This window comes from Medicago sativa, chromosome 5, assembly GCF_051527215.1.
Source record: "Medicago sativa cultivar Bolivia chromosome 5, Bolivia_mono, whole genome shotgun sequence".
NCBI classification, from domain to species: domain Eukaryota; kingdom Viridiplantae; phylum Streptophyta; class Magnoliopsida; order Fabales; family Fabaceae; genus Medicago; species Medicago sativa.
The window spans coordinates 71,233,370-71,293,089 of NC_140753.1; the positions used below are offsets into that span (position 1 = coordinate 71,233,370).

Here is a 59,720-nt window from a genome sequence, read left to right on the forward strand (position 1 = left end):
CATGAAGTCTTTTATTTTTTTGTTTCTATCAGATTTGTTCTTTTACTTTGCACTTGAAATTTTTAACAATTACTACTCATCTTATCTATAATTTTTTTATAACTCTTCATAGAACCATTATTTATGTAACAAAGTTTTGTTTAAATTTAAAGATAACAAGAAACAAACATTGTTTTAAAAAAAAAAACCAATCAAACTTTGATTAAAAAAACTTTAGTTTTCAAAATATATAACAATAATTAGTTTTATTGAAAAAGATATGAGTAATTGACAAATCGTACCCTTAAAATACCAAAATGACAGTTAAATAGAACGCTAAATCCGCAGTTAAACGACGCTTAAAATAGAACTAAAGGAGTAACAAACTAAACTTATCATTTCAATAATACAACAATATAACAAACATAATATCTTTAAAAAATATAATATAAATTCTTATCTTTTGGAATGACACTAACACAATAGCATTTGAGAAGTGCTAGCAACACTGTCTTTTGTGCACTCTTTCTAGTACTCACTCTTTTATTGGGTGAAATCAATGTATGTCCTACCACTTTATGTGGGTTCCATTTCCCAAGTGTAGATCTTACATTCATTTCATCCAATAAAAGAGTTAGTGCTAGAGAGAGTGCTCAAAAGAGAGTGTTGCTAGCATTTCTCATAGCATTTTTATGGTCAAATTTGATTAAAGGTATAATTGAAAAGATAAAAAGTCAGTCCAAAACTGTCTATTTTTTATATATAGCATATATATCATTTTTTTCGTTTCATAGGGAATCAAGTTAAGAGGCCTCTTAATTTCTCATTATTCTTCTTTAAGATTACTTCGTCCCTCCTTTCAACTCCTCTATGTTTTATTTTCTCCTTCTTGTTTCCCTATACCCTTCAACTCCCCATATACACTACACCCCTCTTTACTTCAATGAATTGCAATGATCAAAAGAAGAAGTTCAACAAAGGGTTACATAAGGTGTGTGTGTGTGTCTATATATATATATATATATATATATATATATATATATATATATATTGGTAATACTCCTTTATATTATTATTTTATTTACTTCTAACTCAACTTTTTAATTATTCCTCTTTACCTTTTTTTTTTCTTTCAATAGGATAGTAGGGCAAATTCCATGAAATCCATAGAGAAGAAGAAAAATTTAAGTTTAGCATCAACTTCTATGTCTTGTAAAGTTTATGATAAACCAAATGGTCATCATCATGTTGAAGGATCAACAAGTTCAAAAATTCACAAGTGTGAATTTTGTAACAAATTTTTTAGGCGTGGAAAAGCATTAGATGGTCACAAATGATCCCATCTTCAAGCTATAAGGAAAGAGGGTGAGTTGAAAACAAAGGCTGATTGCAATTCTTCTAATGATAGTGGAAAATTAAGTTGTGATGTCTGCAAAAAGAATTTCCCATCCAATAAGGCGTTATATGGTCACATGAGATCTCACCCTGAAAGGGAATGGAGGGGTATGTATCCTAATAAGGATAAAACTATTGGTTATTATGATTATGATTAAGATCAATATGTTCTTACTGCAATCAATTCAAAAGATTTGGTTATTGACGACGATTCAAAATTTTGGCCACCAATATGGTTTTAAACCGGCAAAAGAGGCCGTTCTAGCAGTGAAGTTGTTAATGCTGCTCAAATACTCGTGTATATGTCTGCAGATAAACATTTACATGACAACTTCAATGAAGATTCGGATGACGAGGATAAGAAGGAGACTATTTTACCTGGTACCAAGTGGTCTTGTTGGTGACATTGATGAAACAAAATTGAAGAATGAAAATAACAAAAGAAGGAAGAAGCTGGTGAAATTGATGAATCCATGTTCAATATCTAAAAACAACATCTTGTTGGAAAAAGATTGCTACCAAAGTGAAACTTATGATGGCAAAGAGATGAATTGTAATAGGCATATTTTGAGATTGGGGAATCAAGTCAATCAAAATCAAGAATTATTCGAGATTTTGATTTGAACGAGTGATCAAATGATGGAGGTGATGAATCAAACTAGTCTTTCTTATTATATGCGTATTTTCTTATGTTTAAAGTAGGGCTTTTTCCACTTGCTTTATTCTATTTCATTATTATGAGTTTGTGTTGTGTGTGTTTGACATGAAATATCATTGGTAATTATGTCTCTACTACTGTTTTTGTTATATGTGAGAGAATTATTCGATTAGAGGATGTTTGAGAGACATAAATTAGTAAGTTAAGAATGCTAAGTAACTACTTTTACCGTTCCTTTTTAAGTGTCTTTTTAGAGAACTAACACCAAATTAGCAAGGTATATTTTTATTTTCTTTCTATTATCCCTCGTGTTAATCTACCAATAAATTCCAATTTTTTTTTTGTACACACTTTATCTTTCTAATAAATTTAATAAGTTATCTTTTTCTCGTAATAAACAATTGTCAGTTATTATTTTTCTCTCCAACAAATCCCTATTTTTTTGCGCTCTCTCTCATAACAAACAATTGTCAATTCACCTATTATCATGCAGTTCCAACGAGTCTTCCCCTTTTTCTTCCTTTTGAGCATTCATGGAGTGTTTTATTTTTCTTCTCTCAAATATGTACTTCTACTTTGCAGTTGAAATTTTTAACAATTGCTACTCATCTTACTTATAAAATTAATTTAACTCTTCTTGGAACCATTGTTTGTAACAAAATTTTATTTAAATTTGAAGATAACAAGAAACAAACTTTGTTTAAAAAAAACAAACAAACTTTGTTTAAAAAATACAAACTTTAGTTTTCCAAATAGATAACATTAATTAGTTTTATTGAAAAAAATAAGAGTAATTGACAAAAGATATAATTGATAAATCGTACCCTTAAAATACAAAAAGACAGTTAAATAGAAACGAAAAAATTCACCTTAAAAGGACACTTAAAAAGGAACGGAGGGAAAGTGGATTTTATAAAAAAAAATAAAATTATAAAGTGCACTTTATCCATTTGACTTAAATTCTGATCAAACATGGTTTAATTTTAGGGGGCTTCTATGGTGAAGTTACTTTTGTGACTTTTTTGGAAAAGTCGCTTATGTGGCTTGATGGGAGAGTGCCGCGTGGATGTCTTTTTAAATCGGTTATTTGGAAAAACGATTTTAAAAAGCTTTTGTTTTAAGAAAAAAGATATTTTTAATTTCTTTTTTATTTTTGTTTTCATTTTTTATCCCTTAGGATTGTGTTCCTGGCTCTGATACCAGATTTGGAGTGGGGTTTTTTGCAGATTTTTCTCGAGCTTCTTTTAGAAGTTTCTCGATGTTATCTAAACCTTGAAAAGGTTGTAGAAGTATTTTCAGATTTGGAGTGGGGTTTTTTGCAGATTTTTCTCGAGCTTCTTTAAGAAGTTTCTCGATGTTATCTAAACCTTGAAAAGGTTGTAGAAGTATTTTTGCTCTTTTTCTTTGAATTTCTATCTTTTGGATAGAGTTGTTAACGGAATTTTCTTCAATTTCAATTTCTAGATCTTCAATTAGATCTATATGTGTTTTCATTAAAGATTGAGCTTTATATATTATTTGTTTGAATGTTATTAGATCATAATACCATTCTATATCACTTACTAGATGTTGCAACCTAGTTTTAAATAACCTTAATTCTTCTTTTAATGTTAAACCAGACATATTTATTGGTGGATTCTCCAGCGGAGATTTTCTTGTTCTAACATTTGTTCGGTTTTTATTTGTTTTAACATTTTCTCGATTTTTGTTAAACCTTGAAAAGCTTCTAAAAGCATTTTTGCTTTTTCTTGCTGAATACTTGTAAGAGTATTCAAATCTTCTATTTCTTCTAATAACTTAGAAATAGAATCTATATGGTAGAGTATTAAATCTTGTGCAGCAAAAAGAATTTGTTTTAACATAATTCTTGTATTTTGATAATTTATTTCAGAAATTATTTCTTCTAGTTTTTGCTTATAGAGTTGTAACTCTGTTTTTAGATTTAATCCAGGCATTTTGACTTTTTATAGTCTTTGATTAATCTTATTAACCTGTATCGATAAAATCTTTATAGAATCATTCAGATCCTTAAGCTCTTTTTCTCTGTTTATTTCGAAATCCTTCCTAGGAGGTTCGAATGAAGTGTTATTTAAGGATGAGGCATCATCTTCAAATATATTTTGAGAACTTAATGATTTATTAAAATCTATCATTCGAAGGCTTTGGCTTTTAAGCAATGGTTTTTCTGTTTCTTCAAACAGATTCTTTTCTGCTTTTATTAAGGAAAGGCTATTTCTTGCGAAATTTTTATAGATTGGTGATTCCAGAGAAACTAATGGTTTAAACAACTCATCAATATGAATTGTATCTTTTCCTAGGAATTCTATGCTATGATGTGAATTACTCAGAGCATAATTAATTCTATAATAAATTGTAAAAGGATGATTACCTTCTTTCATAAATTTTGGATTTTCCATTTTATAATGAAAAACTATGGATCTATCTAGATCTATATCTTTTAAGGATAATCCTATTTGTAAATTTATATCAAATTTTATTTTTCCATCTTTAAGATTACATTTTCCTTTTGCAATCATTGCATGGTTCTTGTCTAGAATCCTAGAGTCTTCTAGAGCTATTTCTAAAGGTGAATTAATATGTTTCATGAAGGTACTTTTGCTTAAGAATTGAATGGTTGATATATGAATATAACCAATTTTTCTTCTTTCGTTTTTGGAAAACGTTTCAAGTCTCTTTATGATTTGTTCTTTGTTTATAGTGGATATAGCTATTTTCCCATTAGTAGTTTCAATAGGAATTGCTTCTTCTCCTGTTACTATTCCAAATTTCAGAATATTTTTTCTTGAAAGAAATTCTCTCAATTTACTAAATTTTCTTTTAAAATTTTCTTCAGCAGTTAAAGATAAATCTGCTTCTTCTATTTTATTATCTATTATGCTATCAGCATAATAACTAGATGTTCCTTCAAAATATGAAATTTCAGTCATGTTTAATATGCAATAAAGTCATACCTGATTATTTCTTCAGAAATATGGTTGATTTTTGCTTCAGCAATTTGATTTCTTCAGCAGTTTTTTCTGCTTGTGTTTGAGTTTTTCCCAACTCAGGGCGAATTCCTCCAGAGTATTACCTCAAAAATTCTCAACTATAGTGTTTTACCACTATAGGACCACTAGTTCTTAAAACTAAGAGGCAAGCTCATATCAAACTGATATAACTTATATTGCTTCAATTCATGGTCCTTACAAATGAGCTTCGAGGCTCTTATTTATAGGATGAGAGACTCACAAGTTGGCCTTCATAATTGGTACAACGTCCCTTTCCTTTACAGCACACGAAAAAGAAATGACAAGACAAAAAGAAAAAGAAAACGTAGAAAAATATGTTACATAATTGCCTTAGAGATAAGGCTTATCTCTAAATGGGTCCCATGCCCACTAACTTTCTACATTTTCTTCGTTGTTTGGTGATATGTCACTGTCATACAACGATTCTTTGTCGGCCACGTTTTTCATGTCCTTTGCGCACCACTTGCATTGGTGTCCTTTGTATTTTTGAAAGTGTCGGCAACACTCTTGTTGGATTGGGTCGGGTAAACGACCCAAGTCTGCTTCAAGCCCACTAAAGTTTTCTTCAAACTTTAGGATTTGCTGAAGATGTTCTTCTCTTGCTTGTTTTCTTGAATCACTATAGACTAGAAAACTTTCTTTTGCAGTAATTACCCTGAAGTTTGGTAATTTTACTCCAAATCTGATGAGAGTATCATAGAATTTTTCCATTTGATGCAGAAAACATTCTGGTCTTGGATCTACATCTCTTCCATCATTTGTTGGATATGAATGATTTGAAATACCAATCTTGATTAAGTGTCTGGCTTTAATAACTTCATCGTCTTCAAACCATGGATAAGTTGAAGTAAAAGATAAAAAGAACTCTTTACCTTTTGCAAAGTTATTGTTGAATTTATAAGCGATATCGCCTATATCTTTTGGAAGAAGTTCTAATTCTTGGATCTTCTTTCCTGTGTTTTCTTGAAGATACATTGTTTTAATCATTCCACAATCATAGAATGATCTTACCAATTCCTTGCCTATGCCTGGAACTATTACAGCTTTGACTTCTATCCCATTGTTGCTAGGATAAAAACATTCTGCTTTTAATTCTTCTGAATAGTTGGTTAGCCATCTCCAGTTTTTGTAGTAGTCTCCAATGGTGACTTCTTTGACGAACTGTCTTTCTCCATAGATAATTCTATCTACAGATATCTTCTTTTTAGTCTCCATTTTTGATGGTTGGACTATGTTATTGGCTGTTGCAACTTCTTTGTAAACAGCGTTGTAGGCTGCTTTTGCTTTCTCAAGAGTTTCATAACCCTTGTATCTGACATTTTTGCCTTGGGCATGAAGTTTTGTGGTTTCCCAGTTATGGTAGATACCTTTCATGGGTCCATCAAAAACTACATAAGCCATTTTCTTGCCTCCAAGTTGACTATCAATTTTTTGGCTTATTTGCTGATCAATGGATTCTTCTTCTTTTCCATTTTTTCTTTCATCTTCTTCGACTTCGTCAGCCCAAGATGTTTTAGGTAATTCTGCAAGGACAGTTGTTGGGTTTGTTGAAGATTCTTTTGTTGGATTCCATCCATTTGGTTCTATTGACTCAATTGGGATTTTTGACTCTTTTGGAGCTGAGTATTTTACATAGTAGTTGAATTTTCCAGAATCTTGACCTAACAGATCCCAGTTTTCACTATTTTTAGATTCTGAAACTGTTGATGTTTCTTTTTTGCAAAGTTTTTCAAGGTTTTGAATTGTTAATATCATATCCCCCTCTTCAGAAAGAAGAGTTTCCAGACGATTTTTTGCAGAGGCAATTTGCTCCTGTTTTTGCCTGAGAGAATTCTGTAATGTCTTTATAGCTGCTTCCATTCTCTTGTTAATGCATCTGCAAAGCAATTCTTTTCAGATTTTATATATTCAATATATGGGTGGAATGGCTGGAGTTTCATCTGCCATCTTACAAGTCTTCCATATTTATAATTGACACGAAGGTCATATTTCCAAAATCCGGTTACGTATTTGGAATCTGTTCTTAATAAAAATCTGGTTGGAATTAGTTCCATTTGCCATTTTGTTAAAACTTTAACACAACTTAATGTTTCTAATTCATGAATTGGATACCTTGTTTCGGTATCTGTAAATGATCCTGAAACATATTTACAAAGTAAAAGATCTTCATCTTTTATCTTATTTTTAATATTTTCATAAGAATAATCAATCTTAGTATCTTTTGATACTAATTTTTCTGATGAATCAGAAAGTTTGTCCAATTTCTCTTTCGAGCTACTAGACTTAGCGTACTGGGTTTCTCCAGTATCTTTCATTCCTTGTTGATGGGTCACATCATCAACATAGTTTCCTGAATCATCAAGATTCAGTATCGCTTTACCATTAGGTAGAGCTCTCATACAACCTGCCCAGGTTGTTTTATCAGCATCAATCTCAACAATTAAAAAATCATTTTCTGTTGGATTGTATAAGCTGGGTAAAACTTTAATTTTTCTTTTAATAGTTTTTACAGTTAGAGTATCTTGTTCAGTCCATGACCATGGAACCTTTTCAGATATCTTTTTCTGTAAAATCTTTCTTTCAGTTGCCAAATTTTTAAAAAATCCTTCATTGGCAATATAATTCAAACATCCTAAAAATCTTTGAATTTGTTTTCGATCTTTCAATTCATCAGGGAAAGCTTGAATCTTTTCCTGAACATGTGGAGATAAATCGAGAGTGCCATTTTCTTTAAAAATAAGGCCTAAATACTCGATTTCTTTTTTGGCTAATTGTGATTTCTTTTTTGAAATAACAATTCCTTTTTCTGAAATTCTGTTTAAAACAATTTCTACATCTTTAAGATGTTGTTCTTTAGTTCCTTTTGTAAAAACTAAAATGTCATCAATATATGCCAAACATATATGTTCTAATCCTCTAAGAGCATTATCCATAAATCTTTGGTATATAGATGGTGCTTGTTTTAGTCCAAATGGAAGGACATTCCATTGGTAATGACCCTGTGGACATGAAAAAGCTGTTAAAGGCTTAGTTCCTTCTGAAAGTCTAATTTGATAGTATCCTGATTTTGCATCAAAGGATGAAAACCAATCACATCCTTTTATTTTCTGCAAAATATAATCCTTTCGTGGTAATTTATAAGAATCCCCGATTGTAGCATCATTGAGTTTCTTATAATTTATCACCATTCTAGCTTTTCCTCTTTTTATTTCATTGTGATTTGTCACATAAAACGCGGGTGCCGAATGTGGACTTGCAGATGGAGTAATTAACTTCTTTTCTTGAAGTTCTTTTATATCCTTTTGAAATTCTGATTTATCTTGTACTGAATAAGACATTTTATATTTTACATTAATCTCCTTATTAGGATCTCGTAATTTAATGGTAACAAGTTCATGATTTGTATTTTTCAGATTATCCAAAGGATCTTCTGAACATACAGTATCAAGTTTTTGTTCTAATTCTTCAAGATTTAAAAAGAATTTTCCTTCTTCCCAAATACTCTTTAGGTTTATAAGATTTTCAGAAATTAATTGAATAATCTCATTTCTAGTTATAATCTTTGTTGTTATCACTTTTGTCTTTTCTTTGGGGTTTGCTAAATTTTTCCAAAGTAAAGAAATAGTTTTGATATTTTGCACAAACGGTGCATATAACTTTAAAAAGTTATTTCCAATGATTAAATCTAATCCTGAATCATGGAGATAAATTGTTGGTATGAAGAATTCATGACCTTCTATGGTAATTGAAATGTCTCTTAAAACAAACCATATTTGATGTTTTGACCTATCTGCAACAATTATTTCTTTGGGTTTTTCTAGCTCTTCCCAATTTCTTGATATGTTTCGTTTTCCAAAACATAATGTTGCGCCTGTATCTAAATAGGCTAAAATTTCCTTCTTGCGAAGTTTTACTTTGATAAAGGTGGCACTAGGGTTTCCTTTACTCAAAATCTTGGTTTTGCTCATCTTCAGAATCTGTACAAAGTTCATAGAAACTTTGTTGCTCCCAATCAGAATCTGAATCTGATTCTACTGGTTCATAACCTATTCTATAGAGCATGTTTAGAACTTGTTTCTTTTCTTTAGAAACTTTCTTTGGACATTCATTAGCATAATGTCCTGTTTCATGGCATAGCCAACATGTACATGATTTTTTACCTTTAGGACAGGTTTTATTTTTTCTAGGGTATTCTCTTTTTCTTCTATAGAATCTTTTCTTCCTATGTTTCTTTTTATCATAGGAAAATCTTTTAAATTTCTTTCTTCTAGGATATTTTCTTTTTCTCCTAGTTTTTTCACAACCATATGCTCCAATTTTTCCTTGGATTCTATCGCAGCACATTCCTATTTGTGCATCTCGTTTTGATTGTTTCTTTAGGCACTGTTCTTGCATCCAATTTCTAAGAATAGAAATTCTAGCTCCTAAAGTATCTTTAACCTTTCCTGAGGATACTGCATTATTAAATTCGGTTTGAATTATTTGGGACATTGCCATAGGTAATTTTTGGTAGAATAGTTCGACAACCTTCTGGTTTTCTCTGGTATCCTTATTTAAATCATAATATAATTGTGAAAACTCACAAATATAATTTTCTATGTAACAAGGATTACATATGGATAAATTCATTATTCTCCATAATTTTTCAGTGTCAAAGGCGATATTTGAATCTACCGTATCTTGCCATCCTTTGAACTCATTTAAAAGCCATTCAAAGATTTTATTGATCATTCCCATACTGTTTTCTGCAGTTTGTTCTTCTTCAGGTTTTTCAGCCAAAAATTTATATGCATTACCTTCTGTTCTACACAAAAGATAATTAAAAATCTGTTTTGGGCTTAGACCTTTTAAATCACTATCTAACTGTATTTGGATAGTATTTTTATTATACCAGCTTCTTATGGCTTGAACAAGATTGTCAACACAATCAATATTTAGAATTCCACTTCCATCATTTACACTATGTTTAGGAATATAATTCATAGGAATTCTTTGGTATTTAGCTTGAGAAAATTCTCTATGGAATTCTGTATTCCAATTATAAGAGGGTCCTATCTTTTTGTTCCTGAGCTTTCGCCCATTTCTAATTGTTCTATTTTAACGAAATTTCCATCGTCTTTTGATTCATCATCAGAACTAAAGTCGTAGACAAATTCTTCTAGATCTTTAGGTTCAGGTTCTTCCTTAATGGAATCTTTTTCACTTATGTCTAAAGTAGTCATAAGTTGGTCTAATTTTTCGAGTTGATACTCTATGTTTTCTTCTATACTCATTTTTTATAGTTAGAAAATAAGGTTTTTTCTTCGATTTTTTCCTTATTCTTCCCCCCTTCTTGAAGAGAAAGATGTTGTTTACAACAATTTTTTATCAGATAATTAATCATGTCAGTGATATTGTTTAACTGAGGATTAAAAGAATGATATATATGAGGATATTTATGGTTCTCATTTTTATTGTAACACGGAAAATCTTTTTCCATATTTACCCAAGTTTCATGGGGTCTTTCTAATCCTTGCTCATAATCCTTTGTAAACAAACTATTTTGTTTATAGATTTGAGGTAAGGTTTCAAGAAAAGAAATTTGTCTTTCAAATCTCTCATTTAATTTCTTGGTTTCGTCAAGCAAAACCTTGACTCTGGTTGTGAGTGTATTGTTTTCTTCACTCATCTAGCTAATTCTTTAAGTTTATCCCTTAAATCTTGAGCTAATCCTTTATATTCATTATATAAAAAAATGATCTTCATTTTCATGGCTCTCATATAAATATTTATCTAAAAATATTCAGCCGTTTTATCGCACCATCTAATTTGTGCTTTAACTAGTGTAATATCTTGATAATTTGGACATAAAATAAAGGGTTGTAGGATAAGCTTTCCTGTTGGCCCTTTAATAAATTCCATTATTTTATTTTTAGACTTTTTAAGTCGGTTTTTGAATAAACTGATTTAAAAGATTTGACTTTATTGGAAAAGTCATTTGCGTGACTGCACCGTAGAATTTCCTTTAATTTTAATCTAAGTTTTATTTTGTTTGTATTGTATAAAAAAGCTTTATCTTAACCTCTTTACACGGGTTCTTTTAATCTTTATTCAGTATTATATTGAACTAAAACTCTCACCTCCTTAATTATAAATCTATTTCTAAGCTTTTATCTTAACTCTCACAATAATTTTTATTATATTTTTATTAAAATTATAGGTAAATATATTTTACACTTTTATATGGTAACAAACTATACTTATCTTTTGTAACAAAAAAAAAATACTTATCTTTTTAAATAACATCAATTATATAACAAATATAATAGAAATTCTTATCCTTTTCTCGAAAATATTCTTATCTTTTTAAATAACAGCCATACTAATATAGATATAGATTATATTGAACTAAAACTCTGACCTCCTTACTTGTCGTATTTAGGCAATTCAGTTATATACCATTCATATAAATTTGAAGCACCGCATAGTAAAAAAAATACTTGTTTCATATCTTTCTACTTTAACACTATTCTAAGTAGAAGCGCGTATTAATTAGTTATTAGTATGTCTTTGTCTTCGGAGCAAGAAAAAGCCGGTGGTGATATGAATGATGAGTTGAAAAAAGGAACATGGTCAAAAGATGAGGATGAAATATTAGAAGCATATGTGACAAAATATTGAGTTGGAAATTGGAATGCAATATCAAAAAATGCAGGGCTTAAACGTTGTGGAAAAAGTTGTCGTTTTAGATGGTATAATCACCTACAACCAGATTTAAAAAAGGGACCATTTAGCGAAGAAGAAGAAAAAAAAGTTATTCGATTATACGATAAGTTTGGAGGACCCAAATTGTCTAAAATGACTCCCCAGGTTTTTCTATTCATATGCTTCACATTTTCTTTTAGGGTTAATTGTTCAAATTTATCATGTAATATATACTATATTTGAAAAATTACTGTAAATTAAAGACATATATTATAGTCTTGTAATTTGATATTTTTCTTATTTTTAATCCCTATAATATATGTAACACCCAATTTGCAATTGTCTAGAATAATCAAAAGAGTGTTATATAATGATACTGAATACATTAATTATACAATACGGTTTCGCTTCCAAGGCGAACATCAAGATACAACGCTACCAAGTCATATGTTACATTATTACACACCAAGGATTTTTCCTTCATAAGTCTAATTACAACGTTTAGCAACATTCTTAAATAATATAACATATGCATCTATAGATCAACTTCATGATGATTTCTTGCGAACTCGGTCAATCCAAAGCTTTTTCCTTACCTTTTCCACGAGTAACCTGAGAACCTGAACAATTAAGGAGTTGGGTGAGACATAATGCCTCAGTGAGTTCTATCTATCCCTAAGGCTAGTGATAACCTTGGGGGAAAAACTTATGGTTATCACGTGCCTAAAATACAACCTGTTGGTTGATTATACGTGTGTGGTTTTCTTAACTAGACGGTGGTTCATGCTAGAGCCGTCATAGTTCTTCTCAACTTGTTATAGGTTTAACTCCCTATATGTGTCATGGCGGTTAAAGGGTAACTAAACCGCTGTGCCAAGATTCGCTCTATGCGTCAAGGCCTAACTAATCATGATCACTATAAAATTCTAAGTCGAACGATTAGGGAAACCTACGTTCGTTGACGACAAAGTTTCTTGATCTTGCTTCTAAACTTGTATATATAATAAACATTGCTTTACGTACATAATCATATACACTTATACACAAACTTAAGTTAGAGGTTAGTGTTGAACAAACAATAACATCTGAATTCATTTTATGGATTAGTCCTGAGTGGAGTAACCCCGGAAGTTCATCCTTACTACCGGTAAAATTGCCTTGCAAGGGCGTACCGGACTCCCTTAGTGAACGTGCGGGTCCCTTACGGCTTATCCCATTCCCCTTGGAGAACCTTTTGTACCCAACCTTGGAAGGTATACAAAAGACACGACACCTTACTTCTTAATAATCTTATTCGTATGTTTCTCGTCTTATCTTACTCGTGAATAGATTCCTATTCGTTATTCTTCTTGTTAATAGATCACAAAACTTAACTATCTAATTCTCGATATATAGATCGAGGCTCTAAATTTTCTCCCTTTATCATAGTGTATAGCTTGCTACCCCTTCAGGACTTAGTTTTCTCTCATGTCATGCTTTGCAGTCACCAACGAATACTTGCTTCACTCTTTTATTCTCAAGAAAACATTTGAAAGCCTATGCCTTAGGACATTGTTATGAGGGGTTCACGTATAAAAAGACTGTCCAAAGAAAGCAGCTCGAAGAACGACCAAAGACCAGAGGCGAGCAAACAGTGCAGTGCTGCACTGACTTACTCGCCTAGGCGAGTACAAGAGCTCGCGAGGCGAGCTGCCTTACTCGCAGCTGCGAGTAGAAGGCGAGCAACACCCCCCTGCGGCCTTCGAGCTTCGCTGTGGCGAGCAACTTACTCGCGAGGCGAGCTCTATCAGTCCAGAATCACCCAAAATGGTGTTTTTGATCAAAAGACCTCATATACAAGTATCCCAAAGCATAATATGACCCTTAGGAACATTTAAACCTGTAAAAACAGCCTCAGAGCAAGTATCCTTAAGCAAAACAAGCATCACATGAAAAGGGCAAATAATTATATGTATAAACCCTAACAAAACAACTACTCTCTCTCAAGCAACACACAACCCATGGAAGAGATCTATCTAAGAACTCACCTCAAATAAGTTGGAAACAAGCTCAAGTTCTTGAAGACAAAGTCCTTTGAGCAAAACCCTAAATGATAGAGAAGTGTGTTGGAGAAGTTGCTCCCAAATTCTTGCTAACACCCTTAACAAATCCTTGTTTAGCTCTAACTTATGGAAGATTTAGAGAAGATTGGATGATTTGGTGTGAAGATTTCATGTAGAGAAGAGTAGAGGAAAGAAAACTCTTAGAGAGAAGGGAGAGCAAAGTTACAAACCCTAGAGAGAGAAAAGAAGAAGGTTATGAAGATTTTGTGGTTCTAACCCACATAAAAATAACTCCTCCACGTGAAAAGTCCAAAATACCCCTTGCCACACTCGTACGCATTTAATCGTTCCAATTAATACTTCAGTCTCTAAAAAGCGGGATGTTACATCCTACCCCCCTTAAAAAATTTCGTCCTCGAAATTTAGAGTATACCTGAAAACAAAGACGGATATTGACCCAACATCTCTGATTCAAGCTCCCAAGTAGCTTCCCCATCTGGTGAACCTCTCCAAACTACTTTCACTATAGGAATCTCTTTGTTCCTGAGGGTTTTGACATCACGATCTACTATCTTTTCTGGTTCCGGCTGGAACGTCAAATCCGATCTCAAATCTATGGAATCTAACTCAACAGGTTGGAAAGGATCCGGAATGAACTTCTTCAATTGTGATACATGGAATACATCATGTAATCCCGACATAGCTGGAGGCAAAGCCAATTGGTAAGCTACGGGTCCGATGCGCTTGAGTATCATAAACGGTCCCATGTACCTTGGACTCAACTTCTTAGTTTTGAAAATACCCCTTAAACCTAACTTAGGGGTAACCTTTAGGAATACATGATCACCCTCGCTAAATTCCAACGGTCTTCGTCTATTGTTCGCATAACTCTTTTGGCGACTCTGAGCTGTTCTGATCTTTTCCTGAATTGACTTAATTTTCAGCGTCGTTTCTTGAATGATTTCTGGTCCAATAATGCTCTTGTCTCCCACTTCGGCCCAACACAAAGGAGTTCTACACTTCCTTCCATACAGAGCTTCATATGGTGCCATGCCGATACTCGAATGATAGCTATTGTTGTAGGAAAATTCTATTAGAGGTAAGTGATGATTCCAACTTCCACCGTCTTCTAAAATGCAAGCACGTAACATGTCTTCAAGGGTCTGAATGGTTCTCTCCGACTGACCATCTGTCTGCGGATGGTGAGACGTGCTTAATCTCAATTTAGTTCCCAAAGCTCTATGAAAAGCTTTCCAAAAATGTGATGTGAAAATTGGATCCCTATCTGATACGATGCTCACAGGAACTCCATGTAACTTGACAATCTCTGAAATGAACAAATCCGCATATTGCGATGTCTTGTAGGTAGATTTAACCGGTAAGAAATGAGCCGACTTGGTTAACCTGTCTACAATTACCCAAATTGAATCATGTCCTCTTTGAGTACGGGGTAAACCTCCTGCAAAGTCCATGGTGATGTGCTCCCATTTCCATTGAGGAATCTCTAACTGTTGTAACATACCAGCCGGTCTTTGATGTTCTATCTTGACTTGTTGGCATACTATGCACCTTGCTACAAACTCAGCAATATCAGTCTTCATACCAGGCCACCAGTATTCCTTCTTTAAATCCTGGTACATCTTGGTGGAACCGGGGTGAATTGAGAAACTACTCTTGTGAGCCTCCTCCAAGATCAGTCTTCGAAGTTCTTGGTCATTTGGAACACATATTCTTCCTTCAAACAAGATTGCCCCATCCGAAGCTAAAGAAAAGTCCGGGTGAACACTTCTTTTCTGAAGTTCCAAATCAACACTTTGAGCTTGTACAATCCTTGAACGCAAATCACATGAGACTTCCAAATTATACAAAAAAATACCTTCACCAACTTCTGTGACTCCAAGGTTAAGGTCACGAACTTTTTCATACATCTTACAAGCGTGCATCATCACTTCAGCTTGAACTAAGACTTTGCGACTCAAGGCATCCGCCACGACATTGGCCTTTCCCGGATGATACTTCAAATCAAAGTCAAAGTCTTTAAGATATTCCATCCAACGCCTCTGCCTCATATTCAAATCCCGCTGATCAAATAAATATTTTAGACTCTTGTGGTCACTGAACAACTCAAAATGCGCTCCATACAGGTGATGCCTCCATATCTTCAAAACGAAAACTATAGCCGCCAACTCTAAGTCATGAGCAGGGTAATTTTCTTCATGCGTCTTGAGTTGTCTAGATGCGTATGCCACCACATTATTTTCTTGCATAAGCACTCCCCCAAGTCCTTTAGACGATGCGTCACAAAATACAACATACTTCTTTTCTGGGTCTGGTATTGTCAAAACAGGAGCTTGAGTTAACTTCCTCTTCAAAGTCTTAAAACTCTTTTCACATTCTTCATCCCACACAAAAGGCACTTCTTTCCTTGTGAGTCGAGTTAGAGGCAAAGCAATTTGGGAAAACTTCCTGATAAATCGTCGATAATAACCCGCTAATCCCAAAAAGCTTCGAACTTCAGACACATTTTTCGGCCTAGTCCAATTCTGAACGGCCTCCACTTTTGACTGATCAACTGCGACACCTCCCTGAGAGATTACATGGCCCAAAAACTTGACCTCCGACAACCAAAACTCACACTTGCTAAACTTTGCGTAAAGTTGTTTCTCTCGGAGAACATCCAACACTATCCTCAGATGTTGAGCATGCTCCTGCGGACTCTTAGAATAAATCAATATGTCATCAATGAAAATAATGACAAATTGATCCAAATACGGTTGAAAGATCCTGTTCATATAGTCCATAAATACTGTTGGGGCATTGGATACACCAAAAGGCATAACTAAGAATTCATAGTGCCCGTAACGCGTTCTGAAAGCCGTCTTAGACACATCCGAAGACTTAATACGTATTTGATGATATCCCGATCTAAGGTCAATTTTCGAAAACACGGACGCTCCCTTAAGTTGATCAAGTAGATCATCAATTCTTGGCAGAGGATACTTGTTCTTGATGGTCACCTTATTCAACTGACGATAATCAATACACAACCTCATGCTACCATCCTTCTTCTTGACTAACAACACCGGTGCACCCCAAGGAGACACACTAGGTCTTATGAAATGTTTTTGAATGAGCTCTTCAAGTTGGGATTTCAACTCCTTGAGTTCCAGAGGAGACATTCTATAAGGCGCTACTGACACTGGTTCCGCTCCCGGAATTAGATCAATTGAAAACTCAACTTCCCTTTCTGGTGGTAAACTTGTAATATCGGCCGGAAAAACATCTGGATATTCGCTGACAATAGGAATATCGCTTGGACTCAAATCTAATTCTGAAGTTACGGTGAGCATAACATAAAAACCCTTATCTTGAGCACAAATGAAATGAGCCATCTGGTACGTGTGCTTAAGCAGTTCTGATAAGGCTACTCCTTCTACCGCATCACTAGTTGGTATATAAATAGTCTTCTCTGCACATCTGATATACACACGATTGGCTGACAACCAGTCCATACCCAATATAACATCAAGTTGCTTCATCGGAAGACATACTAAATCTATATAGTACGTCTTACTAGATACAGTGATGGGACAATTTTCACAAATATAGTTCGCTACAATACTTCCGTCCGTGGCCGTGGTTACTTTCATAGGGGGATTTAATAATGAAACAGACAACTGAAGAGCTTCTACACATTGAGATGAAATGAAAGAACATGATGCACCACAATCAAATAAAACATTAACAGGGTTCTGGCCAAGGAAACACGTACCACCAATCAAATCTTCATTAGCTTGTGCCTTCCTGCCATCCAATGAGTAAACCCTTCCTTTGCTCATCGTAGAACTTACACCCTTACCCTTGTTCACTCTAGTTGGACAATCTGCCATAAAGTGTCCTCTCTGGCCACAAGCATAACATGAATCATCACCCATTTTGCATGGTCCAGCATGAGTCCTTCCACATTTCCCACAAGCGACATAAGAGTTAGATGAACCCATCTGCCTTCCCTTCTGAGACGACCACTTCTGAGGAGACCCCTTCTGAGGAGACCCCTTTGGCTTCAACTTATCATGATGCCTATCTACGAAATTGCCTCTTCTTCTATCAAAGGACGTGGTACCCTCTCTGACAGCTTTATCAAAACCTCTTTCAGCCTCCAAACTGTTATGCACCATCTCATCAAAATCCGTTACCCTTTGCCCACTAACTACAGCATAGAGTTCCCCCCTCAAAGCATGCTTATAATGATTGACCTTCCACATCTCATTACCCGCATACTCATTGTGAGTAGAGTAATAAGATAATTCCTCAAACTTCTTCGTAAAATCTGTCACCGACATATGACCTTGCCTCAGATGGAGAAATTCTTGCTCCTTCCTGACCTTGTATGACAAAGGTAGGTACTTCTCTTTCATCACTTGCTTGAAATTCTCCCAATTCACTAATACTCCATTTGACACCATTCTACGTCGAGCAGTTTCCCACCAATCCTGCGCTGCACCTCGAAAAAGGTTTGTTGCAAAAACCACCTTGTCCTCCTCAGTACAGTTAACCATCAGAAAAATCTTTTCCATCTGCTTGATCCACCTCTTAGCTTCAGGTGGTTCACCACTACCATCGAACTCCGGCGGATGGTTCCGATTAAATTCTCGAAAAGTAGGATTTCCTACAACTGGAGGTGGTTGGGGTACTCCCTGACCATGATGGGTATTTGCAGCCCACTGCTGATGAGACTGAGCGTTCTGCTGAATCTGCTGCTGCATCAAAAGCATCATCTGTTGGTTCTGATGTAGCAACTGCGCCCACATCTGAGCATCAGGGTTAACATTCTCCTCTTCATTCTGATTAGCTCTTGCCCGACCTCGTCCCCTTCGTGCTCCAGACATTTTCGCTCTAACTGCCATATTTAAGTCAAAGTGATCAATTTTAACCAAATATAACAATGAGGACAATATCCTAACATAAAAGAACGACTACTTGGATTGTATTATTAATGACCCAAAGCACAATCTGAATCGACCAGCTCTGATACCAAAATGTAACACCCAATTTGCAATTGTCTAGAATAATCAAAAGAGTGTTATATAATGATACTGAATACATTAATTATACAATACGGTTTCGCTTCCAAGGCGAACATCAAGATACAACGCTACCAAGTCATATGTTACATTATTACACACCAAGGATTTTTCCTTCATAAGTCTAATTACAACGTTTAGCAACATTCTTAAATAATATAACATATGCATCTATAGATCAACTTCATGATGATTTCTTGCGAACTCGGTCAATCCAAAGCTTTTTCCTTACCTTTTCCACGAGTAACCTGAGAACCTGAACAATTAAGGAGTTGGGTGAGACATAATGCCTCAGTGAGTTCTATCTATCCCTAGGCTAGTGATAACCTTGGGGGAAAAACTTATGGTTATCACGTGCCTAAAATACAACCTGTCGGTTGATTATACGTGTGTGGTTTTCTTAACTAGACGGTGGTTCATGCTAGAGCCGTCATAGTTCTTCTCAACTTGTTATAGGTTTAACTCCCTATATGTGTCATGGCGGTTAAAGGGTAACTAAACCGCTGTGCCAAGATTCGCTCTATGCGTCAAGGCCTAACTAATCATGATCACTATAAAATTCTAAGTCGAACGATTAGGGAAACCTACGTTCGTTGACGACAAAGTTTCTTGATCTTGCTTCTAAACTTGTATATATAATAAACATTGCTTTACGTACATAATCATATACACTTATACACAAACTTAAGTTAGAGGTTAGTGTTGAACAAACAATAACATCTGAATTCATTTTATGGATTAGTCCCGAGTGGAGTAACCCCGGAAGTTCATCCTTACTACCGGTAAAATTGCCTTGCAAGGGCGTACCAGACTCCCTTAGTGAACGTGCGGGTCCCTTACGGCTTATCCCATTCCCCTTGGAGAACCTTTTGTACCCAACCTTGGAAGGTATACAAAAGACACGACACCTTACTTCTTAATAATCTTATTCGTATGTTTCTCGTCTTATCTTACTCGTGAATAGATTCCTATTCGTTATTCTTCTTGTTAATAGATCACAAAACTTAACTATCTAATTCTCGATATATAGATCGAGGCTCTAAATTTTCTCCCTTTATCATAGTGTATAGCTTGCTACCCCTTCAGGACTTAGTTTTCTCTCATGTCATGCTTTGCAGTCACCAACGAATACTTGCTTCACTCTTTTATTCTCAAGAAAACATTTGAAAGCCTATGCCTTAGGACATTGTTATGAGGGGTTCACGTATAAAAAGACTGTCCAAAGAAAGCAGCTCGAAGAACGACCAAAGACCAGAGGCGAGCAAACAGTGCAGTGCTGCACTGACTTACTCGCCTAGGCGAGTACAAGAGCTCGCGAGGCGAGCTGCCTTACTCGCAGCTGCGAGTAGAAGGCGAGCAACACCCCCCCTGCGGCCTTCGAGCTTCGCTGTGGCGAGCAACTTACTCGCGAGGCGAGCTCTATCAGTCCAGAATCACCCAAAATGGTGTTTTTGATCAAAAGACCTCATATACAAGTATCCCAAAGCATAATATGACCCTTAGGAACATTTAAACCTGTAAAAACAGCCTCAGAGCAAGTATCTTTAAGCAAAACAAGCATCACATGAAAAGGGCAAATAATTATATGTATAAACCCTAACAAAACAACTACTCTCTCTCAAGCAACACACGACCCATGGAAGAGATCTATCTAAGAACTCACCTCAAATAAGTTGGAAACAAGCTCAAGTTCTTGAAGACAAAGTCCTTTGAGCAAAACCCTAAATGATAGAGAAGTGTGTTGGAGAAGTTGCTCCCAAATTCTTGCTAACACCCTTAACAAATCCTTGTTTAGCTCTAACTTATGGAAGATTTAGAGAAGATTGGATGATTTGGTGTGAATATTTCATGTAGAGAAGAGTAGAGGAAAGAAAACTCTTAGAGAGAAGGGAGAGCAAAGTTACAAACCCTAGAGAGAGAAAAGAAGAAGGTTATGAAGATTTTGTGGTTCTAACCCACATAAAAATAACTCCTCCACGTGAAAAGTCCAAAATACCCCTTGCCACACTCGTACGCATTTAATCGTTCCAATTAATACTTCAGTCTCTAAAAAGCGGGATGTTACAATATACGTGTAGTCCAAAAAAGTGACATAGAGGTTAAATTCTATCATGATTTTTTCAAGCATGTTTAGGACGTTAAAATATGGCTTTGCATAAAAATTAGATTTTTTCGACTTGGGACAGATTAATTATGAATTTTTATTTCCCATAATTATAAATTTCTTAAACAATTTATAATTAATTTGTCTCTCGTTTAAAAACTGTAAAACTTCATTGTGAAGATTTTTATTATGTTCTAACCATGCCTATAAATTAAGGAACGAATTTGACATGTGAGTATATGCTTACTGGGAACAAAATTTCAATTTAATTTGCACGTTTTGGTTGAAAAATTAAATTAAATTGAAACATCTTCGAAATGCTATGAAACTTTGTGGATCATTTTTATGTATTTTTTTAGATGTATATGCAAACAATGAGCTCAAACTTCGATTTATAAGTAAGATTTTTGTTGTTTTGTTTTTTGACGTTTTAAAAATTCATAATTAATTTGTTGCTTGCCAAAAATTCCTAATTTTTTTGCGTAAAACCATATTTTATCGTTCTTAACAAGCCATTAGAAAATCATGAAAAAAAATTCAATCTCTACGTTGACTTTTTGAACTTCACATATATTACAGAGTTGAACTTCACATATATTACAGAGTCATAAACAATAAGGATCTCGAATTACAGAGTCAGAATATGTATTTTTTATTTTACAAGATAATTTTTTAGATTTCACGTATAGTACATGGTCAATTTCAATAATGAACCCTTTCTTTTACATTTGAAATTGCTATGATCTATCAATCACAGTTGCAACCATGCATTTGGATACACATTATGCAATTTAATTGAATACTATTCTATTATTTGTAATTTTGTATGTTGTTATTAATTTCTGACGTTATATTTGATCCCAAATATTAAATATTGATCCAACTAAAAATATGATTTTTTTTCTTTCTGCATTTGCAAACTTTTATTATGACCTCTTAGAACAAAGTACAAGCAATTTACTTTAAACAAGAAAAGAGAGATACAACACTGTCACAACAATACAAATCGAAACTACTACCCTCAAATAGAAAAGCACCAAAAAGTTTCATACAAGGTGACAAGGAAAGTAGGAAACAAAGAGTCCCCAAAACTCTAGGGTTATCCCCACGAGACACCTCCATATCAAGAAAACAACCACAACAGAAAAAAAAAAAAATGATGTTATACATATAGCCTTTGCTACTACATACTTAGGAGACTCAAATATTTACCACTTTGTGTTATACTATATTGGTTATTTAGATTAGTTTGTTGATCATGTAATTATTTTGTATTTGTTTTCTTTGGTACAGTTGCCTGGAAGAACAGATAATGCCATAAAAAACTTTTGGAATGCAAGAAAAAGAAAACTTGAAAGACATGGCTTGTCACCCTACCCTCCTAGCATAAAACACGATGATAAGTTGAATGGTAATGGAGAAGGTAGTTTGAGTGGTTCTAGCAGCCAACAAGTTGAGGTGAAATTTGGAAAAGATTTTTTGGGTAGAAAATATCCATCAATTTGTGATGAGATAAATGAAAACAACGTTGAAAAACGTTCAAACTTATATGATGTCCCGAAAAATCAGCTTCCAAATTTTTCTGATGATTCAAATATGCTATACAATAATGTGGGAAGTACTTCAATAGGCAATCATACGACCCCAACTTTGATTGACAGGTGTGTAGATTATGCAATGTCAATTCAAATTATACGTTAAAATTGTTTATATGAGTTCAGTTCAGTGGTGAGAGTTTGACTTTATAACTTCAAGGGATAAAGTTTAAATCTGATATGGACATATGTAAAATCTCTATTAGTCTCGCGGTTATAAATAATAATTTTCCAAAAAAAAATAAAAATATGTTAGACTTACAGCTACATTTATCTACTTCAGGGGTGGCGTTGAACCTTTTCGTATACCTATGGCTATGGTATCACATCTTCCTCCACTCCCACCATGTTCATACATCCAAAATACGAACTATCAACTTCCTTCATATACGATGTCTAGTGAGTATCCGCAAAATCCACCACCTAAGGAGACTCAATATCATATGCCAGAATCAATTGCTCCACATAGTAGTGGTTCATTGCAGTCCATTTTCTATACACCAAAGATTTCGGAAGGCTCAGATGCCAGTCGAACACATTCCTCTGAGATAAATCTAGTTGATAAAAAAGGGAAGAGGCCAATTTCGTTCGAGAATAATGTTGGAGAAAACCGTAGCAACTTTATAGATTTGGATCTTTTGTTTGACTCAAGTTCATTAGATAATGAAAATAACAATAACTTGGATGACAAGGTTCCACACGATATAAAGGATACCTTAGATGCAGTTATATAAAGGATCGTAGGCAACGGCAAGTGAGCTTATAGTGTGCTTGAAGTTGCAGTGCAAGTTTCCTTTTTTGTTTTTTCCTCTTTTGAGATTTGATTAGTTTTATATATTTTTTGGCAAAACAATTTAGTCTAATTGATCTATATTTTTATTCCACTGCACAATTTTTATCTTCTTAACAATGTTGTTTATTAAATTTGAATTATTACTGTTATTGGTCTTAGAATTGTTGTTATTGGTCTTAGAATTGTTGCTGAGAGGGGACCATAAGGGTTATTCCTCTTTGTGGAGGTAGCTATATATAGAACAAACTGAGACAATATTGGTGTATTATATGTAAATGATTCATACAAGCGTACAACAACATTAATCTTAAAGCCTTTTTCACCCCCTAATTAAGGAAATGATTGAAATCAATTTATTATTATTATATGAAAATTACTCAAATTTGAACAATTGTTTACATGTTATATATTTTTTCGGCAGTGGTGGAGCCATGAATTTTATAGAGTCTGGGCAAAATTGTAACCTCAAATTCACATGTGACATAATATATAAATAATCATAAATCGAAATAAAAGAGACTTTTCATTTTGTCAACAAAAGTACAATTTGAAATAAAACAGATGAAATATAACCTATCAATAATGTGCTAAACAAAATTAGGAAGTGATTGTAAGTTTTTTTAGGTATGAAGTGATTGTAAGTTGTAACTTGATAGTATGTCATTTTGTCTGATAAGCTATTATGAACAGGGCTTCAAATTTTGTTACCATAAATTAAATGAGAAATGAAGTATATATATATATTTTGATTTCTGTGAGTGTTGAGTATTGGTTTGGGTGAATGGCATAATAGTTCATAGTTAGGGAGAATTATTCTAATTTAGTCACTTCGAGAATTTATTTTAAAAATTGATTAAAGTAATCAATTTCAAATTCCAATGATATTGATTAAACTAATTTTAATGGTAATCTTATGATTTATTCATTTTTAGAATTTAAAGTAGAAAAGAAAAAAAATAAAACAATGATAAGTTTTAGTGACAGCTGCAATCGTAGATAGAGGTCTTTAATGTTTTCAAAATGGTATCCTCAGAATCACCTACGATTTTATCCGTAGGTAATGGTGGAAAACATGCAGTGACATCCATTTGACAATGACAGATGGGCATATTTTCGTTGCCAGTCGTTCAGCCGTCGGTCAATGTCCACGGGATACGGAAATTAACCCTACAGTGACGGATTCCGGCTGTCACTACAAGTCAAGTTTCTTGTAACGATGCAAAAAGTTTAGGTTGAGCTCGGGCATGTGTCCAGACTTGCTGGGGTAAAACCGCCCCCGTTTTTTTTAGCCCTTCCAAGAAAAAAGATCCTAGCTCCACGAGAACAATAGTATCTTTCACTTTTCTTATACACCTTTGCGTGAAATGGATATGCTTTGCGTGCAACTATAAAGACTAATATATCAAGAGATTTAACCCTTTTGTATTCCTAAGGATTAAATATAATCCTACATTTTAATTCTAATTATTTATTTATTTTCTTAATTTTATCCTCCACACGTTAGCTTAAATTACATGAAACTCATAATAGCTTTTATTATATTTAATACCTCTGTCCCTAAATATAAGACCTTTTTGCCAAAATCACGGGAATTAAGAAAGATGACATTTTTATTAAAGTTGTTTGCAATCACTATTGTTTTTACAATTTTATCCTTAAGAGAGAGAGTTAGTTTATGTTTCCAACATGTTACTTATTGTTGATGGAAGAAAAAAATATATAATAAATAGGGGTATGTATGTAAAGAAATAATTAAAGTAGTTGGAAGGTAGTAGATATTATCAAAAGGGTCTTATAATTAGGGACGAAGGTAGTAGATAATTTTAATTGTCAATGAAGGTTGATTCAATTGCTAAATAGTTGACTCACACGTAAGGTTGAGGGTTCAAATGAGGATGTCGATTTGAGGACATTTTTGATGGATGATGTGTGAGTATATCTGTAAACACTCTTTAAGCTTGAGCTGTGCCTTGACCCTGGTGAGCTCCCGGAGTTAACCTAAACTTTTTGTAACCTATATTTTTTTCTAATAGATAGTTCATTTTTTAAATAATACATTGATAGAGAAAATTTTAAATAATTATTTGAAAGAAATCAAATTATTTATTTTAATCAATTTCATATATAACGAAACAATTTATTTTTTTACATGTGCCCATTCTATTCATTCTAAACACATATTCTTGATTAATATTTCAACGTACAAGATTTATTTTATTTCATACTTTATGTAAATGTTAATGGTTCGTTTAATAAATTGTTGGTTATGAGTAATAATTTTTATTTTTGATATATATGAAATTTTAATGAATATTATACTTTTTTTTTTAAAACCGACTAATCCAATGGTTCAATCTAATGTATATCATACATATAACATGGACAATAATATTATATATGTAACTCGGGCATAGCCAGTTAAATACGCTAGGAATTTAAAAAGTTAATTTATTGATCAGTAACCAACATTTTTCTCATGTATCTTAAAAAAAATTGTCTCATGTATGATTTTTATTATATATTATAATTATCAATTACAAATATTTATCACCTATTTTTTTAACTATCAATGACAAATACTTTTTCCATGATTTTTTTTTTCATTCTATTTATCAATGATAAATATTTATCCATCTTTTTATGTATAATTCACAAATAATTTTCCCGTACTTTTCTATATTTATCAATAAAAAATATTTGACTTGTATTAATTTATGTATTAGTGAAAAACATTTGCACCGTGTTTTTCATGTATCAATGATTAATGTTTGTCATGTACTCTTTTAAGTATTAATTTATTAATGACAAAATTTATTCCTATTTTCTATGTATCAATGATAGATATTTTTCTCATAGTTTTTTTTTTAATATTTACCAATAACAAAATTTATCTTTTATTTTTAGTGTATTGGTGACAAACATATGTCTCAAATTTTTTATATAAGAGGAAAATAAAATAGAGTAAACGTGAGTGAAAAAAAAAAGGAAGGAAAGAAAAAAAAAGTTAAAGAAAGAGAGAACATGAAAGAGATGGAAAAAACGGTATCCGGCCTAAAGACCGACTTATATGAGGGGTTCAATCCCACCATACCATTCATTTTTGGGGAGGTCCATCTATTGCATGGACTTAGCCCACCAAAATTGAACAAGAGAGAATTAAACATGATACCTTAAGGAGCACACTTCAAAGTCTTGAAGCAATATCACTAGACCAATCTAAATAGGTTAAAGAATTTGCAATCGAAAACGGATAAATGAGTACGCTAGTGTCCATCTTTCCATTAGTATTTATTTATTTTTTTACCAATCTTTCCACTAGAATTAATATAATTGTGATAGTGACTTTTTAATTTAAAATAATTTATATAACCGAGACAGAGAGAGAGAGAGTATGTGAAATAGATAAGAAAAATCGATAGTTAGAGGAATGAAATCTTATTCAAGAAGAGTGAAATAATTTGCAAAATTTTTTGTTGAAAAACTCAGTATCCAACCTAAAAACCGACTTATTCGAGGGGTTTAATTCCACCGTACCATCCACGTGTGGGGAGGCCCATCTATTGTATTGACTTATCCCACCAAAATTTACACCAGGGAGAATTGAACCTGATACCTTAAGAGAGCACACTCCAAAGTTTTAAAACAACATCACTAGACCAATCCAAATGGGTTAAAGAATTTGAAATAGAAAAGTTGATAAACAAACACACTAGTGTCCATCTTTGCACTAGCATTAATATAATTGTGATAGTGACTTTTTAATTAAAATAATTTATATAACTGAGATTTTAAATAAAAATTTAATTTCAAATTAAAATTATTAAAATTTGAAATTAAAAATAATAATAGAAATCAAAATTTTAAATTAAACATAAATTAATATTCAAACCTTAAATAAAAGTTTGCATATCTACATATAATTTATATCTATAACATCTATTCTAGAAATGGGATAAGTTATATGGCTTATATAAATGGGATGACTTATATAATAATAATTCACGTGCAACATGTATGTAGGATAAGTTACATAGCTTATATCTATCAAAAAGTGTTTTACGGCTTATATATATATAGACGCACACACACTAGCGAAAAGACGGGCACTCCGTGTCCGTATTTCCGCTCTTTTTACTGCGCTAACGTTTGAAAATTATGAACGGTGTTTTTTTATGAAATTTTAATTTAGATTAAAAGTAAAAATATAAACGTTTTTTGTTTTCAAAGTATAACAAATCAAACTAACTATGATTGTTTATTTCAATGAAACCAACGATGTAACAAAAGAAATATAATCTTAATGCTTATTTTTTTAATGACACCAACAACAATCTCTATTATAAAAAAAAGTTGTTGTTTAAGGGTATAATTGGGATAATGAAAAAAATAAGTATAGATACAATCATCTAGTTCGTTACACTTTTTAAATGATAAAAGAAAAAACTGGATATTTGTGTTTGTTACACTTCTATTTTAATATTTAAATATTTTAATTTATTCTTATTTATTTGTTGTTGGGTGACAACCTAGTTGAGATGCTATAGACCGTCCCGGATGTCTAACCTTTCTCTTGGCCTTATAAAAAAAAAATGTGTTTGTATTAAAAATTGAAGGTACTTTTGGAAAGAAAAGTCAAACTCAAAAGTGTTGAAAGAGATAGTTTTCTTTATATATATATATATATATATATATATATATATATATATATATATATATATATATATATATATATATATATTAGGGATACGGCTTATTTATCTGTTAAATGGGATATATATGGCAATATAACATGGGATAAGTTGTATTCGTATTAAAATTCTCTCTCATTCACCTAGTATTTGGGAAATTCGGTTAATCCAACTAGTATATTGCCTTACGTGAATCACAGACAGTTAATAATTAGTTTGATGACTATAAGATAAGTTTGTATTATAGTTCATAATTAAAACTCTCATTAATTCCCTAGTACTTAGGATAATCAGTTTACTCAATACTTATAAATTTGAATTTGTCACAATTCACATAGTTGCAAAATAGAACATCCCAGTAGTTTCAATATACTTCCTCCGGTCCTATTTATAAGAAAAAGTTGACTTTTTAGATTCATTGTGTAATTAGTGTATCTTGTCTAGAATATAAACCAAATACATCATTTGTACAATGAATCAAAAAAGTCAAATGTTTCTTATAAATAAGACCGGAGGGAGTACCTAGTATCATCATCATGTCTTCATTATCTGGCACTAATAAAGGGTTGAAAAAAGAAAAGTGGTCAAAAGAAGAGGATGAAATATTAAAAGCATATGTGGAAAAACATGGAACCAGAAATTGGGACGAGGTATCAAAGAACACGGGACTTGCACACTTTGGAAGAAGTTGCCGTTTTAGATGGTATAATAACCTACAACCTGGTGTAAAAAAGGGTCCATTTAGTAAAGAAGAAGAAAATAAAGTCTTTCAGTTACGTAAGAAGTTTGGTGGATTCAAATGGTCTAAAATCGCTCGCGAGGTTTTTTTTTTTTCAATTGATATATTTATCTTTTTTTCTTGAAAGAATTGGAAATTTTTATCTATCTTTTATCGAAGTATGATGTTATCTTTTAACCAAAAAGTTACACGTTGATTAAAAAAAAAAAACTATGATGATATATTAAAGGCAGGGAGTTTATCAATTACCATGCCTATAAGTTGTTTAGTAGAGATTGTTAGTTTTTAAGTTGCATGTGTATATGGTTGAGAGAGTTTCTGAAAAATCTAGCTTTACATATTTTGGTATTATGGTGATCATGTCATTAATTTGCATTCGTTATTTTTGTGACAGTTGCCTGGAAGAACCGATAATGACATCAAGAACTTTTGGAATGCGAGAAAGAGAAAACATGAAAAGCGTGGCTTGTCACCCTTCCCTAACAACATGGAACTGGATGATGAGTTGAATGGTGGTTCCAGTGGCCAACAAGTTGAGGATTCTCAAGAAAATAATTTTGATGTCTCAAATAAGCGGTTTTCAAAGTTGGTTGATGATTCAAATATGTTCTACAATAACGGGGAAGTACTTCTACAAGCAATCATACTACCTCGAGATTGATTGATAGGTGAGTAGATTATGCATTGCTATTCTCTTTTATATACATCTATTAGTGTTGCCAATATTAATAATAGTTTTCCGTAAAAAATGATACGTTAAATTTACAATAACTTTCGTCAATTTCAGGGGCGGCGCTGGAATTTCAAAACTTTGGGTTGACATCAACGAATTACTCAATGACGATGACAATAACTCTGATCATGACAAGCTTCTACAACTATATATGGAGAAGGCATAGATCCAGATCTTTTGTTCGGCACAACGATGCCATACGTTAGCGTTTGAAATGCAAGTTTACTTTCTTTTGTTATTTTGTTTTTCTGAGAATTGAGTTGTAGTATGAATGTTTCTTTCTATTTAATGTATTCTACTTTAAGCACTATGTCAGTATTCTTTTTCATTCACCTTATTGCTTATTAAATGTGAATTATTACTCTTTTTGGTCATACTATATATTGTGGCTGAGAAGGAAAAATCATGGCTACACTATTTTGTATAACTGTAGCAAATATTTTTGAGGAAGTATATTTTACTAGACATCATTCTTTATGTCCGTGTAAAACTTCATCAAAGCAGAGCAATTTGCAACCATTCAAATTCAACTATAGTAGAGTTATGCACATGCAGACTAAATTTGAGATTATGAAATCAATTTGCAACCATTCTTTCTGGCAGGCGCAGTGGCGTTGCCAGGATCCTGGATCAGGGGGTTCAAGCGACGAATTTAAATATGATTTATTGTTTCAACGTTGAATCTTAATACAAAATATAATTTTTGAAATCAAAACACATCATTTTTGGTGCAAAAAATCATAATTTTTATGGCAAAATATTATTTATATTATATAAATAAATAATATGTATTAAAAAACTAAATTGTAATCAAAATTACAAACATATTCTACAATTTTTCATTACGCAGTTTCATCTTATGAAATCGTTAAATAATCAACTTATTATCCATGTTATCGAACACATCTCTCAATATAAGTCATGAAATAATCGGTCATCTATCACCTCCATTTGATTGATTACGCACCATAGTCTTCACAATCTTCATAACATAAAAGACGATCATTGCTAACTTCAAAAGTTGTTATGTTAATGCATGACCTACATGATTGTCTATGATAACATTTACGGATAAATAAATCAAATAGAGAAAAAAGATGTGTGCCTAACTCTATGAAGAGATTTTTAAGTCAGATGCAAAGGAGGTGCAAAACAGAAAATTGAGGGGATTCAAGGTTGAAATACAATAGCATAGTAGGTGCAAAATTATAAATGTGAGGAGGTGCAGGTGCATCCCCTGAGATGAACGTGGCTCCGCCACTGGGCAGGCGTTATATATACATATTTGTTATTATAGAGCTTTTGTCATATTACGATTTAGGCATGTGTTAGATTTATTTTTATTCTATTTTAAAAAAGTCAAACTAGTCTACCGAAATTGACTTTGGAAAGAATCAAATTTGAGACCTTGAGACAGAATACTTCAAAGTCCCAAGTCAGTGGGCTGTGGGCGCCAGTGTCAGAGCTTTGTATGGGCCAAGGTGGGACACGGCCCAACCACCCACCCAAAGCAAAATAATTATTTTCCTATAAGGAAATTACTAAAACACCCCTTGTTATTAAAGAAAAAATACAAAATTGTCCACCCTCTCCACTACTCAGGCACGGCCCTTCCTTCCCGGGTCTTCTAACGCATGCAATTTTCAACTTCAACATCCCTCTTCAGCTCTTTTATTGTCATTGCCCATTCCGCTTTCAATCTACCCAATTAGTGTTGTCATAGTCGAGGTGAAAGCTCTCACTCCCTGTCTCAATTTTTTCACTTCGAATTTGAAAGTTAATTTCTGTTTTCTTGTTGATTTTTGAATTGATAGGTGGTTTTTTGTTGTATGTCTATGTCTTTATTGATTTGCATTTTCGCCGTGTCACTGTTGCTTCGAACATTCTTCATTAGCATTTCTAATTTGATTAATCAATTCCCGCTTGCGTTAATTGCTAAGTGCAAACTAATTTCATATCCTTTGGCAACGAAACAAAATGAGAATATAATTAAGGATATGACACAAGATAAATGTTTCAGCTAGCTCTTGATGTTTTCCCCTTTCTTTTTTGTTTCCACTTATTTGAACAAGATGAGTTGTTATAAGAAAGTAAAAGCAAGTGGCCAAATAATTTGGTATTTATAAAGTTTAAAAAACGACATTTCATACATATATGTCAATTACTTATATTAAGGATAAAGTATGTTTTTGAATTGTTAGAACTATATGAGTTAACTATATTACATTTCTTGTTGAAGACAACTAAAATAAAACTATAAAAGATTCACAAAAAAAAAATTATATTGTACTTTATTGTTTATTTTAATGGCCCACCCGCCAAGCTTTTTTTGGGAGCGAGCACTAGATTGTTGCATGTCAAAATTAAATAGTTTTTCTTAAGCATGCAAATCAAGATCTGCTTCCTTCCCAAACTTTTCAATTTATAAACATTTAAGCTTCTCGTCTTAAATGAAAATAAGCATGAAGTTAATGCAAACTTGGCTATTATTTTCAAAAGAATATAACTTGATCTCTTGATTTTTAAACAAAATTAACATATGGATATACTCGTGGTCGATATATACTACAAACTCAAGAAGGACTAAGTCGTCCCAACGTGAAACCCACGTATTAGTCGATCATTAGAACTACGCTTACAAAGAATGAATAGGGGATGATTGTCCATGACCGAGATCATCGGCCATATATTTTGACCATGATACTCACCCCTTCTAAACTTCCAACCCTCTATACATGCACGATTGAAGAACTGAAAGATTCATTCACTTTGTAGTTGATAAATACTGATTTCAAGACCTTGATTGCGGTGCATCATCTACTACCTCCGTTCCTTTTTAATTGTCACTTTTTGACATTTTACACAAACCAAGACAACCAATAATTGTTTCTACTTTTAATGCAATAAGTTATACTTTTACTATAATGACCTTATTAATTTAACATCTCATTTCATATATTTCTCTCTCCGCAATAAATAACAAAGGATAATATTGGTAAAACAACATTTAATGATGCATTGAACTTTGAAAGTGACAATTAAATAGGAACAAAATATTTCTCCAAAAGAGACACTTAAAAAGGAACGGAGGGAGTACAAGGTAATCCCATATATCAAAGCAAGAACATTTTTTTTAAAAATGTCGGTGAATAAAACATTCATCCTTAAATCTAATTTTGAGTTGAAAATACCACTTTTTAGACTTTCGAGAAGTTGATTGCACAAGTTTTGATGTCAAATTACTATATTTTTGCTTTCTTAACTAGTGTCCGGGGCACCAATTAGAATTTCTCATAAATCTAATACAGTTGAAACTTAAGTTATATAAGATTCATATTAAAACTCAGGGCCGTCCCCGACAATTCAGAGGCCGCGTTATAATCTTGATATTTTTTTCATTTAAAAATAATTTAAAAAAAACTAATATCACTTATAGTTACAGACAACTGAGTTGTAGTTAAATATATAAGTAATGGTTTATGTAACACCCACAACGTGGCTTTCGATATCCCGCCAGTTGGATACGAAAGGTTCCCGCCAGTTGGAACGGGCACTATCCGTAAGGATGACCCCACGTTAATAAGAGGAACCGAATCACATCGGAATGAGAGGGATCCGGAGGCCGTGTAGGTATGGGACTACATGGTTGAAGGAAGGCTTATTAGAATTGTTTGGTACTACCTATATCAACAAGATGCATCTTCTTTTCGGGAGCTCATTCCATAGGAACTCCACAGTTAAGCGTGCTTGGCTTGGAGTAGTACTAGGATGGGTGACCTACCGGGAAGTTTCCCGGTAAGCATGTGAGTGAGGACAAAGCATGCTGAAAAGACTCGTGTTGGTTTGTGGGGTTAGTCGGCAATCCTAAAAGCAGTCTGGGATGTTACAAAATGGTATCAGAGCAGACCTCTCCCAGTACGGTGTGGTTCGGGGACGAACCAGGCGGAAGCTGGTGGGCATGTAACACCCACAACGTGGCTTTCGATATCCCGCCAGTTGGATACGAAAGGTTCCCGCCAGTTGGAACGGGCACTATCCGTAAGGATGACCCCACGTTAATAAGAGGAACCGAATCACATCGGAATGAGAGGGATCCGGAGGCCGTGTAGGTATGGGACTACATGGTTGAAGGAAGGCTTATTAGAATTGTTTGGTACTACCTATATCAACAAGATGCATCTTCTTTTCGGGAGCTCAATCCATAGGAACTCCACAGTTAAGCGTGCTTGGCTTGGAGTAGTACTAGGATGGGTGACCTACCGGGAAGTTTCCCGGTAAGCATGTGAGTGAGGACAAAGCATGCTGAAAAGACTCGTGTTGGTTTGTGGGGTTAGTCGGCAATCCTAAAAGCAGTCTGGGATGTTACAGTTTAAATAGGAATTTTACCCAAAAAAAAATAGGCATTTACCTATGGATAATGCAAATTGATAGCAAAATTGCTGTCTTTCAGACTTTTACCTACAGATTAAGGACATTTAATGACGGATTTTGGCCGTAGGTACAATTTTTTTTTCTTCGATTTTTTCAGATTTTGAGGCCATTTTAATAGTGACGGAAAAATGTAATTTTCAAAACTAAAAAGTAGAAACTCACATTTTCAAATTTTCAAACATGGCATCCTGCTTCACTTCCTCAACCTTCCAACCCATCCCTTATTGTTTCTTGTTGAGTGGGAGAAACAACTAGTGTTGTTTTGTTGAGTGTGAGATGGTAACTGCTTCACTTCCTCAACCTCAACCCTCCAACACAGAGTGTGAGTAACGAGCTTGCTGACTCATGTTGTTTGAGATGATGTTAGTAAAATCTTGGGTCTGAACCTCTTACACCATTAACTGAAGAATGAAGGACAAATCAATTTTGTTATAAACTTGCAAGATTCTCTAGAACTAGAAGAGATAAGAGTAGTTTAAACCAAAAGAATTATAATAAAAATTCTATGTTTTTGGGGAGAAAGATTGGAGGAAACTGGATAAATTAGATGACAGATAATCGATTTTTTTTAAAAGAAAATTGAAAAATAAAATTATAGGTAGAAAATTAATGATCGTTATTTGTGTGAAATCATGAATACATTAGAAAAATCCATATAGTTTTTTTTATTGACTCTGTTGTATACAAAATTCAACACTAAAAAACTCTCTCATTGGATATCAAAATTAGGCTTAAATATAATTTATATCCTTTATCTTGTATTAAAAATTCATTTTGGTCTTTTCTTAAAAAAAATGTTTTAGTTTTTTTAAATCATTTTAATCCTTGGTCTTTTTAAAAATGTGATATTTAGTCTTTATTTTCATTCGTATGGTGTGTTGAAAGGACTAAAACGTTACCCTTTTTAAAAAGATAAATAACTAAAATACTTTAGAAAAAAGATAAAGAATTAAGACATTTAAAAAAAAAATACAAAGGACCAAAATGAATTTCTAGTAAAAGATAAAAGATGAAAATATATTTAACCTTAACCAGAAAAGATTGGAATTTTTTTTGTTTGGTTTGCTTTTCATGTTCATCAATTTTATCTGAACCACTTACACTCTTAGATGGAGTATGAAGGGGTAAATTAACTTTTTTTTTAAACTTGCAAGACCGTCTTGATGGAGTATGATAAAGTAGATTTCATAAAAAAAAAATGATAAAGTGCACTTTTTTTTGTGGTGGTTCGGGTTTGAACCACAAAAAAAAAGTGCACTTTATCATTTTTATTATGTATTGTCTATACCAGCTGAGTTAAGTTCACAAGGACTGATAAAGTGCACTTTATCCATTCGACTTAAATTCCAAGAAAACGAGGTTTACTTTTAATTTAAATTTTTCTTTTGGTCAAGTAGCCTAGTGGCTAGAGCTCCTACATTTTAATGTGGAGAAGAGGGGGTGTCCGGGGTTCGAACCCCGACCCCTGCATATAATATGCAATATCCCTACCAACTGAGTTAAGCTCACGGGATACTTTTAATTTATGTTTTATTTTGTTTGTTTTGTATAAAAAAAACTTTAACTTAACCTCTTTTTACGGGTTATTTTAATCTTTACTTACTATTATATTGAACTAAAACTCTCGCCACCTTCCTTAAAACTCTATTTCTAACCTCTTTATCTTAACTTTCACAATATTTTTTAATTATATTTTGATTAAAATCATAGGTAAATATATTTCACACTTTCATATCGTAACAAAATATACTTATCTTTTTTTTTTTTCTCAAAAAACACAATACTAATCTTTTGTTTCTTTCAAAAAAAAAAATACTAATCTTTTGTAACAAAAAAAACTATACCTATCTTTTTAAATGACATCAATTATATAACAAATATAATTTAAATTCATATATTTTTTTTTGAAGAAATTCTTATCTTTTTAAATGAGAACAATTAGTGTGGATATAGATTATATTGAACTAAAATTCTCACTTCCTTACTTTGTGGTATTTCGGCAATTCAGTTATAACTATTAATATCTTTCTACTTTAAAAATCTATTATAAATATGAATCATTAGTTAGTTCAACATTAGTTTAACATCTTTTAAAACTATATTGCTTTACGTAAATCAGTTAGTTTAGTAACAAAAATTGTAACAAACAACATCACTATAAATAAATCCTCACACTTACCTTTTATTTTCGTCTCACTTCACTTTCTGTTTTTTTCCCAATCCTCTTTTCACTCACTCTCAAGTCTCAACACACTTCTAAAGTCTTCCACATGGAGTACCCAAACTGTTCGAGAGTCAAACTTATGGTTAGTTATGGTGGAAAAATTGAACCTAGGCTTACCGATCTTCATCATCATCGTCACTATTTCTACATCGGCGGCGACAATAAAATCATCACCGTTGATCGTAGTATCAAATTTACTAATCTCACACTACTACAAAATTGGGAAAATATAGCGCCTCATAAATAGCGCTTTTAACACTAAAGCGTTATAAATTAAAACACGGAGGTCTTAGCTAGCGCTTTTTTGAAAAACCGCTATCTATCATTTTAAGTATATATAGCGCTTTGTATTGAAAGCGTCAGTATAGGTTAAATAAAAATAATAGTTATTTAAATAAAAAACATGATTAATCGTATATGGCACTTTTTATGAAAAGCGCTATATATAAATCAACCTTAAATAGCGCTTATAGGTTAAAAAAAGCGTTATTGTATGCTTGAGAAAGATAGCGCTTGTAGGTTAAAAAAAGCGTCATTTTATTAACTGATTTAATGTACATTAACTAACAGGTCCCCTGTTCGATCCCTTGCATAGCATATTTCAAATATTTTTTGAATTTTTATGAAAAATGGATTGCAGTAACAAAGCACACCTTTTTTTAAAAAAAAAATTGGTACAAACCTTTTTTAATTCTTTTATCATATATATAACAAACCTTTGTTATATATATTATATATAACAAGCTAAATCTAAACTTTTCAAAAAAAAAAAAAAACAAATCTAAACTTTTTCCCAATAAACAAATCCAAACTAAAAACACAAATCAAATGTCCTGGTCCCACTAAATCCTACTTTTCCATAAATCCTACTTTGCAGGTTGCGTTTTTTGTTTTTTTATTTATATTTGAAAAAAAAAACGCTTTATACACTAACAACAAAGCTTAACTTCTTTTTGTTATATACTCAAAAGTAACAAAGAATCCCAATTTTAATGGAAATCCCTATTTTAATGCATCCTAAAGATAAAATAAAAACTATAACATAATTTTCATGAAGTTTGCGTTTTTTTTTTATATTTATATTTGAAAAAAAATGCTTTTTTTTTGTTACACAAAAAAAAAAACGCTTTATACACTAACAACAAGTGTAACTTCTTTTTGTTATATACTCAAAAGTAACAAAGAATCCCAATTTTAATGGAAATCCCTATTTTAATGCATCCTAAAGATAAAATATAAACTATAACATAATTTTCATTAAACGTATTTTTTAAAGCAATTAATAACATAACCCAAAACTACTTTACTCAAAACTTTCATTAGATCGTGTGCAGGCAATTCAGTCCAGAACCACCACCTCTATCGATTCATTCATCACCAACCACCTATATCTATCAATTCATTCATCACCATCACTCGCTTCCTTCGATCTATTCCAAAACCATAACCGTCTCTTTCGATTCATTCCAGAACAACCACCTCTATCTCACTCTTAATTGCGGTGCATCATATCGTTGCTGCCGTCGACTGGTTACAACTTTTTCAATACTCAATTCTTCATCTCAGGTACCATCTTCATTCTTTCCTTACCTCAATTTAACTCAAATATTCTTTAATTTTTTTCATATTTTCATCTGGATATTTTAGGTTTTCAAGGTTCAAACTAAATTTAAGACTGCACTGTTAGTGATTAGGATGAATTTGACAATCGAAAATTCAAATTTTTTTTTTGATGAATAATTACTTAAATTTGACAATTGTTTACTAAAGATTTTGGGTTTAATTAAACTCTACACAACCAGTAAGATGAATAATTTTTCTTTTGGTTCAATTTTTTTTTATATATATAAACAATAACACTTTTTGTGTGTGACTAGAATTATTTTCTAATAAACTAATTGAATGATGTGATAATATGATATACACTATGCATATGCCTTTTGTATAACCTACTAATCAATTCCATAATCATCCATCGTAACTTCTACATGGCATACCAAATAAACTAACTTATACAATTACTTATTATTTTATTTTTTGTAGTGTCCTCGCCAAGAAAATGGTATAGATTGCGGGTACTTTGTGATGAGGTTTATGAAAGATATTCTCATTTCAAAACTAAATGAGATTCCAAAGTTGGTATGTTTTTTTATATTAAAGTATAATATCTATGTATAATTAAGTTTATTAAGTAACATGGTTATTTTTAATGTTATAATATATACAGTACATTGATGGTTTCAAGTGTGTGACATACTCAAAAGATAAACTAATAGAAATCTAAGAAGAATGGTGTCGGTTCATGATCAGCCTAAAAGTTATATGATTTTTTTTTTATAATAAGGTGAGTTTAATGTTTCTAAATATATTTGCTAGAAGTGGTAGTTGTTTTAATTTATAATCTTGCTTTAATTTGTACTTATGATCAGTAGTACTTTGAATTTATCTCTAATATAATATAGCGTTATTGCTTAATGGTGTTTTCTGGTATATATTCAGGTGGAGGAGAGTGAACGAAATTTGGAAATGAATGATGATTTGCGTGCTTGTTTTGGATAAAAATGTTGAGAAGACCAAGAAGATAGATGAAGACTGCATGATACCATAGAAGATTTTGATCTTTATGTCAACTAATTAGTTGTAACTCTTAGAGATATTCATGTTACCATATTAGAGGCTATACATTATTGACTTTTATGCTATATATACATACATTTTTTATGATATGGTTATGTTTTATTTGATAAATAATAGTCTCAATTATAATGTGCCTAAATTATATACATTTCCCTTTAAATTTAAGACTTTTTATATATATATATATATATATATATATATATATTACTTTAAATTAATAAAAAAACACTATTTTGAAAGGATTTTTTTTTTGACAAAAATAAAATAAAATAAATGCTTTTCCTAGCGCTTTTTTTCCTTTATAAAGTGTTATCTAAACCTATTGTTACATAGCGCTTTTAAAATAAAAACGCTGTTTTTAAACTTGTCTTAGATGGCGTTTATTTTTGAAAGCGCTATCTAAGGAGAACCTTTGCTAGCACTTTTTGACATAAAGCGCTATATAAACCCTGCTATAGCTAGCGCTTTATACAGAAAAAAAAGCGCTATATTACCTTTACCAGCGCCATTTACAATAGCGCTTCAAAAGCGCTACCTAAAGCCAAAAAAAAGCGCTATATAAGCCCATTTTTGTAGTAGTGTCATGATAAAGCTTTCTACATTGACGGTTTCCGATGTTTGCTTCAAATATCAACTCCTTGGTGAAGATCTCAATTCTTTGATCCCGGTCGATATCGAAGAAGATCTCGATCATATGATGTTCGAGTATGATCGTATGTGTCACAATTCAGCAAAGCCTGCAAGGTTAAGGGTCTTCCTCTTCCCATGTCCATGTTGACAACAACAAGGCATCTTCTAATTCTTTGGCTTCTACTATCAAGCTCAAACAATTGTCTGTCAACTCGCTCAATTCCATTCATGTTCCTCCATTAGAAGATTCATCTCCTCCTACTACACCTCCGCCATCGACGAGGAGTGAGATTGAATTCCCGAAGACTTCTCCTGATTTTGCGACTAAGGATACGGTTACAAAAACTAAGATGAAGCAATTTCATGGACTACATATCGTGAATGATGAATTTGAAGATATTCTAAAACTGTTTTTGAAGCATAATTTTTCTAAGAAGAAGGAATTTCATGGACTACACGTCGTAAACGATGAATTTGAAGATATTATAAAACAATTTTGGAATTGTAATTTTTTGATGCCCAGTGTAGTTCACTAATGCTTTTGAGCATAGTCAATTGTATGGATTCAAATTTATTAATATATTGGTTTTTTATCAAGGATTTGTCTCCTATATTTCTTCCACTTATCTCTTCTATATGTTCGTTAATTTTTTTTTATTTGTCTGATTTTTTTTTTTTGGTTAAGCAGTACGTAGCCATTAGCAATTTGAATATTTACCCTCATTGATTTATAAAGTTTATAAATATGAGCAAGCTCATTTTTCATATTCTGATTTGCTCCAAATGGTAACCTATCCCACTTCCAAAAGAAAAATTGGTGAAAAAGGAAACAAAATTTTGATTGATTAGTAAATTGCATATATTAATTGGGGACAAAGTTTGCAATTATCTGACTCAGTTCATAATATATAGTAGTTAACACTTATTCTTTGATTTCCAATTTATTTTTTCTGCAATATACTTTTGAGGGTAAGAATAAAACAAATTAGAGAAAAAGGGAGACCAAGGAAAATTTTAAGATAAATAATCAAGAGAGACACATAAGTATATTGTCTATCCATACATAAATGCATATCTAAATTTTATGGCATGGTACGAGAGGTAGACTATAACTTGATTATCATTGTAGTATGTTTAAGGCCATATAATCAGGGTCGGTCCTGTGCAAGTGCAACAAGGCCCTTGGCATAGGGTCTCAAACTTAGAGAGGCCTCTATTTGAAAAAGAAAAAAAGCCTTGTACCTACAGCTAAAATAATCACTAAATGTCCTATATCCGTAGGTAAAAGTGTGATAGACAACAATTTTGCTGTCAATTATGCATTATCCATAGGTAAATGGCTATTTGCCTGTAGGTAAAAGCCATGTTTAAACTATTACTCATATATTTAACTACAACTTAGTTGTTTGTCATTATAAGTGGTGTTAGATTTTTTTTTCAATTATTTTTAAATGAAAAAATTGTCAAGATTATAACGAGGCCACCAAATTGTCGGGGACGGCCCTGCATATAATGTAAGAGGTTAATTTTTATGCAGTACAATAACAGAGTTCTTAAAATATTCTTACATATATTTATTGGTAACATTTGATAATCCATTAGGAGCCCAAAGGAAAAACTTTGGAATTGATTTCTCCAGATGCATCGTGGATCACAACTACACTCGGCAGTACCATGTGAATGATGGTAAACACTTAACTTTTTCTAATACTTAAAATTCTCTACTTAACAGAAGCTTAAGTTATATAAGTTCATATTATGACTCAGGGCCATCCCAACAATTTAGAGTCCCTGTTATAATCTTGATATTTTTTTTATTTAAAAATAATTGAAAAAAAAAAACTAACACCACTTATAATTACAGACAACTGAGTTGTACTTAAATATATAAGTAATGGTTTAAATAATAATTTTACCCACTGAAAATAGGTATTTACCTATGGATAATGCAAATTGACAGCAAAATTGTTGTCTTTAAGACTTTTACCTGCGGAAAAGGACATTTAACGACAGATTTTGGTCGTAGGTACAAGTCTCTGAGACCTTGAGAGCATAATACTTCAAAGACACTACCAAAAAACAGAATACTTCAAAGTCCCAAGTCAATTCAAGTGGGCTGCGGGCGCCGGTGGCAGAGCTTTGTATGGGCCAAGGTGGGCCACGGCCCTTCCTTCCCGGCTTTTCTAACGCACGCAATTTTCAACTTCAACATCCCTCTTCAACTCTTTTATTGTAGCTGCTAATTCTGCTTTAAATCTACCCAATCAGTGTTGTCATAGTTGAGGTGAAAAATTGGTCAATAAAATTGGTCAATCAGTGAGAGATAATCGATTATTTTTTAAAAATATTGGTCAATAAAATTAATGACCTTTATTTGTGTGCAATCATAAATACATTAGAAAAATCCATATAGTTTTTTTTTATTTACTCTGTAGTATAGAAAATTGAACAACAAAAAAAACACTCATTGGATATCAAAATAACTCTTAAAAATAATTTCTATCCTTTATATTGTATTAAAAATTCGTATTGGTCTTTTATCTTTTTTGAAAATCGTTTTAGTTTTTTTCCTTCAAAAAAAAAAAGAAAATCGTTTTAGTTTTTTTTAAAACGTTTTAATGTTTGGTCTTTTTAAAAATGTGATATTTAGTTTTTATTTTCATTCGTTTTGGTGTGTTAAAAAGACTAAAACATCACCCTTTTAAAAAAGATAAATAACTAAAATGATTTAGAAAAAAGATAAAAATTAAAACAATTTAGAAAAAAAAGATAAATGACCAAAATCAAAAGGACGAAAAATATATTTAAACTTCAATATTAAAAATCGAGAATAAAATTGATTTAATTTAGTTTCCTTTGGTTTGGTTGAGAGTTTTACCTAACCTGAAAAGATTGGAATATTTTTTGTATGGTTTGATTTTTCATGTTCATCAATTTTATCTAAACCACTTACACTCTTAGATGGAGTATGAAGGGGTAAATCAAATTTTTTTTCAAACTTGCAAGAGTCTCCAGAACTAGACAAGAGAAGATAAGTTTGAGCCAAAAGAGTAAAAATAAAATAAAAAATAGCGTTTATAATGTACATGTGTTTTAGCAATAAAAAAAGCACTTTCATATGGTAAAACGATAAAGTGGATTTCGTAAAAAAATGATAAAGTGCACTTCATCCATTCGACTTAAATTCCGAAAAAACATGGTTTAATTTTAATTTAAGTTTTATTTCGTTTGTATTGTATAAAGAATCTATATCTTAACCTCTATTTACTGGTTTCCGAGGTTGTTTGAATTAGCTGTATTATTACTGTGGCTAACTTGTTGTCGCAGGAGGGGGAGGGGTGGTGTTGGAGGCGGAGGTTGTGGATGTGGGAGGAGAATGTCTTAGAGGAGTGTAGGGCCTTACTACTTGATATTTCTCTGTTTCCTAATATTTCAGATTCTTGGGTTTGGCTTCCTGACCCTATAGGAGGCTATTCAGTTCGAGGTGCTTATGAGGTATTAACAGCGAATGACAACTACAACATGGATAGTGCTTTGGATTTGGTTTGGCATCATCAGGTTCCTTTGAAGGTGTCGATCTTTGCTTGGCGTCTCATTAGGGATCGGCTACCGACGAGAGCAAATTTGGCAGCAAGAGGTATCTTACACTTAAACAATGCTCATTGTGTGACATGGTTTGGTATGATTGAAACAACAGATCATTTATTTCTTTCTTGCCCGTGTTTCGCGGTTTTGTGGGAGCAAGTGAGGCGATGGATAGGCTGTATGGGGTTGACTCCAACATTATTTCTAGTCACTTCGTGCAGTTCACTTGCATGTCAGGTTTTGGCAAACCTAGGCAGTCATTTCTTCAGTTAATTTGGCTTTTGACTGCTTGGGTGGTTTGGAATGAGCGTAACAATCGTTTGTTTAAAAATGTTGTATCTGAGGCTCCTAGATTGCTTGATAAAATTAAGTTGTTATCGTTAGCGTGGCTGAAAGCTAAAAAAGCCACTTTTGTTTTTGGAACTCAGATGTGGTGGTCAAGTCCTATGGCTTGTCTGGGCATTGGCTAACCACTGGAGGCTTGTTTCATTCTGACATTGGTTCTTTGTATTTTGGTAGTGGTCTTTTAGGCACACCTTGTGCTGAAAGATTGCTATTGTTTTCGTAATATAATTTCATTTTGGTTTGTTCAAATTTTTTTTTTAATCTTTACTTAGTATTATATTGAACTAAAACTCTCACCACCTTGCTTAAAACTCTACATCTAACCTCTTTAATTATCTTAACTTTCACAATATTTTTTTATTATATTTTGATTAAAATTATAGGAAAATATATTTTACACTTTCATAAGATAACAAACTTTACTTATCTTTTTTTCTCAAAACAAACTATACTAATCTTTTGTAACAAAAAAAATAATAATAGAAATCAATATTTTAAATTAAAAATAATTTCTTTAAAACATAACTAAAAAGTAAAAATATTAGGCAACCGTCCAACCGCATACTTGACCGAAAGTTTTGTTTTAGGATTTGTATAAAAGCCAATCCCCATCGCCGCAAAGAAGTTTATACTCACTTTACAACAACGCTTAAGTGTGTTTGTTTGATTTCAGCAGCTTCTCTCAATTCATCCTTGGAGTTTAGAGATGGAGAAATCATTGGCCGTAACAACTGAAAAGGTTAACGATCACATATATGATGATGTTGCCTTAGTCATTCTATCAAAACTTCCTCTCAAATCTTTGTTTCGATTTTGTTGTGTGAATAAATCGTGGTCTCTCTTATTTGAAAACCCTTATTTCATGAATTTGTTACGAAAGAATTTCTTATCTAAGGATCATTCTTATTATGAGGGTACATCTCTCCTCCTGAATCATATGGATTACAAATATAAACCTGTGTTGTATTCTCTTCTTGGCGAGAGATTCGAGAATAAGGTTAAATTAAATTGGCCAAATCCATATGATGAACAATTTGATTTTATTGTACAATGTTCTGCTAGTGTTAATGGTATTCTTTGTATTCAAGATGTGGGGAGAAGGGGCATTCATTGTATTGAAGAATTAGGGTGAGTTGTGTTGTGGAATCCTTCTACCGGAGAATTCAAAGTCACACCTACTAGTCCTTTTGCATTTGAATCTCCTTATTGAGATCCATATATTACTATTCATGGATTTGGTTACAACCAAATTGGAGATGACTATAAGGTGATTCGACAAGTAATTTTTGAACCTAGAACCGAAGAAGATTGTCATCCTAGAACTTATGAAGATAGAATAAAGATGTGAAAAGATAGACACCGTCGCCCCTTGTGGGAGATATATTGTCTAAAAAGTAACTCTTGGAGAAAACTTGATATAGACATGCCTTCACAATACTATGGTTTGGGTGTTCAAGTGTACACAGATGGAGTGTGTCACTGGCGGCGTGAGAGTGAAACGTGTGATAATGTTTATTTGGTGTCATTTGACTTGAGCAACGAGACATTTGTTAGAACATCCATACCCTCAAACATGGAGGTGTATGTTGAAACATCAATACCCTCAAACATGGATAATAAAGTTTCCGGAATCACAAGACCAAAAAAAAGAAAAAAAGATTCCGGAATCATATTTAGACATTTATTTGTGTTAAATGCATGGATCGATTGCATGGGTTTCAAATTATGCAAAGATGACTACTTTTCATATATCAGTTTTGGGTGAAGTTGGGGTTAAAGAGTCATGGATCAAACTCTTCATTGTGGGTCCGTTGCCCGACGTTGAGCGTCCTATTGGAGTTGGTAAGAAGGGCGATATCTTTTTCATGAAAAAGGATAAGGATCTAGTTTTGTTTAATTTAAGCACAAAAAGAATAGAAGACCTTGGTATTAAAGGTGAAAGACATTGCCGTATAATAGTTTATAAATAATAATTTTTTTATATTGTTTTCACACTAGAGATACTACTACATGATTATGATGATTATAATGATTTTAAATGAATTATTTATAATTATGTTATAGATACAAGTTCTATTTTATTTTATTTTTACTTTTTTTGAGCATATTGGTATGGCAGTACACCACTATTGACATTAGTGAAGAGGAAACCAAATGAAAAGACAAATAACAGAAAATAGTTGATTTATTTATGGTTCAATGGTTGTTAGTGTTATATTTGAGTTAATCATATATATGTACACACTCACAAAATAATTTAATTATAGGTTGTAGACATAGGCCTTTCACTCATACAAATTGGTGTCACTGGTTATAATCAGTGGTCAAATACAGCGACTTTGCATGTAAGCTTCCACTATTAAACATCATCAAGAGTGCTGGAGTGGGTCGCTATGCTTTTATCATATAAAAATTTGATGTTGAAAAAAAGTCAAACACATGATCAAATGCTTTTGCAACAAACTATGAAGATTTAAAAGAAATAGACTTTGAAAACAGAAAAGAAATAGACTTGACCATGTAGCATATCAATATGTATAAATAAAAAGGTGACAACATCAAATATCTAATATTCATTAAACTGGACAGATAGTTACATTCACAAGAAAAGCCTCCCTCCACAAAAGCTTCCTTGCAGAGTTTTCATGTGTAAGCAAGAAACTGCATAATTACCGGTAAAGCCACCCAAAAAACTGAAACTACTGGCTCGTTCCCCATAGATGCTAAGATTTACAAGTTATATAGCAACTTTTGCTCTACAAAATGTACCCAAAATGCATAACTAGTCAAAAAGTATATAACCTATGTATATCTCGAAGCAGTCGCACCTAATTCCTCGGTCAGGCATCAACCCGCCATTCTCTTTGTTCTTTTTCTTCATCTTCTTCAACTAGTTTAATTTGCCAGCTCTTGCTGAATAAAAGTCTTTATAGACGTAGGAAAAGATTCTCGTCAAATTGCTTACCTGAACAATGGTCAGCAACATTATTAGTCGTCACGTATATAAAATTAAGCAAAACTACAATTTCCTTCTATATATCTTAAATCCATAAAAGTCACATTCATTTGTAATCTGACAGTTGCAACTCAAAAAGATATCATTATTAAACTTAAACCAAGGACAAAAAAGGTAATAATACAGAATGGCACATACCGAGTAGCTTCAAAATGTCGGAAAATGTAGCCTGCAAAAGCGTGAAAAAATGTTATAAATTTGAATGAACAACAGAAATCCTTCACTAGAGGCATAATTTATGAAGATTAAAATCAAAACATTTAGAGGTAGGATCAACACAACAGCAATGCAAATCTAGTTCTATAAATTCCACCGGTTATTGATGAAGGAATCAAACAACTTTCAAAGATAATGAAACTTCTTACAGTATAAATTGAAGTCGAGTTCTTTTAAAATAACACATGTTGCTTTGCGTAACTGATCATCACTGGGGTTTGACTTCTCTGTGTTTTTGTTCTTTCTTTCAGTAACCTTTTCTTCTGGACAAATACAGAAAGAAAATTGATAAACTAAACAAAAAGAAGTTAAGCTAATGGAAAAGTAAAAATATTTTAACGCTAAACATAATATCTGTAGACGAAATAATATCATAATATTTGTAGGTGAAATAATCAAAACCAGGATAGAGTGCAGTGTCTACCTGTTGAGGTCTTCTGCCTTCCTTGTTCTTCATTATTCTTCTTCCTTTGAAAGACCATTGGACTTCCCTCACTATCATCATGACCAGACTCAGAGTGTGTAGACAATAGTTTCTTAGAAGTTCTCTTTCGTGTCAAGCGAGGATTTGTTTTAACTGTTGTTTTCTTTGCTTTACTTTTTGCAGCGGATTCATTCTTTCTGGAAGATGTTTTACTTCTTTCACTCATTCTGTTCTCATCTTCAGATTCATCCTCAGACTCATTTTCTGTGTAAGTTGATCTTTTTCTCTCCTCTGCTACGGAAGAATCTTCATTTTTCTTCCGAGTCTGAAAAATATAACAAAATGATTATAAAGCCAAATTTATTTGTTTATCATATATCTAGATACATTTTAAATTTCAGCAATTAAAACAATGAAATCTCACCCTAGCAGAACGTCTTAACATCGCTGTCTGTTCCAGATGTAGATGAACCTTGTTTTGTTATACGCTTGCGCTTTTTTCCTCTAATAGACTGATGAAAAGAGAAGCATAAATAATATCAATAGTTGCAGCAGAAACACTCTTGAGTAAAAACAGAAAAAAGTAATGCACTAGGGTAAAGTTTGAAAAGAAAAGGGAAGTATAATAGACCTTTTCATCTTCAGATTTTTCAGAAACATCGTTTTCATTTTCTACTTTCTCAGACTCACTTTGTGTGCCCATTGTTGTAATCAGCCGCAACTAATCATTTCGTGCACAACCCAGAACAACAATTAAAATGAGACCCAGTGAGTATTTATTAAAAAAAATAATCGATTATCTCTCACTGATTGACCAATTTTATTGACCAATTTTTCACCTCGACTATGACAACATTGATTGGGTAGATTGAAAGCGGAATTAGCAGTGACAATAAAAGAGCTGAAGAGGGATGTTGAAGTTGAAAATTGTGTGCGTTAGAAAAGCCGGGAAGGAAGGGCCGTGGCCCACCTTGGCCCATACAAAGCTCTGCCACTGGCGCCCGCAGCCCACTTGAATTGACTTGGGACTTTGAAGTATTCTTTTTTTTTTTTGGTAGTGTCTTTGAAGTATTCTGCTCTCAAGGTCTCAGAGATTTGTACCTACGGCCAAAATCCGTCGTTAAATGTCCTTTTCCGTAGGTAAAAGTCTTTGCTATTTTCCTATTTATGATTATTGAACGACAAGTATGAATTTATTAATGTGATCAGTGAATAATTTTCTTCTTCTCCAGTGGATTTATTTTAAAAGAAGACATTTTATCGTTATTTTGTTATATAATGTCGAGTTTTGTAACATCCTTACTATTAAATATATTCTTATTAATTAATAATTATCGTTAGGAAATAGGGTGTTACAGTGAGCAGCCTTCTTGGGGAAAATACATCATCAACCCTTGAGCTAAATTTAAATCTGGTTTTTTTTATACCTCAAGAAAAATCTTTTTACCCACGGTAAAAAGTTTATGGAGTAAAAAAAAAGCAGATTTAAACTTATCCCAAGGGTTGATCACTTCCCCAAGTCGGGTACTCACTATTTTACCCCGAAGAAGTTTGATCACTTTTGCCCCCAAAGAGAATATTGAAAAAGAAAAAAAATAAGAGAAATAGAGGGATAGAGTGAGGAGGGGAGAAAGTGATATGGTGTGGGGAATTAGGGAAGTATGGAAGGGTTATTATAGGTGGGAATGGTAGTATAGATTGTAAACACCATTAATGTGGTCAAAAAAATGTGTAAAATTTGGTAGAAAACGTGTGGATTGAATGTTGAAAAACTGACCACAGACCAAAACACGTTTGTTCTTCAGTTCTGACCACCGGCCAACTAGCGTGAGTTAATTCGCGCGAAGGCTTAGTGGTACGTGACTTAAGTCATGCTGAGCTAACACTAGTGCATGTTAAGTCACGCAGCGTGACTTAACATAAATACAGAATACACTAGCGCATGTTAAGTCACGTAAGGACATTTTAGACTTTTACTTTGGGAATGAGCAAAACAGTTTGGGTAAAGAGCAAAATTCTTAAAGCATTACAAGATTGTGTACCCAAAAAACAAAAGGTATCACAAGATTGTCAAAATTGCTGTTAAAAGTAAATTTTAAATTTTCTAACTCATAAATTAAGCATGGTAAAAAATTGATTTATTTTCTCTCTCTCAACCCTTTGAAAGGATTTTCTATCTTCATATCGTACTTTCGCAACTCCACTGAATTCTATAACAAGAGTATCCACAAAAGAAAAAAAAACAAGGGAAAGGACATCACATCAAAGATAATAAATCAAAATGATGACACATAAGTGACCCAATCGATATTTGATACAAATACCCCTATTGAATTTTAAAGCTTACTAGATTTCCGACCCGTGCGCCCCACGGGTCTTATGAGCCGAGATACATCCGCAAACAACTAAAATGGAGAAATTAAAATAAATAAATTAACATTACATTATATAATATTGTACTGGTCACTAAAATATAACTAATAGTCGGTGTTGTCAAATAATCACGTTATAAGATTGTTTAGAATACTTCAGTGATCAGCATCTTCAAACCTTCTTTTGAAGTAACTCTCGATACCGCAACATACAATTGTTCATGAGAGAATACGGGTGTTGGAAGATATACGCCAACATTTTTTAAAATCATATGGTGCATCCTAATTTTCAAAGGTCGATTGTGCATATGCATTTCTGTGGAAATTTATGGCATAAAATTTAATTAATCAGCTTCATTGTTAATATATACAACACGTGTATCTGCATCTGTAAAAATATGTTGCTGATTTAAATTGAAGGACATAGCCTATGTCGACAAACATCAATTTGATTGTGTCTTCTGCATAAAGTGCCTTAAAGTTGGCCTAATTTTTAAAAATAATAAAAAGGTCAAATAGATTCACAAACAAATCATAAGTCATAATAACTAAAAGAATAAATTACTTGAAATGAAATAAACGGGAATTTTGTCTTCACAATCAAACATAATAGAATTGATAGTGAATAATCATAATAAAAGATACAAAATCATCGCAAAAAAAAAAAAAACAGAGATTATCCCAGACATAATTGGTTACATAAACAATGAGCCAACATCCTTATGTAACATTCACTTGTCAGCGGGCTCAAGCTTCACGCAAGCTATTTTTTTTTGGCTTTGTCGATGGTGTTGCACACTATTAAATCACCAGCACCATTACCACTGTTAGATAATCTTTTGCCGCCTGGTTTGTTGGTAGGAGTTGCGACCATGTCAGCATTGCTACTCGAATCAACGCACTCCACTGATTCCTATTGCACAAAAAATAAAAAGTCGACTTAATAGAGCAGCAGCTATATGACTGGATGAACCACAAAAATACTCATCTATACTCTAACTCACCAAAGTTGGGGGAACGTTTGCTTTGCCATAAGGCCCACCAAGAGCATCAACAACAACATCCTTAATAGACACCTGTCCATGCAGCAAAGATAGCAATGTTAATTTTTAAGTAAACATTATAGATTAATATTTCCAGACAAAAAACACCATAAATGTAAGAAACTACTTGAAGGCCTTTCAAACCTTAATGTAAGAAACCTTGATATAGAGCAATACTTTGTATTTGTAAAAAAGGCAACTGAATGAAAGAACTAATTTATATAGCTGGCTGAAAGTATTGAATATCTCAATAGAAACAAACTACCAACCAGAGTATTGAAACACGCATAAGAATGAAATAACAACCAAGCTGAGCATTGGATGTATATACTATAAGCAAATAATTGAGGTGAAGTATTCAGTGCACCTGCATGGGAAAACAAAGAAATGGGCTATGTGGGGAGGTGTGTAGTTTTCATGTGGTTTATCAATAGACAAAATTAATTGCACTTCATTTTACAAAAAATAGGAGGAAGCAGCCAGCCGTCCAAATATATAGGTCTGTTTATTGCTATGATTTTTGAATTTCAATTGGTTGTCTCAAAACCTGGTTGGTCAATTGTGTGGTGGAATACTTGAGTAGTGTGCACCTCTATACTCCAACAAATTATTTTGAAATTCAAACTAAAAGGCCATTGGGAGGGAAAAAATTTTAGGGTTAAAGTGATTAACAATTAATGCAATAGAATTAGAGGAAAAAAATTAAGTTAAATGATGGCAAGACCTAATAAGCTTTAAGAGTAAGTGATGTGCTCTAAGTCGTATCCTTAATCAACTAAACTAACTTAAATCAACCATTAATTAAAAAAAATGAATGATGAAATAAAAAGACATCAACAATTGCTAACTACAAGAGACATTATTTTTAAAGGTTGGTGATGTGGTTTGAAAATACATTTGAAATTCATTGTTGCAAATAGAATTATCCATTTTATTTCTTTTGTCCTTGAATTTGACTTAACACGTGATTCAAAAGAAGAAAAATTGTATTTGTTCGGATCTTGAAAGAGACCTTCTCAAAAGAATATAAAGATGATGTGACTTCTAGGTACTTAGAGTCTGGAAAACACATAGTAAGGATGACTCGGAGTCTGATGATCCAAAGTCTGGTCTTCAGTAGCTTTTGGATGAATTCATCACTTATGATCTTCGGTATCTTATAGGTGATTTCTTCACCTCTACTCACCTGTGATTTCAGATTGACATTTCTTCAGATCTTTTATAATGTCTTTAGCTTCTCTAGTGCTTCAGATGCTCTCATATATGTCCAGACTTTGATAAATTTTAATCCATGACTCTTCACACTTAAACATATAACAATTATACATTGTGCATTATTCACATGGTTTACTTTGACAATATTTATTAACTAATATATAAATACAAATGTTAGCATATGTTTGATTTGTCTCTGTGATTATTTTCAAAATATCAATTTTTATAATTTTTTTTACTACATATAATCAAAGATATTAATGGTCAAAATTGTGTATTGACGTGTGTGTAGTTATTGACTACAACATGTATTTTAAAATGGAGAGAGTATTAACATATCAAATTGTTTTTCAATACTTTGTTATCACCAAAACTTTCGAGGCATTGTACTAATCCAATTTTGTTCTGACACACATGACAGACTTTGAAAGTAATGAACAACTTTTTATCTTACACGATATTTAATAGACAAAAAACTATTTTGGTATTTTAGATAATTTATACTTTAAACAAAAAGTTATGTTGTGGCTCTCAACTTTTGTGCGGTCCATTGAACCCAAATTTGTTAAGTCTTTTAAACTCAAAACACATTAAATTGTCATATGCACAAAATAAACCATTAAAAAGAAGAAAAATAAAATATAAAGGCATTAGCATAATATGTTCTGGTCTTTGATATTATTATGAGCGTTGGAAACATAAAACATAAATTTGATATTGGGAATACAATCCCAACCACTTCCACTTCAGTTCACTTTCCTCTGTTTCTATACTACGATTGTGGTCGCTTCTTCTTCTTCTTCAGCAAAACCCTTTGTCTTTCAAGGCTTCTCATGAAACATCAACCCAAAACCGAACCTGTGTTGGGTTCAAATGACCATAGGAACTTGGAAGACGTGAGCATTTAGGAACTTGTTTCGTTGTTGCGTACATCGTTACGGACGGACATAACAGGTTGATGAAGTTAAAAAAGTTTTAGTGAGTAGATATGAGAAACTTCAAACAGAGATTCTAAATATCCAACAGAAGTTTGAGATGGAGGAACGGATGAGGTTTCAAGCTGAGGAAGATTTGAGAAAGAGAGAGGAACAATGCGAAAGAGGGAAAAGGGCACAGAGTAAGTATGAAACATTGTTGGAGGAAGTCAAGAAAACTAGTTTAGCTGAAGGAGACATCATTAGAGAGCTAAAGAAGAAGAACAATGAATTGGAGTTGGAAGTTTTTGATCTGAGGAAGTTGAAGCAAAAGTGGAGCATGGATGCTCAACGTGAATCATCATCAGGTATGAGAGTTCTGCATGTATCTCTTATTCGGTTATTCCTATAAACATGTGCATTTTTTAATTGTTTTCTTTATAAAAAAATTGGTCAATAAAAGTAATGACCTTTATTTGTGTGCAATCATGAATACATTAGAAAAATCAATTTAGTTTTTTTTATTTACTCTGTTGTATAAAAAATTGAACACAAAAAAAAACACTCATTGGATATCAAAATAACTCTTAAAAATAATTTCTATCCTTTATATTGTATTAAAAATTCGTATTGGTCTTTTATCTTTTTTGAAAATCGTTTTAGTTTTTTTTCCTTCAAAAACAAAAAGAAAATCGTTTTTGTTTTTTTTAAAACTTTTTAATTCTTGGTTTTTTAAAAATGTGATATTTAGTCTTGATTTTCATTCGTTTTGGTGTGTTAAAAAGACTAAAACATCACCCTTTTAAAAAAGATAAATAACTAAAATGATTTAGAAAAAAGATAAAAATTAAAACAATTTAGAAAAAAGATAAATGACCAAAATCAAAAGGACGAAAAATATATTTAAACTTCAATATTAAAAATCGAGAATAAAATTGATTTAATTTAGTTTCCTTTGGTTTGGTTGAGATTTTTACCTAACCTGAAAAGATTTGAATATTTTTTGTATGGTTTGATTTTTTATGTTCATCAATTTTATCTAAACCACTTACACTCTTAGATGGAGTATGAAGGGGTAAATCAATTTTTTTTCAAACTTGCAAGAGTCTCCAGAATTAGACAAGAGAAGATGAGTTTGAGACAAAAGTGTAATATCCCGCTTATTAGGAACTAACGTAATATTTGGAAACGATTAAATGTGCGCGTTTAAGGCAAGGGGCATTTATGACATTTCACGCGGAGAAGGTATTTAAGTGGTTTAGGACCAATTATCTTCACAGATCTCATGTCTTTCTCTCACTAGGGTTTGCCAAAGACATAAACTCTCCCTTCTCTCTAGAAATCTTGATCTCTCCTTCCTTCTCTACCCATGATCTTCACTTAATCTTCTTCTAATCCTTTAACAAATTAGAATCTAAGCAAAGTTAGAGTTTGGCTAAGTTGTTGGTATCAAGTTGGAAGCAAGCTTCACCAAATACTCCCTCCGTCCCTATATCTAAACACCTATTTGATTTTATTTTTGTCCCTAAATGTAAACTTCTTTTCAAATTACTAGATGCATTTATTACTTTTTTCCTAAACATACCCCTAATTAATACTACTAATTTGTCTTGAAATATGAATAGTCAAATTTATTACACATACAAACAAAGGACAATTTGGTAATATTAATACACAAAACAGACACATTAATTACACTGACAACTTTTCTTAAGAAATGTGAAAAAAGCAAAGGGGGGTTACATTAAGGGACGGAGGGAGTATCTTTCTCTTCTCTAGAGTTTTGTTCCTAAGGTTTTGCTGTCAAGGTCTTAAGGTTGTGAGCTTATCTTCAGATTATTTTAAGGTGAGTTCCTAGTTAGATTCTACCATGGGATGTGTGTTATGCTTGCAAGAAAACTATATATATATATATATATATATATATATATATATATATATTTAGGGTTTATGCATAGAGAAAGTTACCCCTTTCATGTCATGCATCATTATACATGTGAATACTTGCTCAATGACTGTTTTACAGGTTCTACATGATCAATAGAGTCATGATATGCCTTGGGATACTTTGTTTTGAGGATTTTGGGTCAAAAACACCACTTTTGACAGTTCTGGACTGTCACAACTTGCCACGGCAAGCAAGTAGCTCGCTAGGCGAGCTAGACCCACTGAATGGGGGTGTTTACTCGCCTCCTACTCGCCAAGGCGAGTAGCTGCTCGCCTACCACACAACTTTACTCGCCATGGCGAGCAGACAGTGAGGAGTCTCACTGTTTTGCTCGCTTCGGGTGGTTCTGGCGTTTCGCGAGCGGTTTTCTTTATGCAATCTTTTAAACAATAACCCCTCAAATTAAGACTCCAAGGCATAGGTTTTAAAATGTTTTCTTGAATGAGAAGCAAGCATTTACTTTGTATAGTAAAGCATGACATATGAGCGAAGTATTGGATTTATGATCGGGTAGCAAAAATTATATAAGACAAAGTAAGGGATTAAACATAGAGCCTCGATTATATATCATATTCACACGAAGTTAAGCAAGTAAAGTTAAGACAAGAATTATATGGTCAAGACCATTAATAAAGTAAAGGTGTCGTTGTAACAGCCCGATTTTCGCTAGTTTTATTTTATTATTTATTTATGTGTGTTGTGTGTGCTATTACGTGATTACTTGCATCTGTGTGTATTTTTGGTTGGGAATTGTAGAATTCGGTGTAGAAGGGTATTTTAGTCATTTGGACTTGGGGGCATTTTGGTCATTTGAGAGTAGGGGTAATTTTGTAATTTTGGTTGAGGATTATTATTTTGAGTGTTAGTAAGAATGTTATTTTACCAAGTTACTAGAGAGAATGTAGTAATTATTTTATTTACCGGTAAGTGACCGTTAGTGTTGTAATTTACCATTAAGTGAGTAGCGACATTTTGGGTGTTAGAATAGAAATGGGTTAGGCCCATTAGGGTTGAGAGATAATCCCAATTGAATAGAGCACATATATAAACTCTAGTTGTTGGTGAAAATTAGGTTTCACAACATTATTCATTTCATTTCATTTGGGAGGAGAAGAGATAGAGACTAGAGACAACAAGAGCAAGGGCTAGAGCTAGAAGAGGGGATTCAACACCTAGGAGCTAAATTGAGGCTTGAATTAAGGATTCTTGGTGTTAGAGGTAAGGGGGTTAGTTTTTGATCATAATCTCATCATTTTTCATTTAAACCCATTTTTATGAAATTGATAAATTGAATCCAATTGCTCTGAATTCGTGCATAATTGTTGCTGTTATGATTGAGAACATGACTTGTATGATAATTGCATGTTAGTATGTGAATTAACATGTTGAAATGTGCATTTGTGGGTATATTGTGTTCTTGAGCAATTTTGATGAAAAATGAGGTTGTGATGTTGAATTGTGCATGAATTTGTGTTCATTAGTTGTTGTTGATGATTGTTGAACTGTTGGAATCAAAATTTCGTAACTGGAAACGTTGTTTATGGATTCATGAGGAGATTTGTGGTTATGTTGGTGTTTTGAAAGAATTTTGTGAATTTGATGAAATGAGCTATGTTGTTGTTTTTAATGTTTGAATCATGTTTGTTTAAGTGTATTGAACCTGTTTTGACCCATAAACACTTTCTGGAAGTTGATTTGGGAGTTGGAGGTTTGAAAATTGGGATTTTGGGCAAAAATGGTGTAAAAACCCGAAACTTCTGGGAAATTTCGCAAGAACGGCGCTAATAGCGAAACTGTCTGGACAAGTATCGCTAATAGCAAAATTGTCTGGCAATTTCGCTAATAGCGCAGATTTCGCTAATAGCGAAATTGCCCAGAAACAGTTTTCTGTTTTGAATTGTTTTGAGCTTTGGGGGACCAATCCAATACTTCTAACATGTTTCTTTCGACTTAATTAACACCTGTTTACACCTTAAATCCTACTGGAACAAGATTTGAGTTGGTTTGGACTTGAATTTATGAAAATCGTCTAACTTTTGTGAAAACGGTCCAAACGTTAACTTTTCCAAAAACTCTTTTTCTCCGGAAATTGAAGTGGGATTAGAGTTGTATATTGTTTATATGATTTTTAAAAATGGATGTGATTGGTTCTATCAAGTTTGAACTTGTTTTGCTTTGAAAATTGAAAATTTTGTGAAAAGTGAAAAAGTGAGACGAACTTTGGGTTTTTCTTGAATTCGTCGTTTTTGGCCGATGAAATGCTTATGTGTCCTCTACTGTACCTATAAGTGACTTGTGAGAATACATGGCATAGGCAATTGAGCTTGTAGAATTGGTTTTGGTTCATAACCTCTAGTATTTTTAAAATGGTGACTTTGGAGACGAACTTAGTAGAAATGAATCTTGTTGAACTAAAGTCTTATGAATCTTTTGTGAATGGTCACATATGACTAAATAATTGTGTTTGAATGATTGTGGAAGGTTGAGAATGATGTTTGTCATAAATTGTTGTGTTATTCCATTTTACTTGATTTATGTGATGTAAATGGAAATGAATTGTAAATCGATGTTGATGAATGTTGATGAATTTTATGTGAGATGTGATTGTTGAATGTATGGGCATGATTCTTGATAATGCAATGTTGTTGAGTTGTTGAAATGTAAAGGGAGGTGTACTTTTACATTGTTTTTGATAGTTGTTGGAGTTGTGCATTATCGAGTCATTGTTATATGTCCATGCATCATACCATGTTGTTGTTGTTGTTGAAATGTAAAAGGAGGTGTACTTTTACATAGTAAGAGGAGGTGTACTCTTACTTAGATGTTTTTGTGGCATCTATTGTTGTTGATCTGGTACCACATGCATATATGTGTCAAGTCTAGGCGCATTGCATAAATTGAATTGTCAGATGGTTGTGTTTGTGATTGTTGATGATGGGTGGTAAGTGTGGACTTGTATTGCTTGTATGATTGAATGTTGATGTTCAACATGCATGAAAATACTTATGAATTCTTTTATAATTATATCTGTTTACTGTAATCTGATTATGATTAATGTAATACTTAACCCCAGTGGTTTCGACCGCCTACCTGTCTGTATGGATGGGTAGACGTTGTGCAGGACTAGACGCTTGGTGAGTTTGCTTGTTGGATGTTTGGACGACGGGAGCTTTCTCCGTTGTCGTGTCAGTGTCGTAGTATCTAGGCTCTGATTAGGTTTAGCGTCTATTTGTTGTTTTGGATTCTGTTGCAATGTTGTTGCTATTGTCCACTTGTCGGACTTGGAGTATTTTCATATGAGGATTTAATTGATCATGGCATGTATATGTTGAAGTTTATGATTTGAATTCCGCGGTGACCGTTGAAATATTATATATATGCATGATATTGTTTGGTTTGTTTTGAGACGTAGCATCTATTTCTAGAATATTTCTGATGTATTCGCGCATTTTACCGCTTAATAGAAATAGGGTGTTACAGTCGTGTCTTTTGTATTCCTTCCAAGGTTGGATATAAAAGGTTCTCCAAGGGGAACAGGGTAAGCCGTAAGGGACCCGCACGTCACTAAGGGAGTCCGGTACGCCCTTGCTAGGCATTTTTACCGGTAGTAAGGGATTATCTTCCGGGGTTACTCCACTCGGGACTAATCCGTAAAATGAACTCAGATTTATTATTTGATTGTTCGACGCTAACTTCTAACTTAATCATGATTTTGTAATAAATTGATGTTAGATATGTTCAAGTTTAAGAAGTGAAGTAACTATAGAAAGATACGTCGATGACGAGTTAGGTTTTACTTAATCGTCCGACTTAGAGTCGTGTCTTGTTTTATAGATCTCAATGCGTAGAGCGTATCTTGATATAGCGGTCTTAAACTTTCCCCTCGACCGCCATGACACGTATAGCTAGGCCAGACCTTTAGTGAGTTAAGAAGAACCTATGACGGATTTAGTAAGCACTACCGTCTAGATGAGCAAGATCACACACGTATAATCAACCGGCAGGTTGTATCTTAGACACGTGATAACCGTAGGTTCTTCCCCGAGGTTATCACTAGCCTAGGGATAGAAAGAACTCACTGAGGCATTATGTCTCATCCCTCTCATTATTTGTTCAGGTTCACAGGTTACTCGAGGAAAAGGTAAGGAAAAAGCCTTGGATTGATCGTGTGATCGTGGAAACATATTTGGAGTTGGACTTATGGATGCATATGTTTAATTAAGTTGTGTTGTATTGACTTTTTGTAATCAAGTTTCCTTGGGATATTTAAGTGAACATTATGTAACATAAGACTTGGATGTTTTGTATCTAAATTCTCGAATTGATGTCGTTTCAGTATTGTATAATAATGTATTCAATATCAGTTATAACACACTTTTTGAATATTCTAGACATTTTTAAAATAGGCGTTACAAAAAGAGTAAAAATAAAAAATAAAAATAGCGTTTATAATGTACATGCGTTATAGCAATAAAAAAAGCACTTTCGTATGGTAAAAGGATAAAGTGGATTTCGTAAAAAAATGATAAAGTGCACTTTATCCATTCGACTTAAATTTCGAGAAAACATGGTTTAATTTTAATTTAAGTTTTATTTCGTTTGTATTGTATAAAGAATCTCTATCTTAATCTCTATTTACTGGTTATTTTAATCTTTACTTAGTATTATATTGAACTAAAACTCTCACCACCTTGCTTAAAACTCTCACCAACTTGATTAAAATTATAGGAAAATATATTTTACACAGATAACAAACTTTCCTTATCTTTTTTTCTCAAAACAAACTATAAATCTTTTGTAACAAAAAAAATAATAATAGAAATCAATATTTTAAATTAAAAATAATTTCTTTAAAGCATAACTAAAAAGTAAAAATATTAGGCAACCGTCCAACCGCATACTTGGCCGAAAGTTTTGTTTTAGGATTTCTATAAAAGCCAATCCCCATCGCCGCAAAGAAGTTTATACTCACTTGACAACAACGCTTGAGTGTGTTTGTTTGATTTCAGCAGCTTCTCTCAATTCAACCTTGGAGTTTAGAGATGGAGAAATCATTGGCCGTAACAACTGAAAAGGTTAACGATCACATATATGATGATGTTGCCTTAGTCATTCTATCAAAACTTCCTCTCAAATCTTTGTTTCGATTTTGTTGTGTGAATAAATCGTGGTCTCTCTTATTTGAAAACCCTTATTT

General features: G+C 32.8%; 3 protein-coding genes, 2 long non-coding RNA genes and 1 pseudogene across 5 annotated transcripts in view; 5 read left to right on the forward strand and 1 right to left on the reverse strand.

Annotated features, from left to right (window-relative positions):
* Positions 1-28,587: 28,587 nt before the first annotated feature.
* On the forward strand, positions 28,588-29,689 carry LOC146924609 (transcription factor MYB104-like). The gene is made up of 3 exons (XM_085711875.1): positions 28,588-28,872; positions 29,185-29,375; positions 29,578-29,689. The coding sequence occupies exons 1-3, from the start codon at positions 28,588-28,590 to the stop codon at positions 29,687-29,689; spliced, it is 588 nt and encodes a 195-aa protein (XP_085568001.1).
* A 7,700-nt stretch (positions 29,690-37,389) lies between these two features.
* On the forward strand, positions 37,390-38,850 carry LOC146924610 (uncharacterized). Its single transcript, XR_015010984.1, has 4 exons — positions 37,390-37,744; positions 38,222-38,317; positions 38,406-38,522; positions 38,678-38,850. It is a non-coding gene; the product is annotated as an uncharacterized LOC146924610 (long non-coding RNA).
* Positions 38,851-39,398: 548 nt separating this feature from the next.
* On the forward strand, positions 39,399-43,500 carry LOC146924611 (uncharacterized). The gene is made up of 3 exons (XM_085711876.1): positions 39,399-39,528; positions 42,882-43,082; positions 43,268-43,500. The coding sequence occupies exons 1-3, from the start codon at positions 39,399-39,401 to the stop codon at positions 43,498-43,500; spliced, it is 564 nt and encodes a 187-aa protein (XP_085568002.1).
* A 581-nt stretch (positions 43,501-44,081) lies between these two features.
* On the forward strand, positions 44,082-45,345 carry LOC146924612 (putative F-box protein At3g16210; annotated as a pseudogene).
* A 4,724-nt stretch (positions 45,346-50,069) lies between these two features.
* LOC146924613 (uncharacterized) lies at positions 50,070-50,691 on the reverse strand. Its single transcript, XR_015010985.1, has 3 exons — positions 50,591-50,691; positions 50,408-50,479; positions 50,070-50,316 (listed from the first exon to the last, which is right to left on the reverse strand). It is a non-coding gene; the product is annotated as an uncharacterized LOC146924613 (long non-coding RNA).
* Positions 50,692-59,565: 8,874 nt separating this feature from the next.
* The window catches only part of LOC146924614 (F-box/kelch-repeat protein At3g06240-like), a 1,260-nt gene continuing 1,105 nt past the window's right edge, over positions 59,566-59,720 (forward strand). Inside the window, exon 1 of the mRNA XM_085710949.1 lies at positions 59,566-59,720. This exon is cut by the window's right edge and continues 729 nt beyond it. Within this exon, the coding sequence (XP_085567075.1) occupies positions 59,566-59,720 (155 nt within the window).

Bases quoted from the DNA above. Each gene is read 5' to 3' on its own strand.
- LOC146924609 (XM_085711875.1), top strand. From the start codon at position 28,588: ATGTCTTCATTATCTGGCACTAATAAAGGGTTGAAAAAAGAAAAGTGG. The intron at 28,873-29,184 runs GTTTTTTTTTTT...TTTTTGTGACAG, and splicing joins GGTCTAAAATCGCTCGCGAG to TTGCCTGGAAGAACCGATAA. The intron at 29,376-29,577 runs GTTGGTTGATGA...CGTCAATTTCAG, and splicing joins TCAAATAAGCGGTTTTCAAA to GGGCGGCGCTGGAATTTCAA.
- LOC146924611 (XM_085711876.1), top strand. From the start codon at position 39,399: ATGATAAAGCTTTCTACATTGACGGTTTCCGATGTTTGCTTCAAATAT. The intron at 39,529-42,881 runs GTATGTGTCACA...CTAATATTTCAG, and splicing joins TATGATGTTCGAGTATGATC to ATTCTTGGGTTTGGCTTCCT. The intron at 43,083-43,267 runs GTATCTTACACT...CTTGCATGTCAG, and splicing joins AGCAAATTTGGCAGCAAGAG to GTTTTGGCAAACCTAGGCAG.